The 69,865-nt window shown below is 39.1% G+C and overlaps 9 protein-coding genes, 1 long non-coding RNA gene and 3 pseudogenes across 14 annotated transcripts in view; 9 read left to right on the top strand and 4 right to left on the bottom strand.

The window, feature by feature from the left end:
• Positions 1-1,507, top strand: part of LOC146489399 (uncharacterized) — a 2,637-nt gene extending 1,130 nt beyond the window's left edge. Inside the window, exon 1 of the mRNA XM_085108848.1 lies at positions 1-1,507. This exon is cut by the window's left edge and continues 1,130 nt beyond it. Within this exon, the coding sequence (XP_084964974.1) occupies positions 1-96 (96 nt within the window). The 3' untranslated portion in view covers positions 97-1,507.
• A 4,958-nt stretch (positions 1,508-6,465) lies between these two features.
• LOC146489398 (uncharacterized) lies at positions 6,466-13,268 on the bottom strand. The gene is made up of 2 exons (XM_085110639.1): positions 12,722-13,268; positions 6,466-6,921 (listed from the first exon to the last, which is right to left on the bottom strand). Exons 1-2 carry the CDS (start codon positions 13,266-13,268, stop codon positions 6,863-6,865), a joined length of 606 nt encoding a protein of 201 aa, XP_084966765.1. The 3' UTR covers positions 6,466-6,862.
• Positions 13,269-24,940: 11,672 nt separating this feature from the next.
• Positions 24,941-27,884, top strand: LOC146489397 (uncharacterized). The gene is made up of 2 exons (XM_085108688.1): positions 24,941-26,978; positions 27,369-27,884. Exons 1-2 carry the CDS (start codon positions 26,598-26,600, stop codon positions 27,861-27,863), a joined length of 876 nt encoding a protein of 291 aa, XP_084964814.1. The 5' UTR covers positions 24,941-26,597; the 3' UTR covers positions 27,864-27,884.
• Positions 27,885-27,888: 4 nt separating this feature from the next.
• Positions 27,889-35,030, top strand: LOC146489396 (uncharacterized; annotated as a pseudogene). Its single transcript, XR_014864510.1, has 6 exons — positions 27,889-27,900; positions 28,037-28,251; positions 28,736-29,279; positions 31,663-32,098; positions 32,623-32,794; positions 33,000-35,030. The product of XR_014864510.1 is annotated as an uncharacterized LOC146489396 (transcript).
• LOC146489395 (uncharacterized) lies at positions 34,002-35,080 on the top strand. Its single transcript, XM_085110620.1, has 2 exons — positions 34,002-34,512; positions 34,611-35,080. The coding sequence occupies exons 1-2, from the start codon at positions 34,002-34,004 to the stop codon at positions 35,078-35,080; spliced, it is 981 nt and encodes a 326-aa protein (XP_084966746.1).
• A 2,275-nt stretch (positions 35,081-37,355) lies between these two features.
• Positions 37,356-55,118, bottom strand: LOC146489390 (uncharacterized). The gene is made up of 3 exons (XM_085108663.1): positions 55,098-55,118; positions 41,645-41,813; positions 37,356-41,460 (listed from the first exon to the last, which is right to left on the bottom strand). The coding sequence occupies exons 1-3, from the start codon at positions 55,105-55,107 to the stop codon at positions 41,304-41,306; spliced, it is 336 nt and encodes a 111-aa protein (XP_084964789.1). The 5' UTR covers positions 55,108-55,118; the 3' UTR covers positions 37,356-41,303.
• LOC146489392 (zinc finger protein 862-like) lies at positions 42,080-48,113 on the top strand (annotated as a pseudogene).
• Positions 44,206-45,293, top strand: LOC146489394 (uncharacterized). 2 transcript variants are annotated; one of them, XM_085108642.1, is made up of 2 exons: positions 44,206-44,436; positions 44,552-45,293. In XM_085108642.1, exons 1-2 carry the CDS (start codon positions 44,396-44,398, stop codon positions 45,291-45,293), a joined length of 783 nt encoding a protein of 260 aa, XP_084964768.1. In that variant the 5' UTR covers positions 44,206-44,395. The 2 variants fall into 2 exon arrangements, with proteins under 2 accessions (XP_084964768.1, XP_084964759.1); XM_085108633.1 differs by having other exon boundaries at positions 44,549-45,293.
• On the bottom strand, positions 46,039-47,754 carry LOC146489393 (uncharacterized). The gene is made up of 2 exons (XM_085108618.1): positions 46,935-47,754; positions 46,039-46,463 (listed from the first exon to the last, which is right to left on the bottom strand). Exons 1-2 carry the CDS (start codon positions 47,593-47,595, stop codon positions 46,051-46,053), a joined length of 1,074 nt encoding a protein of 357 aa, XP_084964744.1. The 5' UTR covers positions 47,596-47,754; the 3' UTR covers positions 46,039-46,050.
• LOC146489391 (uncharacterized) lies at positions 50,731-53,395 on the top strand (annotated as a pseudogene).
• Positions 55,119-55,176: 58 nt separating the features above from the next.
• On the top strand, positions 55,177-63,056 carry LOC146489389 (protein STPG4-like). The gene is made up of 7 exons (XM_085108651.1): positions 55,177-55,327; positions 55,526-55,603; positions 58,188-58,448; positions 60,257-60,330; positions 60,649-60,703; positions 61,735-61,854; positions 62,676-63,056. Exons 1-7 carry the CDS (start codon positions 55,223-55,225, stop codon positions 62,793-62,795), a joined length of 813 nt encoding a protein of 270 aa, XP_084964777.1. The 5' UTR covers positions 55,177-55,222; the 3' UTR covers positions 62,796-63,056.
• Positions 63,057-63,782: 726 nt separating this feature from the next.
• Positions 63,783-67,559, bottom strand: LOC146489388 (uncharacterized). The gene is made up of 2 exons (XR_014864507.1): positions 67,444-67,559; positions 63,783-64,764 (listed from the first exon to the last, which is right to left on the bottom strand). It is a non-coding gene; the product is annotated as an uncharacterized LOC146489388 (long non-coding RNA).
• Positions 67,560-69,863: 2,304 nt separating this feature from the next.
• The window catches only part of LOC146489386 (uncharacterized), a 6,243-nt gene continuing 6,241 nt past the window's right edge, over positions 69,864-69,865 (top strand). For all 3 annotated transcript variants that reach the window (XR_014864493.1, XM_085108594.1, XM_085108602.1), the window contains exon 1: positions 69,864-69,865. This exon is cut by the window's right edge and continues 154 nt beyond it. The gene's annotated coding sequence lies outside the window, so the exon portion shown is untranslated.

Here is a 69,865-nt window from a genome sequence, read left to right as displayed (position 1 = left end):
AGACTTTTTGGTAAATTATCGTCAGATGTGGAAATGGACGCCATAAGACAAAATGTAAACAACAACCAGGATTTGAATAATGGGGATCATATGTAAAACAATGTAGCCCCAAATATCGTATTTGTTGATGAGCATGATGTTGCTAATGTGAGACAGGCCATTGTTGATAATGAAGACCACGAATCAGAGGTAGAGAGTGACGAATTGGTTGAAGTTCAGCCAAGGGCTAGCAGGCATCCATGAATAATAATAATAATAACTTTATTTCTGTAGTGCTCTTATCCTATGTTCAAGGCGCTTTACAGTCATGTAAACATCATCATTGATAAATATTTATAAATTTACAACCATCTCCTATTATATTAACAATGATTAAAAATTTAAAACGAACCCAATATATACAAATCTACAGAAACAATGATCTGTTACTGCTGAATTTAGTAAACAAGTACGTCTTAAGCGATCTTTTTAGGCTCGAGATGGTGTTGGACTTCTGAATTTCATAGGGTATTAAGTTCCATTCTCTTGGTGCGTGAACAGCGAATGCTCTATCTCCATTGGTCTTGGTTAATGATCTAGGTTGCATCAAGAGTTCATCACCAACAGACCTCAATGATCTAGTATAAGAACGAAAACGCAGTTTCTGAGCTAAGTAGCTAGGCGATGTCCCATTCAGTGATTTATACACGAAAAGCAGAATCTTGAAAATAATACAATATTGAATTGGTAGCCAGTGAAGCTCGCACAGAACAGGTGTAAGAACTGTCACGCAGAAAACACAACAGCCAGGAAGTCAACCCGCTCAATTGGTTTTGGGCCAAGGAGCTGTTGATAATGAAATTCCACCTTTCCATGTAAGGCCTGGCCCTGTTCGAGTCTGGGGAGGTGAGAGTACAATTTTAACATTGTTTCAGCTGTTTTGGGATGATAACCTTTTGGATTTCATCAAAAATATAACAAGAAAATGCCCTTGTAAAAAGGCGTTCAAATCCTGAAAAACATAAAACCAAGTGAAGCGCAATAGAAAACATCAATGAAATGAAAACCGTCTTTGGAATTTGTGTAGCTATGGGCATCTTAAAACTACCTGAGATCCATTTATATTGGCAGAGAAAGTATAGCCTTTTTTAAATTGCTGATTGAAATCAACATATGAACCGTGACAGGTTCATAGCAATATTGTATTACCTAAAATTTTGTGATGAGGAGGTTGAAAGTCAACCCCAGCAAGTAGCTCCTGGTCAACCTCCAGCGCAGCCTAAAGCTTTATAAGGTTAAGTGTTTCTTAGATCAGCTTTTGCCGAGGTATGCTGCTGAGTGGACTGGCAATCAATGGCTGGCCATTGACGAGCAGATGATTCCTTACCTAGGTCGTGTTGGATTCAGGCAGTTTGTCGCCAACAAGCCCAAGAGGTTTGGAATAAAGGTGTGGGCAATGGCTGATGCAACCAATGGTTATGTTTTGCAGCAACAAATCTACACTGAGAAGAATGTCGAGCAAAGAACGCCAGAAGTTGGGTTAGGCACCAGAGTTGTTCAAGGAAATGAGAAGGATATATAGTTGTCACTGTTAATTTCTATACCAGCCCCACTCTAGCTCAGAAGTTACTGCAAAAAGGAATTAACAGCCCGGGAACTTTCAAAGGAAACACCAGAGGTTTCCCAAAGGAACTTGTTTTTCCCCAAAAACCTAAACCAGCACAAGGTTCTAGTTCCTGGAGAACCTGTGGTAGGATGCTTGCTGTATCCTGGTACAACAACAAACCAGTATATATTTTTAGTACAATTCATAAGCCTTTGCATGCCCCAGACACACCATGAGCCGACAAGGAAGTCAGAAGAAGCAAACATAGTACTGGGATTAATGGATACAGAAGCATTCAATGGATCTTACACTGCTAACCCTTTCAACTTTAACCCAATGCAGTCCTGGGGCCAATATCGCGTGTGACACCCCCAAAGCCGGGGATTTTCGATTCTTGCTTGCGTTACGGGAGCGTTAAATATTAACCATATGCGCAGTAAAAACACACAAGATCGGGTTACAAGACAAAGCTTATTCAAAGCACATAACTCAAAAGGCCGAAATATGCCAAAATATCGAAAGAGAAAGGCCGAAAGGGTGTTCAAAAGCGAATGTGAAAATCAAAAATCGAAAATTTAATTCGCCGCGCGACATTTTCCGAAATGAAATAAACAACGCGGGCAAAAGACAGTGAAAAGAAAGCCGAATTATGCATAATTAGAAGCCAAACAAGACGGCTAATAATAACCAAATCATATTCCTTTGGGTATTTTTCAGGATCACATAGTGGATTTTACGACAGTCGAGGACTCAGGAAACGAAGAAGTTCAACCCAAATTTACTGCATGAAAGATCGCAAAACAATTCACCTTGTACAAAGCCACCCCACATTGAATGCATTCAGTGGAAGTTTCGACAGGCCGCCCAGAAGGAGTCTTAATTCCCACCCTCTTACACCTGACACATTGTCTCTTCCTACCCTTAATTTTGTCAATGAAATGCTTACCTGCATTTTCCTCCCCGAGTGAAAGGGTTTCAATTTTTTTGCGCTTCAGTGACTGCGCGACCGAAACGCTAGATGAAAACCCTCCAATAAGTTGCTTCGCAAGCCTAGTGCGAAAATCAACCTGCTTTAATTTAGCCCTCCCTGCCCCGGTAAGAAAATGGTTCTGTAAAATAAAAGCATAACAAATTGAAACATCGATAGAGAACCAAAACAAATACTTATACCATTTCCTAGAAGAACGACCCACAGAATAATACTTACGGAATTGATCGGCGAGGTCAATACCCCCATATTTTCATTGTAAAGGCCGATCACGGCTGGCTTGCTGACCTGCTGATTGTGTCTTCGAATGACAACATCAGGGGTATCTGGACTTAAATTTGAAGAAATGACACTGACATCCCGTTTGGCGTGCCATTTCGTGAAAACTAGCTTACCTTTTTGCCTAACAACCTTTTGTCTGGGACGCAATATTTGCCGAGCACATGGCGGCAAGTCCTTGCAATTTACCCGAACAGTCGCGCAAGCGCAAGTCTTTTGAACCCATAAATGTTCCATCAACCTAACTGAACTGAAAAAATTATCGAAATATACATGGTGGTTCCTGTTCATAAGAGGGGTGATCATCTTGGTGACCACATCATAACCCAACCCATGGATGCACTGAAACCTGGGGTCCTTACCCAAATAAACATCAAAATTCAACATGTACCCGTTGCTTGAGTCTGCGGCGATCCAAACCTTGATCCCGTATTTCGTTGGCTTTGCCGGCATGTATTGTTGGAAAGAAAGCCTACCCCTAAATGGAATCATACCCTCATCGACTGAAAGATTTTTAGTGGGGCTAAAACTAGTTTTACACTTTTGCCTAACATAATTTAGCACGGGTCTTACCTTGTAGAGACGATCAAAGCCAGGATTTCCACGGGCCACTTCTTGGGTCATATCGTTGAAATGGAGGAAACTACTTAATTCCTTAAACCTTTTCTTAGGCATAACTCTTTTAATCCCTACATTACCAAAAAAATCATCAGTTGACCAGCACAGATCTAAACTGGGCAGCATAACCATACCCATAATAATATTTACAGCAAAGAAAGCTTTTAGTTCAGCAAGCATAACCGGTCGAAATTTAGCGAGACGCGCAGGGGAATCGGCAAGCTTTTGGCGAGCGTAAAAGTTGGTTTCTTGCACTATTTTATTCAACAAATCTTCCCCCACAAAAGCTGAAAAGAAATCTACGGGTGTGGGGTTATCTGGAAGCTGGAACTTGATGCCGGAAGCCTCAACAAAATCGGGCATACGAATTGGAGAAAGTTGATCGGACCACCGAAGTTCATCAGGATCTGCGTCTTCATCACTTACCTCTTCTTCTGCGTCTTCCTCACCTTCGTTTTGATCCTCTTTGCTCTTTGAATCACTGAAATCGAGATCGGAGTCACTGTTAGCATTTTGTTCCTGATTTTCAAACCCATAGAAACTTCCCTCGTCCCCTGAGTCTTTGAAATCTGACGCACTATCGGATACGTGATCAATATTATCAGCCCTCGTAATTCGATCGCTCAAGCCAAAGACAAAGCGGCGAACTCAAGACCTCGTGGCTCCTCTCATCACCTGTCAAAAAATGCGCAAAACACGTCACCTGATTGTTTAATTGACCTTGTTGGTATCTATGACAACAAAACAGGACAAAAAACTCAGGAAGGGTAGGGAGGACTCGTTTATTTTCATGCGCTTTTATGGCCGGTTTTGGCCGGCATGGCCTTTCATGGGGTGTTTTTCGCGCGGCCGGTTTTGGGCGCCTCCAACTGCAATGGGTTAAACACCACAACCTAAGTCAGGTCGGTGTTTACGTGGATGGAGAGCAAATACTTCGGAAACCTCTGTTTCTCAAGTTTGAGGAGGCTGGCGACCAGAATTTCATAGTCAGCTTTCAGAGCCTTTTCTCCGGAATTGGAAAGCTTTCCCAGGATAAGGGAAACCAGATGACTCGAAGCGATTATCACCAGGGATACACCTTGTTTGCATTTGATATGACCCCGGATCATTGTCCAGGAGATCATTTTGAGCTTATAAAACAAGCCAACCTTCGTGTAGAACTTCATTTCGCTCAGCCCCTCGCCAACACAGTAAACCTCATCATCTATGCAGAGTTTCAAAGCGTTATCGAAATCGACACAAACCAAAACGTTCTCTATGACTACAACAACTAAGCATGAACACCATTGAGCTTTCACTCATTTTAAGAAAGGATAAATATACCAGATGTGTGTTTCAAGGTGTCTACCCTTCAGACAGACTGCCGACCAGTGTTTTGTCATACCCAACCCTGTTTATTGCCAATGTGGATAGCAGTGACGAACCCAGATCTACCTGGGTTGCATTCTACTTCACCAAGGAAAAAAAGGGAGAATATTTCGACTCCTATGGGCAACCTCCAAGTAATTATACAGGAACATTTACTCCTTTTTTGAACAACAATTCCAATAGCTGGTGTTTTAATACTGACATATTGCAAACAGTCAACTCGAAGGTCTGCGGGCACTCGCCCTCACAGAAAAAGCACGAGCAACATTGTACATCGTTTTTCTAACAACAAACGACGAAATGATTTTCTTGATAAATTATTTGTCGAAAAATATTTTCCACTCAGTGTAAAAAAATATACCCATCTAAATACACAAGGAGTGAGAGGACAACACAAAGTTAAATAAATACTCCATGTAATAAAGTTTTAAAGTTTTTTATTGAGTGATCACAATAAAGAAAGATTTAGAATCGTAACCAATGACCAGCTTAGGTGCATGAAATTAACACTCTTCGCTTTTGCTTTTTCATGGGAGATGTAGTAGAGGCTGGTGTTGGAAGCCAACGGGACGGACTCTCTGCAGTTTCGTCTCTGACTTTAGTTTTAAACTCGCGAATGACACTCCGTCCTTGGGGATAACGAAGCAAGTTTTCGGAGACGTTCATTCAGCCCAGGCCTGTCGCAAACACCGGCCATCTAACAGGTTCGAAACCCTTATGGTGGCATAGTGTATCATTGATTAAATCCACTAAGTGAGAGCCGGGAATTGATTTGTTTTGGTAGATCAGTTCCCCTTTATCATTCCAATGCAACACATTCCGATTTTCTTTAATGCAATCCAAGAGTTGTCTTGCTCCCGTCTTGTAAACCTTGGGAACACTTTTCAAAACTTCTTCTTCAACAGCTGTCGTAGTTGTTTCTGGTATCTCTTTACTATTTTCTGGCTTTGATAATTCCACAGGCGGTTCACTCTGTCATCAGTTGGGCTGTCATCTTAACGTTTAACGGTTGGCCTTTTTGCTGATCGTAATAAGTCAGATAGCGCTGTAATACTTGGTTGTATAACTTCGCTTTCTCTTCGTCGTCTAGCTGCTTACTCACCAAAATGTCTGACATTTTGGTATCTAAATTCTTCAATTGCTGTGTGACGGGTGGTGTTAATATATTTTGACGATGTTGTAATCGTTCTAAGGTATTCTACTTTGTCTAGTCCTGGGCTGGTGGACTAACAAGCACTGACACTCTGATTCCTCAAGACAACAAGACAATCATACCTTTGCCAAAATCAGACATCAAGAGCAATGAATGTATCTTTGACCAAAAAGAGAACACACCTGTCATTTGCTTTTTAAAAAAATATCCTTTTGCAACCAATTTATGAATCACTTGCCAGAGGTGGTCAATTACAAGAGGTTCTAACTACACTGATTTGAACTAGAAACTTTTGGTATTTCAGAAAAGGGGTCGCTTACGAGAGGTAGTCGCAAAGGGAGGTTTGACTGTATTCTGTAGCGTCATGACTTGATTCCTAGGCTGCTCAGTTTGTGAGTTAAAATACTTCACACCAACAGAAAATGAGCATGCATCAATTAATTGCCTATCCTACATACAGCTGTACCTGTAAGAATTCGCTGAAGCTGGCCTCCTCGTAGTCATTCAGCTTTTTATCAAATTGAACACATCTATCACAGTGTTGCAAAGAAGACACAATTCAAGCTTTGTGAAATGGATGTCCATCTCCAACATTAACTTCTTCTCCAAAGTGTAATTGGATGTAGGCATGTTTGGCTTGGGAACGAACAAGTCCAGGAATTTGAGGAAATTGTTGCTCGCAGATTTTGATAACTTGTGTTTGTTGGATTAAGCAAAGAAGGTTGCTTTAAAAGTCCTTCTCTTTAAGCTTGTTCCTTCACATACTGGTTGTTCACTTTCGCTAAGCTCTTCGTCACTCAAAGACCCTCTGTGGGGTCCAGTATCCGATGTCACTTTCACTAAGTTCTGATGAAAAATCCTCATTTAAGTCTTAATTGTTGTCACCATTTTGAGATTCCGTGTCGCAGTCTTTCACACTGCTCTCAGAGTCTGAAATAAAACAGTATAAGTTTCTCCCTCATTAACGGCCTGCAACAGCAAATGTTATAAGAAATACTGCACAATTCCAATAAGCCCCTTTGAATGTAAGACCCTCTGACTGACTATATATATGCCCCCCAAATGTGAAACCTTTTATAACACTGTCCAAATCGTAGTTACTAAAACAAGGAATGACCTAAAATGACCTAAAATGACTTAAATGATCTAAAATGACCTAAAATGATCTAAAATGATTTTATTTTTTAATTTTATAACAAAGACTAGTGAGAAGTACAGCGGAAGACTTCTTGTAGTTGTATACTTTTTCTTTATTTCCAACGTGTTTCGTCTCTATCAGAGACTTCTTCAGAGAAATTCCCGATAATTACTGTATCACAACCGCAGCTTTGATTGATGCAAAGTGTCTAGTTTTTCCCCAGCAACGTGGTTTTGATTGGTGTGAAGTTCCAAGTTTCGCTCAGCAACGTGCTTTTAATTGGAACGAAGTGCCTAGTTTTTCCCCAGCAACGCAGTTTTGATTGGTACGAAGCGGAATTCTATGATTCGCCCAGCAACACGGTTTTGATTGATGCAGCTATTTTACATGAAACTGACCCAGAGTATCATTATTCATGCGCTAACCTTGACTTGTTAACGACGTGTTTATTTACGGAAATTGACGCACAGATATATATGCCTTTAATTACATTGTTTACAAAAGCATTTTATCAGTGTTTACATAAGAATTTAGCCTTGTAATGCGGCTTTTAACGTGCGACCAGAAAACGAACCCGAAAAAAAGTCAGTGTCGATATTTTTGGGTCTTTCGGACCGACCACAAAAAGAGATTCGCTCTAGTGCCACTGCACGAAAAATTGGATTTTCTTTTTTTTTTGATCCGCATCAAAGATGAGGTCAAATATCATAACATTTTTGACAACACATTTGATGCACATCAAATATGTGACGCCTTTGCATATACCTTTGACTCGAATCAAAAGTGATTCAAATGTATTAAGAGCAAGTCTCCAGGAAAGTGAAGCAAAGTTGGAAATGAAAATTTTTAACTCCCCTTCATTTTTTGTGTGGAGGTAGGTTACCTGGAGGGATGAACAAAAACAGCCATATTTGGATCGGCAGGTGTGTCGTTGCCATGGTAACCGCACTTGATCACGTCGGCCTGAGGTCTATGTTTTGACCAAAAAATTCACTCTCAAGTAGTAAAAATAAACGAGTCTAGTTCTCGAGGGCATGTGAACCAATTCAAATGAAATTCATACAGATGGTAGAGGCACTCTTCCAGTTTATAAAATTTGCCGTTAAAGTATTTTGGGTTTAATAATCAAGAAGACATGTCGTATTACTATTTTGCCTGCAAGCCATTTCGACAAGCAGGAAAAACAAGCACAACCATATTCGTAATTTCTCCGAAAGTACTTTTTCCCAATAAACCAAATTAGCAGCAGAGCTTACATAGATATTGAAGTTTATAAATATCATAAAATTAATTTGGGGAAAATTATATTCTGGCCATGGGTGTTCAAGACATACGAGGCAAGTTGCAAAAAATTGCAAAATTGAAAATGTTGAGGGCTCCAGTATTTGGCTCAAACAGGCTTTAGATAGAGAATATCAGCTTCAGAGGTTTTTTCGTTCATCTTACCTGTTATCTACGTTTGATTGATTAGGTTTTGGCCAACGAATTTGATGAAATATAAATTGAAACAAAGCCTACCTTGCAACTTTTGGGAATTTCTTAAGGATGCTTTTGTTGTATAGTATGGGACTCTCCTCAGTTCGCGCGCTCCATTTTCTTGACCAACTCTTGCACAGACTCTAGTGGAAAGGACAAATCTAACTGGCTAGCCTCGCCGAACTTCTACTTTTAGACCAAAGATGATTATGCATTAACCCAAGTAAAGAACAGTCGAACAGGTCAAACACAGTCGTGTGTCGAGTATCGAAATAATTCATCAATATAATCCATCCAGGAAGTTAAATAGCTGCATCAAGATCACAGCTAAGCCAATGCATGTCTGCCTCAATTCTGAATAAAGTCTTTGGCTAAATCGAGTCGTGCATTCCGTGGTGCATGGTTGAGAAGCGAAGAAATCGTTGTTTACCACCGATTTACGACCAAATGTATGTAGACCGGAAATGCGAGGAGCAAAACTGCTGACCGGATGTACGTGAAAATGCGATATAAGCGCTTTTTGTTTCTTTGTTTTTGTAGCTTCAGATAAGGCGACATTGTCGCAATGGCATTGTCTCTTCTTTAGATATGTTTGGTACAATATACATTGATGAGGGATAAAAGGACGACTTTTGATCTGCTTTTAAGACTGTTTTACAGTAGTGAATAAAGAGGACAAAATAAAAGCGCTTCACTGATCTTTTCACGCACCCACATAAGTCGCCCATGTTTCCTGGGTTTGTTTTTTTTTAAATTCATTGCTTATTGGATGTTAGTTAAGGATGGCCTGCATGTAAGATACGTCACTGATTTGGGGCATTACCGTACACATTAGAAGTTACGAAGTTGGAATTTTTGACCCACCTCTCCTCCAGAAATAAATAAGTCTTCTCCAGGCTGATAAATTTTCAAATTCAGTACCCAAATTTTGGCATTCTTTCTGTTTGTTTATTTATTTGTTTGTTTGTTTTTCTGGTGGAGGGAAGGGGTGACCGGAAATAAATTTGTGCCGTCGATCAAAAACACTGTAAGGGAAATTTGCATATCGTCGTGCGAAGAAAAATATCCTGATCGGGACAATGGGAAATTGTTCTTTTTCAAATCCCAAAAGAGACGTTTGTGAGTGCAGTGGAAACAATATAAAACTAAGTGAATGTCAAAGGAATATTTCCAGGCACGTGCAAGCCTACGGACTTGGTATAAACCGTGGTGAAATCAGCGACGAAACGGATCTTATTCTTTGCCGTGCAGGTAAATAAATGTAACGTTTCACGTGTGAATTTTTCATTCTCTTGTAATGAATAGTTAATCATAACTGAATTTGTAATTGCATTTTCACAGTCTAAAAAGCAATCCTTTTTTTGGGGGGTGCAGCTATTATGATCATGCGTTCAATTTTCACCCAAGCTTCAGTTCAGCTTCATTTCCTTTGTTTATGTTTGCATTCGATTTTTTCGTGTTCGTTTTTTTGTTTTGTTTTGGCTTTCTTCACCATTGCCATTGTAAAACAACCCCATTACGGGAGGATATCATTACACTTACATCCGGGGTTACATCCCATTACATTGTGTTACATCCAGTTAGCAGTCGTGCTTCTCGGACTTCTGGCCTACGCGTTCAGTTTATTCACCTTTCTTGGCTTGTCGACTATCGCAATATCTGACTTGATTTTAGCCAAAGACGTTACTTTGAATTGTTCAAAGGCATGCATTTGCCTTGTACATTGATCTCGACACATTTACTTTACTTCCTGGTTGGATAATATTGATGAATTTAGGTGCTCGACGGCAAAAATCGCAAGTATTACGACCATGTTTTGACCTTGTCAACTATTCTTTGTCAAGTGTATGCGGGCTACTTGTATCATCATCTCTGGTATGAAACACGGCAAACTGGATATTCAATGGGAGTAACTGTTAGATTACAGTCTGTGCTAGATTTCATCAAAACAACGGATCGTGCGAAGGAGAGACACTGGAGAGAACCACGCGACGAAAGCATCTTGAAGAAATTCCCAAAACCTTCAAGGTAGGTTTTGTATCAATTTATTTTTTATCAAATTTGTTGCCCAAAACCGTATTTACCTAATGTAGGTAGCGGACAAGATGATAAAAGATACTTTTGAAGCTGATTTGCACTCTCTAAAGCCTGTTTGAGCCAAATACTAGAGCCCTCAAAATAACCAATTTTGCAATTTGTCCCAGGTGTCTTCAGCACCCATGGCCAGAATATAGTTTTCCCCAAATTGATTTTATGATATTTAGAAACGTCAATATCTGTGTAATCTCTGCTGCTAATTTGGTTTATGTGGAAAGAGTACTTTCGGAGAAATTACGAATATGGTTGTGCTTGTTTTTCCTGCTTGTCTAAATGGCTGACAGGGAACATAGTAAGACGAGGATTTTTTTCTTGTTTATAAAACCCAAATTATTTTAACGGCGAATTTTGTAAACTGGGAGAGTGGCTCTACCTTCTGTATGAATTTCATTTGAATTGGTTCCCACGCATCCGAAAACTGGACTCGTTTACTTTTACTTTTTGAGAATGGAACTTTTGCTCAAAACATGGTCCTAAGGCCAACGCCATCTAGTGCGGTTACCATGGCAACGATACATCTGCTGATCCAAATATGGTTGTTTTTGTTTATCCCCCAAGGTAACCTACCTCCACACAGAAATTGAAGGGGGGTTAAAATTTTTCATTTCCAACTTTGCTTCACTCTCCTGGAGAATTGCTCTTAACAACTTTGACTCTACCTTTGACACGTGTCAAATTGAAATCAAACAACTTTCACTCCGCCTATGACGCGCATCAAAGGTGGATCAAATATATATCTTTGATTCGAGACAAATTTGACTCCACCATGAATCAAATGCGGCCTTTGTCACCAGTGATTCGAATCAAAGGTAATCAAGGGCGGCCTTTGACATTCTTTGACCACACATTTGATGTGCGCAAAGGCGTTTTTTCGTGCAGTGCGGTTTGTTTACGTAACTTTGTCATCGAATTTGCTTACGTGCAACCATCGGCACTTTTCGACTCTTTTTCGGCTTTCCGGCAGTTCACAACAGCTTCCTGGTACTGATCAGCCTTTTTGGTAAACACTCAGTTCTGTAATTTTGTAATTTTATCTTGGTTTCACTTCATTTAGATCATTTTACAATATTTCCGATTTATTTTAGATCATTTTAGATCATTTTAGGCCATTCCTTCTTTTAGTAACTACGCTGTCCAAATATAAGTCCCTAGGGGATTATATTTGGGAATTGCTCTCAATTGCTTAAAGTATTTAAGGAAGAGTTTGGAACTTCAGGTCTTTCCCATTTCTTCTCAAATCCAGAAGGTCAAACAAAACAACTTTATCAATCAAAAAAAAAGAGATGACATACATTTTCACACATAATGGGCTAGTCGAGGTCTGATGATGCTACATTTTATGGAAAATTATTCGTAACTGATGTACATATAATGATGTGAATATGTTGTAGGTTAAAATGAATCCCAGGTTAAAATGATTTCAAACTAGGTTGATTTGTATTTTCCTTTGTTTAAGGTTGGGTAATTTACATCTGAAACAAAGGAAAATACAAATCAACCTAGGTTGAAATCATTTTAACCTGGGATTCATTTTAACCTACAACAAATATACATTAGACTTCTATGAATATAAATATAAACTAGCAGTAATCATAGATTATAGAAAGCGTTTGACACCTTAAATTGAACAAATTTGGCAAAATCGTGAACCCTTTCATGTTCGTATCAATTTGAATATTTGTTATTTTTTATCTGGCGTTTTTCTGTAAATTACCCAAAACTAGCATCTTATAGCAGAATACTTTAAGTTTTCTTGATAAATAACTGTGTGATCGGAAAAAAACGTTTCGTCCAATTTCTGTGGAATTGTTGAACAAATGGCGAAAAATGTAACAAAACAGAGATAACTAGGAGAAGAAAGAACTATTTTGAAGAAAACATATCTTAAAAAAGGAAATTCGTACAAGAATTCGTAAAAGAAGCAAGGCAGCGGATCTAGTGAACAATAACAGCCTATACATATGCCCCTATGCTCATCATGGACTTTCATTCAGAGAGGATTATTTTAATTACATCTACTGGAATTACTCTCCACTTTTGATTCTTTAGCACGTGTGACACTTCCTTCCTTGTTACCTTCATCACTACAGTCAGGGTGTTGCTGACTATCTTCAATTAAACATGGCTCATCCTGCTCATCGAAGCCAGTAATTTTCAGGAATTGGTTTCTGCTTGTTATTTCCGGATCCTCCATGTTGTTTGAGGCAGAGCTGTAGCTTTCTGATTCAGGGCTGTTTTTGTTCACCAGATCTTTCGCTGCCTTGCTTCTCTTACGAATTTGCTTTTTTGGAGATTTTTGACCACTGGAGCGGTCATCTTCTGTGTTGTGATCATGCACTAAACTCCTTTTAGGAAGTCTCTTCTTGACAATAATCCCTTTTTCATCGTTTGAACTCGACCTCTCAAGTTCTGAACTGGCGCTGAGTCGTACTAAACTCCTTTTACGAAGTCTCTTTCTGACAATAATCTGTTCTTCATTGTTTGAGCTCGACCTCTCAAGTTCTGTCCAAGTTAGAGTTAGAACTAGAGTTCTCATTTTCGTCTCAGTCTGACTCAAGGCAGTCATACTGTAGCTAGAAGAAGGAGCTTTTTGCGTGGACTCAAGGTATTTGGACTCAAATTACATCGGTATCGATTTTTAACTAAGGTCTTAACACGTGCAGAGCTAGGTAATCGGTTTGTGCGCCGTTTGTTTCCACCACAATGTATTCACAAGATACCTGTTATGCATGCATTAAAAAAAGAATGCTCGATGAAAGCAGCAGTTTAAGCAGAGAAAAACCTAAAAATCCTTTCCGCGGTAAATATCGAGCACATGCTCATCGAATAACCCATGGTGTTGCGTTTCTTTTGCTTTTTTGAAGAGCAGCCGTCATGTGCAGGAAGTGATCTTGGATCAAAGGTTAATTGTGCTTGTCTGCAAGGTCGTTCAGATCGTTTGGGTCGCCTGTATCTGCTTTTGTGCAAATATACTAAGCTTTTTGCAGTCTAAGCTTTTAGGAATCTTACTGAAGGGATTTAGAAATGGCAACAAGTGAACGGCTGCAAATGCAAGAAGAATCTGGTAGGTAGATTTCAAAATATGCCAATGTCTGGATAGTTGCAAGAGTGTTATTCCATCTCAGACGAATCTCTTCTGCATACATGTCTGGGACATGTGAAGCTCTAACACTTTAAACTTTCTTTGTTAAATTAGTGGTCAAGAAACTACTAAAGACTACAGAGGCTAGTAGTTCTGTTGTCCATAAAATGCAGCACGTTTGTGTTTTGTGGACATGAAGCAAAGGGTTAGCAGTACGGTGACCAAACAATGTCGCGAATTGAATCGGAAGGTGTAAAAAAGAGTCCAGGAAAGTTTGGGAATGGCTAGCTTTCCTTGTACTAACCTTGAATGAGCTAGTGATTTGCCCAAAACAATGTCTACAATTTGGTAAGCCGGCATTGGATAGATAAAGATTCATCAGTCTATCTACGCGAAAACCAAGGGAAAGCAGGTTTTGGCACAATTTAGTAACTTATACAGTCGACTGCATTGGCTGAAAAGGTCTACCAAATTGCTGTAGTAATGTTAAACCAATATCGTTTTTTTTTTTTCGTAGAAAATGACGATCGGTTCGCTTTGGTTTTGTCTGAGGACGAGGGGAGTTATTAGAAGAAGTCCACCAGATCAAACAAACCGTTTACGCGTACAACCAGCATGTTAATGTACTGTGGGGCAAGGGAAGGGACGCCAAGTATTTTGGGGCAAAGTTGCTCTTGTGTGGTGACTCTTTCGTCAAATGTAATGGCAACATAATCCGTTCTTATTTTCAACCGATACGCCATGGATCTTATATCAACTGTCTTAAAACGGCGGTCAGATTTTCTATCATTGATGTGCACAATTATTATGGTCAATCATACCGGTAGTCAAATCCAATTGTTTGGAGATCGATTTATTGTTATGTGACCAGCTTGATCATTGCGGTAACCGTCAATAATTATTAATAAGTTGTCTTTACATAAGGTGAGCATAGTTAAAAAGAGTATGGTAAAAGATGGTCGTTTTTACATTGTACCATTTGATTTTTCTCACTTTTGTGTAATAGTCATTTGATCTTCTCTAAAACAATACCCCCTTTAATCATGTGGTGTTTTTTTTTTTCTTGTCGTTGTTACTAGGTTCAAAGGAAGAGTGTGAAAAGGGATCCACGGACCTGTCATTTTCGTTTGATAATATTGTTGAATCTTCTGGTAAGTCTTACATGTAAAATTAAACCACTATTTTGTGTTTAAACACAAGGTAATTATAACAGAGAAATCGACATGAAGTTTAAAAACAGCTTTATCTGATGATTCCATATAGAGTCTGAGAACCCTTCTTCCATCACAAAGAGGAAGAGGGAAGGTAATGAAGACAAGCAAGGACAAGCAAAGAAGAAGAGTAAAGGTATTTTATTGTAAAGTAACATGTAATTTGTAATTTGGATTTTTGTTAGCAATCATTACTTACTCCTTTTGAAGCCCAAATTTTGTGAGCCAGGTTTGTGAAAGTGTCATGACAGGTATAGGTGTAGTGTTGAAGGGGCAGAGTCAAAAAAATTAACTAGGGATGAATGTATAATAATAACAATAGTATTCAGAATTGCTTATTGATCTTTAGGGGCTGAGAAATCAAGAACTGCTAATGCATCGTGGAAAGGTAATGATGCAGTGTTTTGCAGTAATAAACAAAAACTTAGTGTCAATCAAAAGCTCATTTTTCTTTTTTCCAGTAAAAAAGGAATATTACTGCTAACGATGGGTGAATTGTCCAGCAACATACATTGTGAAAACCTAAGTGATACCAAAAGGTGGCCTTATCAGTGCAGAAAACATGTGAATGGTAGGGGAGGGAGGAAATGGAATGTGCTTCCCCCCTCCCAGCACACATATACACAAAGAGGTTCATGGAAAAAAAGTGTGGCTTCACAGAGTGTTTCCGTTGTTTAAAGAAGACATACTTGTCATTCACTTAGACTATTCTGTCAGGATATTGTTTTAATCAAACCAGTACACAAGTGTTAAGAACACTGTATTTCTCATTTCATTGTAATATATAAAATCCAAAGGTTAATAACTGGCATGGTTGATGTTTTGTCAAGACATTAGTGAGTGCTGTGAACATTGATTAATGTGTAATGAAATGTATGCCTGATAAAAGCTAACTATTCTTTGGTTCTCTTAAGCTACAATTGATGAAGAGCAAAGGAGGCTAAACTCCATTATGGAGAATTCGTCACAAATCAAAGAACATTTGCAGAGGTAATTATTACTCGTGATTTTGAATCTAACTGGTTGTAGTGGTTTTTATGTATCAATGTTGTGTCCAAGTTAGAGTAAGCAAGGCATATCTTCTAACTGTTATAACAGTCAGTGGACTAATGATAATCACTTGTTCTCAAATGTTATTCTTAGTGGAATTTTCATTTTTTGCAGACCCCATGTGCCTTCAAAGCTTGTCCAGGGGTCTCAGGAGAGATAAGTGAATCAACTAAAAGAAAGCATTGAACCTTAGTGGCAGATTACTGGTTTAGGTGTTTATTTTATGCCCATAAGTAAACAGGCTATACTGTAGTACAGTATCTATGTGGTTACCAAGTGCCGCTAGGCTAGTAGTAGCCCATTGTTCTCAGAGGTGATGCTAAACAGGAAGAGGACGTTTTCGTTTTTGCAGATCTCATTCCCCCTCATGATGATGAAGTTAAACCGGCTTTCAACCAAAAGAAAGCTGCCATATGCATTCTATTACTCATGATAATGTGACCTGTAGTAAAATTGGAAAGTAGATGCTGGTAATATATGTGAACTAGGGTGCTGAAGGAAGGAATGTGAATTCATTTTTTGTGACTAGTGGCCTTGCACTACCTTGAAACATGGTAACATAAACTTGAAACAGCTTTTTCTTCAATTGTCCTATAAAAAAATTACATTCTTGTTGATGTACTAAACATGTCCTAGTAGTGCCATACGGACATTTTCTGGAAACAATTAGAGATTCATAATGCTTGCCTTCTGTTGTTTTGCTTTATTAAAGAGAAAACGAGTGCTGATTTTTTATAATCTGCGAGATTGTCATCTATTTCCCATTGATGAGTGTTGTAAGGATTAATATATAAGAAAATGGATTGATATAATTGACGGCTAGGGTTACAGTATTTTCCCTATGTGTCAAAAAAAATGAAAAATTTACAGACGTTTGTATGGCTATAAATTTGTCAAATTTCATCTTACATTTCCTAAGCTGATATAACACCTAATATGCTGAAACTTTGTAAGGTTACTAAATTAAAGAATCTCTTTCCAGTACTAGTGTCAGTTTTTCATTTAGTTCAATTTTAACTCATTCAAATCTGTTGCCGCTATTTTGGAGAAGGGTCTGTTAGCTGGCCAATAGCGTTGCAATGACGTCAACCACGCTGTAAGAAAAGACGTGTGCTATTTTTGCTCTTTGGTCACGATGTCGACGACAACTGTGAGGTCTGTGAGGTAAGTGAACAAATCAGACATGACATACAGGATGATGGATTGCAACAAAAAGAACAAAAACGCAGTTTGAAGTGTCAAAATATTATTTACCCTGATCTTTACGTTTAACTTCAACGTGGAGGTGTCAATCTTACAGAATCTAAGGTGCCATATTATAATGTTGTTTTAGTAAGGGGCCCAATGATTTTCCTCAGAAACAAAAGCATATGTACTGTCTCTATAATTGAAAGTTTTTGCAGTTGTGCTTAAAGATTTATTTTCATCGTCACCAGCGTGAATGCGTTAATTTGCTTACTAACATGGCTGGTTAAAAAAGCAAAAGCTGAGTGTTGGTCAAGGTATCACGATTTCGTCTCAGTGTCATTGATACATCATCTCTTACATTCAGATTTTTCCCTTTTTTCAACCTGTCATGTTTGATATTTCGGGCGTAAGGAAAATCTGAAACATTGCGCTAAGACCACTCCACAGCACTGGGGACGTGAGTCAAAGGTAGACTGTATTCAGTTGAGAGGTCGTGCTCCGTTCTTAAAAGGTGACACAAAACGTGGATTAATTGTAAAGAGTGCCAAAATAAAATTAATTAAAATCAAAGCCTATTACAAAGCCTATTACCAATGATGAACCGCCATGTATGAGCCCAGGTAAATTTGCCTCTTCATTGTTAACAAAGCATCAACACATTTTGTACAGTCAACTCCCGATAACTCGAACCCTCGCTAACTCGAACCTCGCGCTAACTCAAACCAAAATCGATTTCCTGTGGATTTCGTTCATACATTTACTGTAATTTTACCCTCGGTAACTTGAACCCTCGATGACTCGAACCTCTCGCTAACTCGAACCAATTTTCATTTCCCTTCAGGTCATTTTGATATAATTTTACCCTCGATAACTTGAACCACGTTTTTCAAGACGTGACAAGTAAAAAAAGACAGTACTGTAGATCAAAACATTGAATTTATTTGAAACAACCGATCGCGAGTATTCTTCCAGCTAGTCCAGTTCAGGGTCGTTTACATTTCATCCCCATTTCATCGAGCTTTGCCGCTTAACTCTTTCTTCAAAGTGTCAATAAATTTTTGGTATCCCTTGAAGTGCAGTGTGCATGGCACTTGCATACTGTCCCCATCTCTGCGCTTAACTGCCTTGCCAGTCACCATCACAGTGCAGTTGTTCTTCTTATCGGCACGCAAAAAATAAAAAATTGTCTTTGCAAAACGGCCTGATTTGCCTTTCATTAAATGTCCAACAACTTCGCCATCACGTTGCACAGAAACCGCGTACTTATTGACGATATTGCTTGGCTCTGGTACAACGTTTAGCTCCTCGAGAAGCTCTGGGGACCAAATTTCTTGATACACGTGATATCCTTTGATAAAAGAATCCAGGTTAAAAGAGACAGTGTCTTCAGATGTTTGTGGAGAATCCATTATTACGTAAAAAACGAAGTTGCACCTCTGCCTGGCAGCATAAACTTTCCGTAATCAAACCGGATGTTCCATTTACAGACGACATTGCGGAACATTGCTTAAACAGACGACAGACAGACAGACGACATTGCTTTTAAAAATTGCGAAACCACATCTTGCAGTTCGCTTTCAATGAGATTTAATATTACTGCTTGGAAATGTCGGAAAAGAAGTCTCTCAAACGTAAGATAACCACCAAATCTTTGGAGGAGAAATATAAAGCTCTCAAAGATATCGGAAAGGGTGTAGCTAAGAAGGATGTAGCGACAAAGTATGGCATTCCTTTAAACACGTTGTCCACGTGGGTGAAAGGTAAAGAGAAGATTTCAGCTGCCTTCGAGAATGGGAAAAGTCCAAAGACAATGAAGCTCAAAGGGCAGGTTTTGACGCTTTAGACAAAGCGATATACAAGTGGTTTATGAATGCACGAGAGCGAAATGTTCCTGTCAGTGGTACCTTGCTTAAAGAGAAGGCAGTTTACTTTGTAAAAGAGCTTCAGATTGATGATTTTAAGGGTTCTGACGGCTGGCTCGATGGCTGGAAAACAAGACACAGTGTCACGTTTAAGATGGTTGCTGGGGAAGCAACGTCATGCACCTCTGAAATGACCGCCTCGTGGGACGAGACAACTCTGCCAACCATTATCTCCAACTACAAGCTTGAAGATATTTTCAACGCTGACGAATTTGGCTTGTTTTATCAAGCTCTTCCTGATAAGACTTTGCATTTGAAGTCCGAGAAATGTGTGGGTGGTAAGCACAACAAAACAAGGCTAACTGGTATGGCTGCCGCAAATGCGGTTGGCGAGAATCAGCAAGACCAAGGTGTTTTGCTGGCATTAGAAACCTCCCCTGCCGATACCGATCTCAAAAGAAGAGTTGGATAGACAGTGCTTTGTTTGAGGAGTGGGTCAGAGAGCTCGATAGAAAGTTTCTGAGAGAAGGCAGGAAAATTGCACTTATTGTGGATAACTGCCCGGCCCACCCACACATTGAAGGACTTCACGCTATTCATTTAGTGTTCTTGCCTCTTAACACAACATCAAAGACCCAACCAATGGATCAAGGCGTTATCAGATCACTTAAGGCCCACTACAGAATCCTGACAGTTCAGCTCTTCATCCACGCTGTTGACAATAACCAGCCTTTGCCAAAGATAAGCATCCTATCGGCAATGAACATGCTAACTGCAGCCTGGGATAAAGTGGCCGATACAACAGTTCAAAACTGTTTTAAAAGAGCTGGCATATCGAAGGAGTCACAGGAGTGCGCCATAAATGATACCGATGACCCTTTCAAAGAGCTTGATGAAGAACTCGACAACCTTACAGAAAGGCAACAACATCACGCACCACCAGAAGTTAATGCTAAAACCGTGATTGAATGCGATGATGAACTCTTAACAGCAGACACCGAACTGCCCAGTGATGCTGACATTATTGCTGAATTTCAATCAAATAGAAATGAGGATCAAGAGGATGAGGATGAGGTTGTCACTGATGAGCCGCCCCCTAAACGCCCCTCAAAACAGGAACTCAGTAACGCTATGGACGTGCTGCAAACATTCAGTTTGTTTGTAGGGGTTGATGTCGATATGTTTAAGTCCAACATCAAAAATATTTCGAGAATAATCGATAGAGATAGATCAGTCGAGAAACGTCAGGGACTATTAACTGACTATTTCTCAAATAAGTAATTCCATGAACTCTGTCGCAGTACCCAGACGTTGTATGCATTACCTGGTCTTCCCCTGGTGTTTTGCAAGTTTTGTTTTGTTACGTTACGTTCTGTTTGCGGAGCATGTAGTCAAGAAACATTAATATTTCATTACAATTATTATTAAATTTAATTAAAATGTACAGTACTGTACATTGTTTGAATAGAAGTGCACATAGACACCGTTTTTTTAAGAAAATTATTAGAAAAAGCGATAGAAACATTTCATTGCATACATACGGTAATTAAATTAAATAAAATTAAATTAAAATATTCATTGTATGAATAGAAGTGCACAGGATCATCGTTTTTCCTTATTTCCGGTCATTTGTCCTCAACTCCCAGTAACTCGAACTCCCGATAACTCGAACCTTTTTCTATTTCCCCTGAAGGTTCGAGTTATCGGGAGTCGACTGTACTTTATTTTTATTTAACGTCCTTAAAGGAGCCCTAGCACAACCTGAGAAGTACACTCTCGCTTGGCTTAAAGGAAGCAGGATTCACATGTGTTGTGGATGCAACCGAAGTATTCGACCAAAACCAGTGGCAAAGGAACCTGAAATTGTCCCACCAGAGCCATTTGATGTTGTCTTGGCGGGAAAGGAGCGCAGAATGTATCATAAGCCGGGAGGAGAACTGACATACTCTGTCAGGCCTCAAAATTGCTATTATGAAAAAAAAATTGCGTGCAAAAGAAAAATGAGCAGTTTACTTCAGATCTTATTGAAATTAATAATACTGATTGGGAGAAACTGTCAGACAAGCACAAAGCCCTTTTAAAGAAAGAATTCGGGATTGCCCAGTGAATTACACCTGCATGTATTAGGTGTTTTTCTGGAGAGAATATAGAGAGTTTCCAAGGCGGTCATGTTTCAGATACAACGTGGTAAAATAAAACCCGTTGGAATAAACAAAAGAAGTTCCTCAGAGGAAAACCATTGGCACGTCCAACATGGGAACCATTAATGAAGGTGAGTTTTTTTACATCCTGACTAAAGCGCTCATAAAACCAAGAGCAAAACTTGTACGGCAAGCCAAATCATTTTCGATTCTGGTGTATGCCAGACGATTGTATAATCTTTTTTTTTTCAGTTAGGAAGACTGAAATGCTTGCAACTTGACATTCGGACAATGAAGGCTTTCCGCAGGCTTTTCGCCCCGCTGCATCGAGTTCAGTCTATGTTTTGTTTTAGATTTTTGTCAAAAGGTCAATATATTCATGTGCTTAGTTTGAAGCGTGGCAAGAAATTGCCTAATATAAGAACACGAAAAAAAAAAAACAACTACAAAAAACAATATTTAAAGAGTACAGTATTTTAGAGAGTGGAAACTTTGCCCGAAAAGCATGCAGGGGAAGAAAACAACACACAAAAATTTAACATTATTTTTATGATGTTGAATATTAACCGATACGGTATTTTTGCAAAAAAAGAAGTAGATATAATGCTAGTTTTCGTTCAGATTTTGTAAACTAATAAATCACAGTGTATGTACTTTACATAACTCTTGTCTATGTTATTCTTTTCATGATGTTGAAAATTAATCGATACGTTTTTCCTTAAAAGCAGTAGATATAATGCTAATTTCATTTAGGTTTTGAAAAGGAAGGAATCAGAGTATACGCAGTTTAATCCTGCCACACACTTGAGGAAAGAGTGATCAAACTGCCTTGCGAGGCATCGCAAGGCCACGCGAGGCAATCAGCTCTGCTGTTTTCTCAAGTCGGTGCGGTTGAGTTTTCGTGAGAATTTCGTCTCGCGAGGCGGAATCTCAAGTATCAAACACAACAGGCATTTTCCTCACGAGACTAAAAACTTTGGAAAACTCAACCGCACACGTGATGAAACAGCTGCGTTTCTTAGCCCTTTCCTCAAGTGTGTGGCAGGCTTTAGATAACTTTTGATTGTGTTCAAATTACCATACTGAAGTCAATTCGAAGTGCAACTTGTAATCCTTGAATGTGTTGACAAGCGGTATACATTTTCTTAAACTCGGCATAACTAATACCTAATTTCATAGTCTAGAGGTGAACACTCGTTCCCAATTACCCTAGGAGTCTGTTTCTTTACTGAAAAATAATTTGTCGCACAATATCTTTCTCTCGCATTTTACCATAGTAACAAGGGTCGTCTTTTGAATTGACTGCTGTGACGAAAGAGTTGAAATTACGTGACACTTACCATATGAACAAGATGAAAAAGTTAAGCATAAAAGCTAAAGTAAATAAGGAGTAATTATTTTGTAATAACTCGATTATCTCATTAGAACTGTTCAATAAGTTTTAGACTCTTCGCTTACAATACCCGTACACAAAGTGATTCCTGAACATAGTCAATATCATGCAAAGGAAAATTTCCATTTTCGCGGGGTGAAATACTAGACCATGTCACTGCATATACAATGATTTCACTCATATCCTCTCTTAATTTTTTCAGTCAAGAGAGATCCTCTCTTGTTCAGTTCACTGAAAGTTTCAGTTCAACCAGCTGAGATGCAACTGGAGCACGCATATCAAAATGAAATTTTGCGGAATAACGGCCAACGTTACGGTGTTACGAATCCCCTACTCACAAGCCAATCAGCATACGGCAAGTTACACGGCAGAAAAAGAAACATCTTACTTTTATTTACATTATGCCATAGCCAAACAACTTTCCTATATTCACTGAATTATGTGTTTCATAAAAGATTGTTCTAATCGCAATGGATCATAACTGTACAAAAAAAAAACGTTTTGACACCATGTTCATACCATTTAAAAACAGATTTGTCCAGGAAAAGTGGCAAAACACAATGACCGCTGAAAAGAGTTCGAGCCTGATTTGCAGAAACATTCAGTTTAAAATATTGCCCTCTATCTAAGCAAGAAAAAAATAAGTCCTTTCTGATTTACAAATTCCGTGTATTTGATTTTAAAATACATAGATAGGTGTCGTTCTGGTGTATTTTAAAGTTTCACCCTTTAAAGGGACTGCCTTAGAATACTAACGCCATAGGCTTAACTGCAGCAATTGAAATCTTAGGCAAACGTTTGAAAATTTCATTGGCGTCCTGACTAAGAGCTATAAAAACTATTTCCCAAAAGACTTGAACCTTTGTTAAAATTTTCATGTCGATGAATTTTCATTTTCTTATTCCGGATTTCAGATTCCGGGTTTTAGGTAAACCCCTTATAGGACAAGGGCGATTCAAGCCAACCAGCACATGCACCACAGTGAGCCCAGCCAGCAGCAGGAATGGAACTCCAATTTCAGTGGAGGTTAAAGGGATGAGTCTTCAGTCCTTATTAACCTAATACACACACATGTAACACTTTATATTATTCTTTTACATTACCCACCCCTTCCCCTCCTACGAGTGCAGTCACACAGTTTATTTGGAAACTCAACTCCTTTAAAAATATCTAGTGCTTGAATTTCTTGACTGGAAAGCTCATGAACTAACAAAGAAGCAAGTAATAACTCCTCCCCCTTTTGGAATTCCAGATTTAAAAACCACCCCCCCCCCCCCCTTAACCAAGAATCCATCTGTCCATCCATCCATCTATCTATCTGCAGACTAATCTATCAGCATCTTCATGCTATTTTCCACTGCATTCTATTTTTTATTACCATATCACATTTGATCATATGTATAACTGAAGTTACAGATTTGTTTTGAAGACATTAATAACAGCAATGAAAAACCTGAGAAATTTGGTCTAACAACAGCCAAGTATACTGCAATTTATTGTTTCCCTGCAGAGTAATAAGTGGCACTGGAGGGCAATTGTTAATTGCAATGATGATGATGATGAATCAGTAGACTCAGTTTGGGTAGGCTTACCGTTGTTTTCCTTTCTTAGCTTAAAATAAACCTCACTGTCTTACAAAAACATAGTACAAAATTATAAGAGTGACTAGCTTGACATGTTAGGGGGCAGTTTGTCTACGGTAAGAACTGACAGCCAGGGTGAAGGGTTTAACTTAGGTGTTGTGGCCTGATGTTCAATTGTTTATCTTGTCTAAGCAGTGACTGAACACTGTAGTATGGGCTAAACCATTGTACCAAAATCCAATCATAGTATTGTTAAGTAGCAGTGATAATGTTTACAAATGATGATAACATACAATGACCTTTGATAATTGAAGGGGAAAGGGATGAGATGTAAGAGACAGTTCAGCCATAAACTTACATTCAGCAGACAGGCTACTTTTCATGTTTTTTTAAAAAACGTTTACATTCCATGTTTGTTTATTTAACTGGGAGCTCCAATGGCCCATTATGTGTGCATTTGGTAAAAAGAAATAAAAGAAATGGGGATGATAATTTGATTTCTTTACTTCTTATTCTTCAAAATGTCAATGTCAATGTAACTCATAAACAATTTTTCATACATAATACACCCTAGTTTTGACATTGTTCTTTTCTTAAAGGTTTTCTTTTCTTTTTTTTCTCAAGGCATGATTCCTCCATTAAATAATAAATTTGGGAGGACGGCTTTGGATCCTGAAAAAAATTGCTACCATGAGAAGTATCAAAAAGGTTTATATTACATTGTATATTTGGCATTTTCTCTTTAATGTAATGCAGTTACAGTTGTCATTGTCATATCTTAGCTTGCTCTATGCATTTCGAGCTGCAAAGCATTGGCCAGTATGGTAAACCTATGATATGCCTCATGTGCTGTACTTTTAACAGAATTTTTTCTGTTTTAACATCTTTGGAAAGCTGGGCCCAAAAAACTCTGTTAAAAGCCATTGTGATGAATCAGGTGCAGTGACCTCATGATGCTGGCTTTAAAAAAAAATTCATTCATACTGCTTAATGTCAGATTCATCAAATTGTGTTTTTTGGCTAACATTGCAGATAACATTGCTTGGGGAACAAGTTTGCCTCTTGGAATACTATGTGCCATATGCATGCTTGTTGCTCTTCCTGGCCAGTGACACAAATTTTATTTGGCAGTTGTTCCATGGACAAAAAATTAACTTTTTTTCCTTTCTCTAGAATGTACTGCCAAGGTGTATTCTGAAAAAGTCTTAACCAAACATTGGGGTGACATCAGGCGGGCAGTCAGGCAAAAATGTAATGACTTGAGGAAAAAGAAGACACCATCCTAAAATTTTATTCTAGGATTCAGTAGCATGAAAATTTTAAGAAATTTCATTTTTGCGGATTTCTCATGATCAGCAAAAATAAATTCCCACAGAATAAAGAGTAAATGTCAGTAAAAATCAAAGAAATCGTGGCCACGGTCAAACAATCGATTTTGCTCATACTGTTTTTCTGTTATTTTCTTTTCTTGTAGTAACCTTTTCACTGGAAATTGTCAAACCAAATTTTACAATAAAAATTATTACACTTTCTTGTACATTGACATTAGGATTGTGATTGCCTAGGTTTCATGTTGTAGTCAAAATTTTGTCCATCATGGTTGTGGTAAAATATCCATCTGCTGAATATTATTCTTTCACGATACAAATTAAAGGTTGTGTTTCTATTTCTGATTTTAGTGACACAAGTGACTTTGTATTGAATTAGCATTGTAGACCTACATTTATATACAAACAAATACCTGAAGCTATACTAAAATAAGTTAGGGATTGTTTAATAAAATTATCCTTTTTTGACAAGCTGATGTTCTTTCTCATCTACATACTACAAGTACATTCTTAACTACAAACTTATTCTGGGACATACAAATTCATAAAAGCCGGAAATTTTAGTCACAAATGTTTTTGTGATTTTGGGAAGTTCAAAATAGTACAAGGTCTTGCAAATGTTGTTACAAGATCCTTGAAGATCTTTTGCAAGATTATTGAAGATCCTCAAAGATCTTGGCAAGATCTGCAAAGCATCTTGGAGGATCCTTAAAGATCTTTGGCAACGTAATTGAAGATCCTCAAACATCTTGGCAAGTTCTGCAAAAGATCTTTATAAAAATTCTCAAAGATCCTGGCAAGATCTGCAAAGATCTTGGCAAGAAAGTTGAGGATCCTTAAAGTGTATATGACACAAAATTTTTTATTTCGTTTTCTGGTCCTTTGATAAGTAAAAGAAACAATTCTGAACTTAAAAGGGGTCTAAAATGTTGGAAAGTTCGTTTTTTCGAGCTGAAAAACTCGATATTTTCTGTTCAAAAGTGTCGCCGGAAGCGCGCGGCCAAAAGGTCATGTGACTTGCTTGTGTGACGTCAGTCTACTTGACTCGCAGCAAAACATGGCGGAAAGCAAGAGAAAACCTGTGAAGAAAGGCGGACGATACTGTGTGGCAGGAACGCCCAACAGCGAAAGCTGTACGAATACGCAATATACGCCAGGAATCTCTACGCATTTGTTCCCTTTGGAGCCCAATGTTAGGGCTCAATGGGTTAAATTCGTTCGTCGTCATCGTGTTGATTTTGGTGAGCCAGTCGGCAAATTTGCATCTTTGTGTTCAGCTCATTTTGAGCAGAGTTGCTTTACCAACAGCTTGGCTTCTTCGCTGCCAGGAATGGAAGGAATTAAAATGAAAAGGAACTTAATTCCAGGCTCTATTGCGACAAGGCACACTGTAATGCCAGAGGGCCCGCAAGTTCTGAGCGAACGCCAGAAGCGACAAGTAAGCCATTTTTTTCACACCAAGTCTCACAATCGTTGTTATCAAAAGCTTCAAGGCTTTCATGTGACATGTCTGTGTAGGTATGTGAAGAAAAGCTAGGTTTACTTTGCGAGGTTAAATAAATCAGCATTGTAATCCTATAATCTTGTGGTTACTGAAAGTGGAAGTATGTGAAATCGACGTTCATTACTGTATTTGTTTCTACATGTATGTAGGCATGCATGCCTTATGCGTGTTTGCACATCTTCTGATGTATTTTAGAGAATTATTCTGTAATGTGTGTATTTCAGTCAATTTAATCAAATAACCGAATGAAAGAAACAAACATTGTCAAAGTGATTTGCTATAAAAATCTTCAGTCAGTGAATTTGATGTTACCTTTTTCTTCAGCTGAGGCAAGATGCATTTTCTGACTCCCAACCCGGACCCAGCCAGCCCAAAACAAGAAGGGAGACCCCGCAAGATACAACCGAGGTTGCTGTAGGTGATGCTGTGATCAGCAATAATGCAGTTGAAACCATCCCTGGGGCCTCCACTCCTGTCTGCGATGATTCCTGTGAAAATGTTGTCTCTTCCACTCCTGTCTGCCCTGATTCCTTTGAAAATGTTGTCGCCTCCACTCCTGTCTGCAATGATTCCTGTGAAAATGTTGTCGCCTCCACTCCTTTCTGCAATGATTCCTGTGAAAATGTTGTATCGGCAGTTCCCAGCTCAGCTACCTGGCATGTGGTCACTATTCCAAATACTGAAACATCTTCATCACAAGATAATGCAGATACTAGCACCATCAATCATATCCCTTATCCAGTGGAAGCATCCTCACTCCAAAACAGCTCTTGTGGGGAGGTTGTGGATAAAAATAAATATGAGTCTGCTGAGAGCTAATCAGCGTCACAGGCGCACCATCAGGGAGCTTCAAAATGTAAGTGTGAAATAAAAACTCTGTTATGTTCCAAGTGATTGACAATGCAATAGATTTTTGTCTGTTGCCTTAGGATTTTTGATATTTTCTAGCATTCAGTTTCAATCATTTTTGTTTTTGTCATTTATTGTGATAGAAAGTGGATGAAACAGCTTCAGAAGATGAACTGGGCCACAATCAAGAGGGGGACGAATCCCAAGACTATTTTGTATGGTCTGGCACTGGTACAGATACAGAAACTGATGAGGAGTGTGATTGGCAGCCGCCACAAGATGACCCTGAAGGGGGAATTACTGAAGATGATGAAATGGAGGAGGATCTGTCAGATGAAACAGTGGAAAGAGATATAAGGTGTGGCTTATTTTATAATAATTGTTAATTTTGTTATCTCTGCTTCCAGGAAATGCATAGTTGTGAGTTATTTTACTTTAATATTGAGCTCCTTCAGTCCATGTGTCTCACTGTGACTGGGGAACTACCTACATAATGCTTAATTAGATGCAGAACAGTAGGTACATGCACAGGGGCAACAGCTTATGGCCTAATGGTCTTATCTATTTCCCCTCCCCCCCCCCCCCTCCCTTGAAGTATAATAACAATAATAACAACAGTAACAATACATGTACATACACTGGAATATACAATGTCAAGAAAATGGAGAGGTTTACTGCCACAAATTTAACACCTCAGCCACTTCTCAAATCCTATTTATTATCATTAATCTTTGTTATCAATACCAATATTATCACAATTTATTATTGTCATTAATAATTATTACCTGTATGCCAACAATTTTTGCAAGTTATTTATGAACATTCAGCACTTACTTTTCCAGAGTTGATCCAGACACCCCAGCTTTTGAGGAACCCAAGTTCATTGTATTTTACAGCATGCTGCTACAACTGTTCACCCTGTTTTGTTTCAAATGTAAAGAGAGTGGGCCATCAGCAACAATGCAGCAGAATGGCACTATGGTCACTGTGACACAAAATTGTTCAAGATGTAACAAGAAGTATATATGGAAATCCCAGCCACCTCCTCCACGTGGGAAGTCTCCTATTGGCAATTTGTTATTAAGTTTTTCAATCTTGATGGCTGGAGCTTCAATTAACAAGGTCCTGCTTGTATTTCGTCATATGGGACTTCATGTGTATACGGCCCGTACTTATTTCAGGCACCAGAAATCATTGTTATTTCCTGTTGTTCTCCACCACTGGGAAAGTTAAAGGGCAAATCTTATTAGCAAGGTTAAGGAACTGAAAGATGTGGCATGGACTGGGGATGGCAGATTCGATTCTGTGGGACATTCTTCAAAATATGTCGTGTACACAATGCTCTGCACAACTATTATGAAAATTGTTCATTTTGAATTAGTTCAGGTGAGTGACTTTCCAACAACTAACATAATCTCCTTATGTGTTGAGTTGTATAAATGACCTCTCTGTGAGGTTGTTATGTCTCTGTTGCTGATTACTTAGACAAGATGTTCTTGAGAATTAAAATAATTTGGCTTGTCCCCAGCAATGTGCAGAATGTGCTTCGTTTACCTCAGGCTGCACATTCTTATGGATTGACGCATGGCTGATAATACACTGTAGTACAAAAGAATCAACGGCAATGTGCATATCACTCGGGTTCTAATCAAAGATGGCGTCACCTTAGGAATAAAGTGCAGGTGGTGATCTGTAAGCATAAGAAGGAGTTCTACTCCCGTAAGGTGCAGAGCCTGAAAACCACAGACCCTAGAAGTTGGTGGTCTCTAGTCAACAAGCTTGCTGGGAAGCCTACATCTTGCTCCGAGTTGAGCTATCCAGACGAACACGGTAACATCATCTCCGGTATAACCCTCGCATCTCGTCTAAACAGGTATTTTATATCTGTCACATCTGATATCCAACCACTCGACCTTAGTGCTCTCCCAGCCTATTTACCATCACCAGATCAACCACCTGTTATTACCACCTCCGCTGTACGTAGTAAGCTACTCGGCCTTAGTGCTTATAAAGCCCCAGGGCCGGACGGTGTTCGTGCGCGCATTCTCAAGGAATTTGCACCTGAGCTTGCTGAACCAGTAGCTATGATCTTTAATCGCTCAGTGTCATCGGGCGTGTTTCCAACCCAGTGGAAGGATTCTTGCCTTACTCCTATCCCTAAGGTTAAGCCTGTCACAGGGACGGCGATTTAAGACCTATCGCCCTGACTGCAGTACTGTCCAAGGTGCTAGAAGATTTTTCTGTTGAGTGGCTAATTGAGGACGTTAAACACGTGATCGATCCCAAACAGTTCAGCAGCCTCAAGGGCACCTCCACCACTTACTGTCTCTTGGATATGCTGCACAACTGGCTATCGTCCCTGGATAGTCCTGGTAAATTCCTTCGAGTGTGCTTCCTTGATTTCAGTAAGGCATTTGATCACATCGACCATACCATCCTGGTAACCAAGCTAATCCAGCTGGGTGTAAGAGGGTGGTTAATCTCATGGATATGCAGTTTCCTTAGCGGTCGTCGCCAGGCTGTAAAGCTCTTGGACTCTATTTCAGAATGGTTGCCCGCCCATGCTGGTGTCCCCCAGGGCACTAAATTGGGTCCAATTCTATTCTTGATAATGATCAATGACCTGGCTACTCGCTCCCCGCTCCACTCTAACCATTGGAAGTATGTTGACGACGTCACAATATCAGAAACCATCAGCTTGGGGGAGACGTCATCTTTGCAAAGTGACATCGACTGCATTTCACAATGGGCCCTACAGAACAACATGAACCTTAACCCTAAAAAATGCAAGATCATGACAATATGTCCTCTCAGTACCACGCCCGCTCCTCCGGTGATCTCCATTAACAACTTGCCCTTGGAGTCAGTGAAATCTTACAAAGTGCTTGGCCTGACATTGTCCGACACCTTGAAATGGAATTATAAAACATTAACATAATTGTTTCTAAAGCTTCCAAACGCTTACATATCCTCTGGGTCTTGAAGCGTGCTGGGGTACCCCCTGTGGACCTAGTCACCGTCTACATAGCGCTAGTCCGCTCCATTCTGGAGTATTCATCAGTTGTATGGGCTACTTCCCTCCCGCGCTTCCTAATCGATAAATGAGAAGCTATTCAGAAGAGGGCCTTGCGAATAGCGTTCCCCGCCCTTGAGTACCCTCTTGCTATCGCCCAAGCCAACATAACCAGCTTAGAGGATCGTCGTGTGCACCTGTGTCAGAGAGTTTGGCAGAAAATTAAGGATAACCCAGACTGCCAGCTGCACTGCCTGCTCCCTAGCATGCGTTCTGAGTGCCACTCCTACAATCTTAGGAACAATGCCAGTTATAGCCATTTCAAGTATAGCACAAATCGTTTCGGAATGAGTTTTTTTCCTGCCATGGCGAAAACATCGTAGAATCACATATGATTATTAATTCATTATTTCCTTAGCATCTTATAGTAAATGGAATTGTAAATAGCTTTTTATATTGACTTCTTGTAATCCCAGTCCCTACGAACAATTGTAATATATTATCTTATTAATTGTAAACACATTGTATTTCATTTTATATGCTATTATGTGTAATTTAAATAAACCATCAAATAAACCATCATCATCAAGTATATGGCAGTTAACATAATGAGTCTTCAACAGATAAAATTTTACTTCATTATTAGTTTATTGCACAATACAATTGAGAGTTGAATTCTGAAATGGAAAAGAATTTAGGTAATTTTTGTAGATGTGTAGCTGATAACAGACTAATATTATTGTTTTCCTTTTCTAGGCTAATGAAACAGAAGGTAGCCAACAGACAGAGTTGGAGTGGGCAAAGAGGTGCTTTGGATATTTGAAAACACTTGGCTTGTCAGTTGGTGTATTTGTATCCGATCGCCATCGAGGAATTGCGAAGTGGATTCGCGAGAACTGTGCTAACACAAAGCATTACTTTGACATTTGGCACATAGCCAGATGCGTTACCAAGAAACTTCTAGTGTTGAGCAAGGAGAAAGGATGTGGGATTATTAAGGACTGGATGAAGGGCATTCGGAGACATATTTACTGGTGTGCAACGTCAACCACAGCTGGTTTTGAAGCACTGATTACTGCAAAGTGGAATTCTTTCTTGCGTCATGTTTGTAACAAGCATGAGAATCATCCTGATCCACTGTACCCAAAGTGTCACCATGGTGATCTTGAACCAAGAAAGTAAATAAAAGTTGGTAAGGAAATATTTCCTAGTGTAAGAATAAATTCCAATATTTTTTGCTAGCAACTGAGTATATAGACACTCCTTCCCAACAAATGGTTATGTGGCATGAATCTCAATGTAACATGTCTGTTGGGAATCATGATAGCTGTATTCAGAATATCAAAATGACCAGTACTAAGGCTAGAAACTGTTCTTCACTAATGAAGAAGCTCATTTCAGAACCTATAAAAATTGACCGTTTTCACCTTGGACAAAATAAAGCTCACTGATAAAATTCATTGTAGGCTTATGTTGTGTACAGCTTCCATGAAGCGTGTTGAGCATGTTTGGTGTAAGTTCTGTGTTTGTTTTGTATATTAGTAGGATTTGATGACTATGAAAATATCTTGAGACCCACATGAAATAATGGCTTTAGTTTTTCTTCTCTTGTCAGGCAGGTATGTCTTTATTTACATGACATCTTTTAGGTTTGGGTAATGGGGACCTACATGCAAGTGTTGTACTCATGTCATATTCATCGACTTTCTCTGGCAGGAACTACAGCCTATTACAAATTGAAGTCCTTGTTAACTAGGAAGATGTTATTGAATGACATGAAGAAGTTGTCACCTGATGCACAGACAAGCTGCCTGGAAGGCTTTCATGCCACTCTGAACTACTGGCACCCAAAGTTGATTTGTTATTCTTGGCTGGGAACTCTTTGCAGGTCCATTATCTTTGTGTAAAAGTACCATTTCTTGACGGATTTGAGGGGGCTTGATTACAGAAAGGTCACCTTTTTGTAACTTTTTCTTAGGAAATAAATTGCCATGGATGTTATTGTACATTTAGTTATGGTTGTAATTCATTCAATTCTTTGGAGCATATGGGTTGTTTGGTGTTAATAAATAACCATTGCTTTTTCTTTATAGGCACATACTGGCAATCTTACATTTCAATGAAAACATCAAAAGGGAGACAGTTATCTAAGGACGGAAAGGAGTATATACGTGTAACATACCCAAAATTTAAATTGGGAGAAGAGGTTGTCAGAGAAGTTGCATGCCCTCCAACTTATAGTGAGTTAACATGAAAAGCACAAGTGAATGAGTACATAATAAATTATTATTAGTTTTTCTTGTTAGTTATTATTATTATTATTATTATTATTATTATTATTATCATTATTATTATTATTATTATTGTTATTGTTATTACTATTGTTATTGTTATTGTTATTATTATTAATATTATTTGTATGCTTGGATGAAGATTATATGCAGTGACAATCTCAATTTGAAAACTGAACTTTTATAAAAGGTTTGCTTATCTATTTTACTTTAGTGGGCACTTGCACATTCAAGGGAAGTGGAAATGGTACTTACTTTGGATGATTTTTCTATAAAGCACGACAACCAACAGACAAAACAAGTCATCTGAGATGGCACTCTTTCCATTTAGGTTTCCCTTTCTGTGTCCAAGACATTGTACTATAATAGTACCCTAAATAAGACTGCTAATTCAAGAGTTGCAGACCTACCAGAGATTAATCTTGATGAAACATAAATAGTAGCAGTCAACATTTTTTTCATCGCTGATGTATTAGAGTGGATTTCAATTGAGTGTCATAAGTAGTTCACCTTATCCCTGTTTAACAAAACTTGTGACATTTTGAAAAACATGCTAAGAAAAAAAGCTCCTCTGAAAGTCGCCATCACCAGTTTCTTTTGAAACCTCTGCGAGTGGCTCATCTTGATAGGGAACTATTTCTGATTCAATAACTCCCCAATTTCCTCCAGAATCTTCACTTTCCATCTCACTTTCTGAAGAATCGAAACACTCGCTTACTTCCGAATCGTCAGACATTTTTCGCTTGAAAACACAGCAGACGCGGTCGTGTAAAATGTGTGAGAATTGACTGAGGAAAGCGCGAAATGGACGCAAGCAAGCAAGTAACCACAGTCAGCTTACACACATTTACAGAAGCCTCCAAGAAAGCCTCTTCTGCGGCAGTGTATAGTCAGCAGGAGTACGAAGATGGGGTGGTCACTGTTCGCCTCATAGCATCCAAGACTCGCTTGGCGCCGGTAAAAGCTATCAGCATCCCAAGGCTTGAGCTCGTGGGGGCTCTTATCGGACTGAGACTGACCAAGCAAGTTGGCTCTGCGCTCGATATCACAACTGATGGAGTCACTTACTGGGTGGACAGCGTAAATGTGGGATTCTGGATTGGAGGACAGAGCCGGGAGTACAAGCACCTTGTCGGTCACCAAGTCAGAGAGATTCACGAACAATCCAACCCTGAGCAATGGCACTATGTCCCAGGCCATGAAAATTCAGCAGACCTTGGCACCAGGGGAATAAACGCACACGAATTAGCATTGAGTGAAAGATGGTGGAACGGGCCAGAGTTTCTACGTCGCCCGGAAGCAGAATGGCCAATCTGTAAATTTGACAAACCGTCCCGCGAAGGAATGGAGCTAAAATCCGCGCCGAGACCGAACAATGAGGCTTCAACGAGTTTCAGCGCCACTCATCTGTAGCCGCTGACAACGAAGCTGACGCGGGCAAGACAAAAGACAACGAGTGGCGTCTAGATCCCCCAAGATACTCCAAGTGGTATAGAACTAAGTTGAAAGGGGAGCCAGAGTTCGGACTGTCACTGGTGCGCGTTAGGAGCTGGGTGCAACGATTCATCAACAATTCCCAGAGACCGCAGAATCAAAGAGAACTAGGGGAGCTTACTGCTGCGGAACTGCAAACCACAGAAGAGAAAATCATCAAGGAAGCACAAAGAAATGCATTCGAAGCTGAAATCTGTGCCTTGGAAAACAACCAGCTCCTGCCACGAAGAAGTTGTCTTTTACCGTTGACGCCTGTTATGATTGAGGGAACTCTGCGTTCAAATACTAGGCTGCGATATTCGACCGATCTTCCAGCCGAGGTGAAGTTTCCGGTTATTCTGCCGAAAAAAAAACCATGTCACAAAACTGATCGTCAAGTTTTACCATGAAACTGAGGGACATTGAATGGGCGTTAACTACACCATAAACCACCTTCGAGAAAAGTTCTTGGTTATTCACGTTCGTCAGGAAGTAAAACAGTGAGTGCAGTGAGTGTGCCAGACACTTCAAGGTTCAGCCAGCCCAGCAGCAAATGGCTCTGTTGCCACAGATACGTCTACAGATGACAACAAAACCCTTCACGAATTGTGTAGTGGACTTCGCCGGACCATACTTTACTGTGCAAGGGCGTGGAAGGACTCGGTGTAAATGTTACCTCTGCTTGTTTCTATGCCTGTAGACACACTGTTGTCATTTGGAGTTGGCTGCCTCACTAGAGACCGCAGCTTTCCTGAATGCTTTTGTGCGAATGGCAGCATGAAGAGTATGGCCGACAAAGATGTTGAGTGACAATGGGACCAATTTCATTGGAGCAGAGAAGGAGATCAAACAGTTAGTCAGTCAGCTAGACCACAATCACATTTTGGTGGAGCTTTCGAAAGCATGATTAAGTCAGCCAAACAGGCCATCTCCTGCTTCCTTAAAGGCGCGGATATCAATGATAAAGAGTTGCAAACAACATTTTTTGGGGTTGAAAGTGATGAATTCGAGGCCGCTCACCGCTGTGAGCGAGGACCCCAATGACGAGCCAGTGCTTACACCGAATCATTTCCTTATTGGCCAGATGGGCGGTGATTTCATCCCAGAGACCATTGGTACAACAGCATTCAATCCGCGGAGATGCTGGAGATGAGTGTAAGAGTTGACCCGGCATGTATGGCGGCGATGGATGAAGGAGTACCTCCCACATATTGGGTCCCGGCACAAGTGGTTTTTTCCTGCGGTAAATCTTAAAGTTGGAGATGTCGCCATGGTCATCGATACGAACGCAGCCAGATGAGAATGGAAAGTTGGGAGAATCGAATGCACGTACCCAGGGCGCGATGATCTCGTGAAGGTTGTTGATGTACGAGTTGGAGACAAGGTCCTCCCGAGGCCAATTTCAAGAATTTCCCGCCTGGATCGCAAGCTGTGATGAATGAACATTGATTTCGTGAACACTGAGAACAGTTTTGCATTTTGTTTGTTTTGTAAGCGAATTTCAAGTTAAACCCTTTCAATTCAGGAGGGGAAGATGTTTAACAGGTTTTTCGTAAGCGTGACAGATAATGTGTGACTCTCGTTTACTTATTAACTTGTTACGTGAGACCAAAAGAACTTTGTAACCGTGTTTATCAAAGATCGTCGAGACGAAAGCAGATCGTGTAAGCTTTGAACGTCTTGAAATAAAAGAAAGAGTTGGACGTGAATTATTCGTGTGTTGGATCGGAAAACCGTACCGTGCCGTTATCAACACAACCTTTCCATTAAGGCTGGTTTCCATATGATCGCGGATCGCAGATAGCAATAAGGTCTGCGATCATATGGAAACATACTTCTGCGATCGTCTGCGATCCTGCGATTGTGATTGTAGACGATCACAGAAGATAGAACCATGTTCTATCTCCTGCGATCGTCTGCAATCCCCTGCGATCAATTGCGATTGTGCGATCATATGGAAACCAAAGTTTTGCGATCCGCGATCAAAACGCATCCCATAATATTTCGGGTTCTCTCCCACAATTCAACGCTCGTGTGTTCGATTGTAGGAACAGTCTATGTAGCAGCAATCATTTCGGTGTCATTTCAAGGAATTTATGGAGGAAGCTGCTCGTTATGAATGTGCTTACAATCGCAGCAGCAAAGATTTAAAAGACAAGAACAAAAAAGGCCAACTGTTGGGACAAAATCGGGCAGAAGTTTAATTTATCGGCCGGGGAAGCGGAGGCCAAATTTCGCAACATAAGAACTGGGTACAGTCGTATCAAATCCAAAACCGATGTTTTCGACGGTTTTGGAGCTGACGACAACTCGCTTCATGACAAACAGAAGAAGTAAATTTGCTTGCGGCAAAATTTCCGCTCTTCCACGTTCGCGATGTTGTTTGCTTTTCAGCCTACACACGCGTGTATATTTGACATTTCCGCTGACCAAACCGCATGGCTACGGTCGGCTCTGCGATCGTTGCGATTATATGGAAACAGCCTTTTTTGCAATCGTCTACGATTGTTTGCTATAGGCGATCTACGATCGTCTGCGATCATATGAAAACTAGCCTTTAGATAGAACATGGTTCTATCTTCTGCGATCGTCTGCGATCATGCGATCGCAGAAGTATGTTTCCATATGATCGCAGACAATCGCAGACCTTATTGCGATCTGCGATCATATGGAAACCAGCCTTAAAAGAAATAAGAATGAGCTGGCTAAAGTCATGAATTAAGAAGTGTTGCATATACTATTATTTCTCCCAACCAAGGAATTCTGCCCGATCTGTCACATGGAACTTTGGGTAGGTTAGGTTTTTGGCCACCAAAATCTATGGTCAATTGATTTTTCAATTTTTTAAATTAATTAATTATTAATTAATTTTCAGGCTTATTTCCTTAGACAATGAACTTTCCAACTAGAACCTGGTTGCAGTATTCAATGATAGCCCTTTTTTATAAATGTTGGCCAATGTTTACAGGCAAATTAGCCTTTCTACTCTTGTTGACACATGCAAAATTCAATAAATTTTTACTATAAAATGAGATTAAGGGCTAATTGACATGTAATGAAAAAAACAATGATTTTGTCTGCCACTTACTTAAGGGGAGGGGCCCACAGTTCTACACATGTCCATGAATCAAAATACTTTTTCACCTTTGCTCGCTATGACCCAACCAAATAACTGTAAATACATCAACCCTGGAATACATCCTACGGGTCAACACTAAATTCTGTGAATTTTGGTCACCAGTCGTTTTGGTTGGACTCGTTATAGAATGAGATTACTGAAGTACATGTGAGTGGAATTTTTAAGGTCACAAAGTTGATAAGAACAAGAAAAAAGCATTAAGATTCATGCACATGCGCCGAAATGTAAACCCTACCTTAAAAAGGCAAATTTCATTCTACGTAAATACAACCTGGTATCAATAATTATTATAAATTACGTCATCATTTCGCAATGTGCAAACAATATATAAATGTTACTCCTTGTTTGCTGTATCTTGTACTTGTGCTAGCATAGTTACAAACAAATATTTAACACAGAGTGGTGGAACCAAGTTACACAGGGCACAGCAGACACGAACAATATCATCAGCCAGGGGGAGCAGGGAAATTGGAAGTTCATTTGTAAAGAGAAGAAAAACTTTCAGCCGTCCAATTGCTTGCTCCACATAGATCCTTACATTTGCTATGTTTGATGTTTCTCTGACATCACGTGGTAGCAGTTGCATAGATGATGCACAACTAGGTGGAATGCTCAATGTTGCCATGTGCATCATCAAGTCATCTCTGATTTTAAACCCCCTGTCTGCCATTACTTCATCATAGGGTTCAATCATTACTTCCATTTCTCTTGTCTGCTGTTTAAAGTGCAAGGGAACGAAACGGAGTAGTCCATATTGGTTTCTATTTCTGTATTAGTATCATTGCTTCCCTCACTATCTTTATCAGACTCTTTGGAGCTGAGAAACAAGCATCTTGAAGGGCCTGCTTCTTGCAATTTGTTTGCTTTCCTTTTCCGAGGCGACCATTTTTGCAAATAGTTGGAAACAGTCATAAAAATAGAAGGATAATCCGTTTTAGGATCTTCAGGAGTTCTTCTTCCCAATGGAAAATGATAGGAACAGACGAAAGTCCGAGTAGCACCAAGCCAGGGATGGAATACATCACCTCGTGTCTTCGCTACTTGTGTTCGTCATATTTCGGCGAGTTTTGGGTCAACTGGCCACCTGTGATATTTGAAATCTTTCACATGGGATCTAACAAAATCAAGATCAGGATATCTTTTGTCATTATCGCATATCCTACTGCACAACAAGCGTGTTTTGGCATGATGACAAATTATTAAACCATGTCGCCATTTGCATTTTATGCTCTGGCCACGCGCTCACCCCAGTGTTTTGCACCCCCAGCAAAATGGCAGCGTTAACCTTGAAAGGGTCTATTCCCATTTCTTCGCCTACTAATCCTCCAAAAATTCATTTTACAATGGTTACAGTGTAAACAATGGGGCAAATTCAAGTGTGTCACTAAGATTCCACCCATATCACTTGTAACTGAAGATAAGGTACCTGTACTTAACTAAAATAGGTAACTTTCACTCCATCATTTATCATAGTGTATGTACAGTGTTTGGCATTATGGCCAGGACTGTCACAAGGTCCATCTCCAATTAAATCCACTGACCCTTCCCTTTTAATGGCTTCTAAAACAGGGGATCTCTCCTCAGTCCAGGCTTTATCAACCAGCAGAGAGTGGCACTTGTTTTGTATGTTGTAAAAAGCGTTGTGACTAAAAAAAATGTAATTTTAGAAAGGATGCAGATTGGGATATATGTGAAAAGGTGTCTCCACTAAACAAAATAACAGCTGATGGAAGCAGATTACGAGCTGCCATGTTTTTAATCATCGGCTGCAAGGTCCAGCAGAAGGCATCATGGTTATTTATGCACCCAAGTGGCATCTTGTGCAATGGAGAAAGAAGGCTTTGAGTGCTGCCTCACAGGGCTTCAAGCTGAGGATGTCACAATAAGAAGAATTGCAACAGATCCCCACACGTCAATTCCAGTGCCATGAGTAAAGAACACAAAGACATCAAACACCAGTTTGATGAATGGTACTTATCTAAGTGCGTGGTAAAACACCTTACCAAAAAAGCAAAAGTCAAAGGCTGTGAAAACCTCTTTCCCTGGATACGGTCCATATGAAATCACCTCTGGTGGTGTCAGCAACATGTGATGGCAACGCAGATGTGCTTCGGGAAAAGTGGAAGTCAGTTCTCCACCATGTCACCAATAAGCAGAAATGGACTGGCTACAATCACTTTCGCGAGTGCTGTCACCCAAGACTGACACCTACTGCAGCTCGAAAGAAGAAATGGTTGAAGCCTGACACCCCTTCGTATATTGCTCTTGAAGAAGTGGTGTTAAACGAAAAGCTACTGAAGGATATTGAGAAGCTTACAGAGTTCTGCTACACAGGAGAGGTTGAGGTGTACCATTCAAGAAAATTTTGACATGGGAAAAGTATGGCAAAACATAATATGGAATATTAATATACAATATGGACATTTGCTCGCCTATGGGCGACTTCTTTGATGCCACTAAATGCAACATATCACCTCAAAAAAACCTGCCATGAGAAATCATTGAAAGGTGACAAAGCAAACAAATGACGAAATTTAAACAAGTGGAGATGAAAGTTCTCAATGTATTATTGCAAAAATGGAACCATATAAACTTTTATATCAAGGGTAAGTTCATGCCAAGGTATGTTTCTCTTGAAGGGTCAATCTGGCATTGCTTGTAAGGGAAAAAATCCAAAAAGGTCCTGACAATATATAGTTCAGATTCCAACGTCAATCTCAACAAAACTTTGTCAGTTCCCGAAGAATATTAACTCATTCCTCAGCCCATCGGCTGAAACAGACACTCCAGTGGACAACTTGTTCCAAGCTAGCCTTGGATATCTACATATGCAACAACAAGCACTAAGTCAAATGGTTGCTACAAGAAATAACCACACAAGAAATTGGGTGCCACATCTCAGATCACGAAACGTCCTCTTCCAGTGACAACACTGCCTCCGTTCTACACACCAACTGACACAAGTTCCACCACCAACCACCCAATGTTGACATCTCAAGAACTTCATCACTGCTGCACTAGTCAACACTGGCCATATCACGCAGTGTGACAGCACCTCAAACAGTAATCAAACATGAAAACTGAACTGCGGTCTACACCCCAACAATACAAACCAACTGACACAGGTTCCATCACCAACCACCCAATTTTGATGACTGAACAACTTGATCACCTCTGAATTAGTCAACCCTGGCCATATCAGTATGCATTAGCAGTATGACAGTACCTCAAACAGTGATCAAACATGAAAACTGAACTGTGGTCATTCATTAAGCTTTGCTAACCTGTGTCACGTGAAAGATAACTGACATTTGATTCAAAGTATTTATTCATTGACAATTCTTTTTAACCTGGAAAACCTTTATTCTCTGAGCAACCCAACCATGTCTTGTAGGTACTCCAGGGATAACTAGACAAAGAAATAAATTTCAAACCCTGATTCGGTATGGTTGGATGATTAGAATTTTTGTAATGTTCCATTTCAAGATATACATTCAACTCATGATGAAAATATGATTGAAAAATAATTGGTTGGTATTTTTTATTCCTATGTTTTTAGCTGTGGAGGCGATTTCGAGATCATCTTTGACCTCCTCTTTGAGCGTGCCTAATCCATCGGAAGGGTACTTCCAAGAGCACAATGTAGGAGAACTGCAAAAAATGAGACGGCGGTTAAGGGACCAACTGAAAGATTTGGGCACACCACGACAGACTAGGCTGTGAAAATGGGACTACCACCACAATGGAGGAAAGCATGAAGGAGTGGAGTGACTACGACAGACAGCTTGGCTCCTTGATGGACATGCAGTATGAAGAGTAAGACCTCTTGGCGTACCTGTGGGTTGGGGGCGATTGTTTTTCAAAGAAGAACTTATGGTGTCTGCTGGGCCACTTTCGCTTTGGCATCCGTTGCTGTGGTATCACCGCCCTTAAAGACGGGAGCTTGTGTGCTTGACGCCCAGCAGGCCACGCTATTGACTCTGAGTTTGCAGAGAGAAGCAATGCTAGGTAAATGATGACAAAAAAATAAAAATCAACATTATGTGTCAGATTATGGTTAGATTATTTTTTCGTGTTTGCTTTCTAAATGTAATTTAGGTAAGGTTAAAGTCAACACAACGGTGGTAAGCACTTGGCTCTTGTTGCGGCTCGGGGGCAATCTTTGTGCTCCCTGCTGGGGGTGCCTCATGGTTTGCTTTGCATTTGCTTGATTGCTAGCCTGTGAGAAAGGTCATTTTGCTTGCTATATTTACAAGCCTTTTGAATTTCCATGTTGTCTTCGTGTCAGACGAACAACAGCCGTTCAGTTGCTCTTGTAAGTGACTCTTTGAGAGTTCCCTTGTCTGCAGGTGCGGATGCCTCGTCTAGTTCGACTGTGGTGTCTTTGGCGGCTCCAACCAGTTTGCCTGCAGCCCCAACTTTGCCTGCAGAAAATTTTCCCAATCCAGCCTTTCTAGCCATCATTGTCAATGAAGTGAAAGGTGCTTTGGCTGCCAAAAAAACCTTGGTGTGTTTTTTTCTGGTCTTGTTCGGTGTGCCAATACAATGTGTTTTGCTAGAAATCTTATATTCTCAAGCCATGGGCTATCTTACAAGTAATGTTGACTTGTAACTGTGAATTTATAGCTGCTTTGATTTGTCTTTTGTTGAATGTTTTTTAAGATTTAATAGTGACAAAATTTCTTTTGTTTGTTGTTGTTTTTTATTCTTGTGTGGGTTGTCTAAGAATAATTATTGTAAATCAATCCGTGTTGACATTAGATTGTATCTTGATTTTGTATTCTGAAACTTAATGGATCTATAGTGTAATTTGATTGACATAAGTGTCAAAATAGTCTATCATTGTATTGGAAAAGATAAATTTGTAAAATCGAAGCTCATGTATCAGTAACTGTTGATGCGAAAGTTCGGAGTTGTTAGAGATTGTGAAATGTAAACAGTATATGATGGAGAACGAAATGTAAAGAATTGTTGAAAGGAGAAAGATACAGTCCTCTTATTGAGTCGAACCAGTGCCGGGATTTTCCGAACATGGGTCTATAGTTGTTATTCGTAGATCATGTGTAATAGTTTCTTTTCATTTAGTTATCTTCACCAGTTATAATTTTTTTTGTTACATTTAGTTTTTGTAATTGTCTATTGTAAGTTACTTTTTTTCGGTGAGTAAATAAAGGTTTACAATTATTAAAAAAAATAGAACAAAATATTCTGCATTTCAAAATGCTGGCCTGAGCACATGAAAAAATAAAGCAGTCGCGTTTAGGGCAGATGATGCATCTGTCAATCTTGGCAAGAAAGGAGAAGTATCAGTCCTGTTCAAGAAAGAGGTGCCCTATATTCTTGACTTTCATTGTCTTCCACACAGGCTGGAGCTTGCACTTCAAGAATTACAAAAAGCTGTGAATCAGTTGAATGTATCTACAATGTTCTGCATTTAATCTGGAAGACGTATCATTACAGCCCTAAAAGTGTGCGTTCTCTCAGATCCATCAAAGAGGAACTCTGTTAACATTCTAAAGCTTTCCCAGGTCAGTGGAACCTGCTGGCTTCCCCATGTAAGCCGCGCATTAAATGCTTAAGGTTGTGGTGATGAAGCCGGGCAGTATGCCGCTGTCTTAATTCACATGGAACATTTAAGTACTACTTCAAAGAGTGCGCAAATTGAAGGGGGAGCCAAATTTATTGCTGTCAAAATGAGAGATGCTCAGTTTGTGGCATTTTGCCATTTCCTGGCAGATTTGTTCTCTGCAAGCTAAGCCTTCAAATGCAGCACAACGGCCTAATCCTGCCAACCTGTGTTTCATTGCTGAAGGAAACAATTACACAAGTGGAAAGTCTGAAGGGTCGTCCCGTTCCTGATGGACACCTGGCGAAGTTTCTGAAAAATGTGGAGAGTTCAAGCACTTTTCAGGGTATAGCTCTGAATGGTTCTTTAGAAGGCAAAGTGAAGCACGGGGGTGGCACATCTAAGGGCCTGCGGTCAGAGATCGACAAAGCAGTGGACCTTTGCAAACAAGGATTGACTGTGAGGTTTGATGTTTTGATAAATGCCAGTGAGTTGAATGGGAGCAAGAAGCAGGCTGTTTATGATACCAAAAATGCTGTCCATGACATGCTTATACTAAACGTTGATGCCTGGTCTAGTGATCCAAAGGACCTGGTGGAGTTTGGAAGAGAGGAAATTCAACACCTGGTGGAGTGGTTCCGACCGCTGTTACAGAAAACAGGCTGTAACATCGAAGCAGTCCAAGACCAGTGGGTAATAGGGAACTTAAGCACCGACGACGAAATGAGAGGACGACGACGGCCGGAAGTCGAATTCTCACATTTGGGCGTACTGCGCATGTCTTTGTTTGAGATTTCGTCGTCCACGTTGCGTCCACAACGGAATTTTTCCAGGAAAGCCGTTCTCTTGAAAACGTAAGTAGAAGTAGCGTCGTTAGGACTATGTTCAAAGGATTTTGATCTATTTTCACGAAGCTTGGTACCTGCTAAGGTTTTAGATTGCGAGTGGATCGCATTGGATGAATTTTTTTGCTTCTTTTGCAGGCATATTTCACAAGTATTTATTGAAACTCTTCTCAATATGGCCGCCTCCCTTTTGCCAGAGGAAGAAACCGAGAAAACGTAAGCTACAAACAGCTATGTATTTTGGTAGATTTTTATTTTCGATACAGTGACAGCTTAATACATTTTTCGACCAACTTGGAACTTATTTGTTGTTTTTTATTGCATCTAGAAGCAAGTACTTCCAGTGGACGACAGATCATGATGTTATTATGTGTAGGGAAGTGCTCGTGAGCGAACCCTACAAATTCAAGCTAAGAACCCCTGAAAGAGGACAAGCCTGGGAATCCTTAGCTCAGCAGCTCAACAGTATTCATCAGCCGAAGTTCAGAGTAACCGCCAGATCCGTGCGTGATCGGTTTTCACTGCTGTCGACAAAGTATGCACAAAAATTAAGAATGGAGGAGAGAGCTTCAGGTATCGAAGTGGAACAGACAGAGCTAGAGAAACTGATAGATGAAATCTTAGAGCGAGAGAAGGACGCAAAGAGGGAACTAGACTCAAAAGACCGTGAAAAGAAGAGTAAGGCCGACAAGGAAAAGGCTACAGCTGAACAAGTCAGGAAGCAAGCAATGGAGAGAATGGTTAAGCGAACAGGTGATGACCAGGAGAACAAACAAAGGAAGCCAAAGATCAGGCGAAGCACTGTTGATGCTATAGATTACTTGAGAGAGAGATCAGAAAATGAGAGGGAGTATAAAAAAGAAGAATTAGAGATCAAGAAGAGAGAACTTGCTGTGCAAGCTGAAAAGCAAGATCAAGCTCAAAAGCAACAACAGGCTATGTTTTCAGCATTAATGGCTCAAATTCAGCAGCAACAACAGCAACAGCAGAATGTGCAAGCAATGCTAGCAGCACAACAGCAGCAGCAAACCAAGCTTCTGATGGCATTCATGGAGAATAACAAGAAACAGTGAACTTGTTAAGCTTAGTTCAAGACTGTGAGTAATACTCTCTCATAAGATCAGTTTAAAAGCAATTTGCAGTTGAATTTGTTATGAACCCTCCCAGTTACTAGAGGTGTCTCTTAAGTTTTACATTTTACATTTGAATTGTTATAGAACTGAACCAGAAAAATGGTTGTTGCACGGTGTAGTGTAACCAGTGTAGAATTTAATGTTTTCATGGCTTCTAAACTTCACACAAATGTCAGCCGTACTTCCTATTGCTTATTTTGCAATTCTCTAGTGCATGCAGATTGTTGTGTTTTGAGTTTTTCATGAATAAACTGTGTTTATTATATTTGGAATGGTTGTGTTTGTGCTTTTTATTCAGTTATTAACCTTAACCCTTTGAGCCCTAATTTCAAAGAACAAATTCTCCTATCTTGTCCTCATACTTTTCTTATAAAAGTACTAGGGAAAAGTTATTAAAATACGAAAATTAACCTTGGGTGATCAGATCCTTAACTCTCATGACCTCAGGGGTTGAATAAGCATTGATATTACAAGGAGAAATTTGATACGGATTACTGTTAGGGCTTAAAGGGTTAATTAAGTAAAAAAGGAGAAAGAAGATTCTTTAATGGATTTTTCAGTTCTGTTTTATTTTTACTCTCTAGTAATCAGTCAACCATCACTTCATAAGCATTTTTCTGAACTGCATGTACGTTTGGCTGCACAGCTTTCATATATAAGATATTACAAGCCACAAGTCGTTGGAACCTGTTCACTCCTAAGCAAAATAGTCTTCAAGTCTTGGTGGTCTGAGATCAAAATAAGTTGAAGTCAGGTTTCCATAGAAACATGTCAATGCATTTCGAAGTATGACAGAAACCACATACATTTTCCCAACATTGTTTAAAAAGATTTTCAAATTTTTTTTGAAGTCGTTAAATTTAAAAGAGTTAATAATGTCACCAAATAGCCATTCGACCGAGCTCCTAACAGCACTCATTTTGCCATTGTATTCCTCCATTTGAGGAGTTAGAACACCATACTTGAAAGGGCCTTGAAGGTGTATCCTTAGTGGATAAGCCGGGTCACCGTACACACAGAGTGGCTGGCCTGCTGGATTAAACGCAAACTGCTCCAAGTCATGAAGCAGCCCTGAGTCAGCTAGCATGCCTGCGTCATGCTTCCTTCCTTCTAAAACACACACACCAAAAAACATTATTATCAGCTAATTGATAAAATAATTTATAAATAGGAGCTGCATTCATGTATATTTTAGTTAGGAAGGAACTGGACAAGGATTAGGGTTTGAGAGTGACTTCATGCACCACATTTTATCACCCATAGGGAGCGAAAATGTCAACCACTTTCCTGAGGGTAGGGTGCGGGTGGGGGGCGTGGGGCTTACGTAGGGGAGTATTGGGGACTTGTGGAATGTTTGTGCCCTAGAGGTGGGAGGCTTCATAAGATTTTTAATGGAAATAACTTTAAAAAGCAACAGGAGCATGCCTTAAAGCATTGCCTCACATCTGGGTGAAGAGTGAAAGGTAAGTGAGGACCCCACATGACAGTTGTTTAATAAACAAAGTAACAAGTACCCTTTGTAAGACACTACCCAGAACAGTCTGTCAATATTTTGTACTTCTTAATTATTTTATAACTTACCAATTGGACCATATAAGTTTGCTATCAAACCATTTGGTAGAGCCACGCTTTGAAACTTAAGGGCGTGAACCCGCTTGTGGCCATTGTAAAGAATTCGTTGGTGCTCTCCAGGCCGTGAAATGGGTCTAACGGTGCCATCTATGAACCCAAAACAGTTGTCCAAGGGAGCTCCCTTAGCTGTTATAGCATCAACGTAGGTCTGGAGGTTTGCAGGACTAAGAATTTCATGATTCCAGTGCAGTACCTTGTGTCCATGGGTATTGTAAATGTAGTCAAGCATTTGGTTGGTAATCATACTTAGAACTGGTACAGGTTTAGCAAATCTGTGAATCATATCGCCATACCTACAAGGGTACGACATTCGCTTGAGCAGCATGCATAGGCCTTCAATGCCGTCACAAACGGAGCGTTGCTCACAGATTATGGTGTCTGGAATCCGTAGAACCTCTGCCAATGCTCGCACGTCTCGTTTGCGAAAACGAAACTCTGCTACACTTTCAGATTCATCGATCTCGTCAAGGTCAAAAGGTGCATAAACATCGTACGGAAAATCAGGGTCTCTCGAAGAATAAAGATCATGAAGTATAATAAATTCTTCATCATCAATTAAGCCATCATCGTGGCTGATTACAAGCAAATTGCGAAAGTCTTTGAACGCCATAGACAAGCCAAAACTATCGTGAGTGGAAGTGCCGTTGACTCTCCGAAAGGTCGTCTGCTTAACTTTCAGTTTTCCCGCCGAAAACGAAACCCTTGGTCCAGTCCTTCTCGGGTATGAAGCGTCGTCGTCGTCCAATTCGTCGTCGGTGCTTAAGTTCCCTATTAATGAAAATGCTGGTGAAGAGCCAATTCCAGAAGCTGGATTATGTCAACTTGTGGCAAACTTTTCTTACCAAAGTCCCCTATAAAGATAACTTTAAAGACATCTTGAAGCTAGTGGAAATCCTCCTTGTGCTGCCGATTTCGACAGCCCAATGTGAACACACTGTATCTGCACCGAATCGGATCAAGAACAGCGTGCGGTCCTCACTGTCAGCATCAATGCTGGAGGACTTAATACGCATATCGTCACAGGGTCCACCTGCTGTCAAATTTGACCTTACAGCCTCAACAGATCGTTGGCTTTCCTGTGACAAGAGTAAAGGGGAGAAGCCAAGGAGACCAACCTTTAAGAACTGACTACTGCAATTATTTTTTTGACAGAAAAGTCAACTGTTATTATCACTAAAACATCCTTGCTGACAAGAACACAAGTGTTGATAATAAATGTGAAACGGATTGCCTTTTTAAACACTAAAATGTACATAATAAATTGTTGTCCAATAAAGTACAGACTCACTGGGCTGAACAAAACATCATTGAAAACTGTCAACATTACGAGATATTTTTATCGCAGACGCCAATTTTTTCCTGTGTGCATTAGCGCATGACGACTATGTTTGTGATCGGTTGGCATCTATTCGAGGTATGTAAAATATCTAATTTGTTTTTAGTTCTAATGAATATTCAATGCTTATATGGTATGGTGTATGTGCCTTGCCTGTAATATAAGGCAAGTTTTTGCAAAACTTGAACCACAAGACCTGCTGTCGAGGCTTTCTCAATAACATATTTCAGTCTAGGACAGAAACCCGTTTTATCGAATCCCATGAAACCAGCTTGGAGATGACGGCAAATTAAACTATTGTGAATAATAAACAGCATCTCAATAGCACTGCTTTAATTTTTACTTTCAAGTTTGTGAAACAATTTCCTACATCTTCTATCATGAAGATCACAGTTTTGTTAACCTTAGAGTTTTAAGTCTTTCACCTCAACATATCTTCTTATTTTTCGTTTCTGTGCAGCAATTGGATATTGGTGGCCTGTGTTTGTTAAAGGGAAAGTAGTCCATTACATCCTGTGCTGGAAGCACAATGCTCACCCAACACAGAATAAAAAGAGAAGTTCGCCTCAGAGCCCTCTGTAAGATTCAAGACATCAGCAATGTCAGGACACCTCAAGAGTAAAACACACAGCTAGGTTGTAGAACTGGAACAAACTCAGAGGGGGAGCATTTTTCAAAAAGAGATCACAAAAAGAGAAGCTGCTGAAAGTAAAACTATTGAATGTGTCACGGCAATCTCTATTTTCTAATGAAAGAGAAAATTTCTAAAAGGAAGGCGGCTCAACTGAATGAGCTTGTGGCATTGCAAGGATGTGACAAGATTAAGTACTTTCAACATAAGAGTCAGAAAGTACAGAACGAAATGATGTTAGCATTAGGAGATGCAGTATGCAAGACCTTTCTTTCAGAAGTTCAGGCAGTCAGATGTTTTGGCCTATTAGTGGATGATCTTACAGACATACCTGTACAAGAGCAGATATGTTTCATCCAATATCTCGATCAAAAAGCTACCAAATACACCAAATTCCTGTTCACAACCAACTTGTTAAGTGGCAAAAGCTGCAGTGCAAATGCTCCAACCATAAAAGCTGCCTTACTTCAAGGGCTCGAAGGTAAAAACCTGGATACCAGCAAGCTTGCCTCCATCTGTACAGATGGAGCCTCAGTCATGACAGGTGAGGAGAATGGACTAGCTGGAGTCCTCCGCAGAGATTTTCCCACCATTCTCACATTCCATTGTGTCTGTCATCAACTGGCTTTGGCAACAGTTGATGCCAGCAAGAAAGCTGACATGAAATACACTGGGAATGTCCACAACTTCCTTAGGCAAGTCTGGCAGCTTCTTGAAAATTCACCAGAGAAAATGGCCACTTTCATTAAGATCCAGGCAAACAGGCAAACAGGCAAACTACAGTGCTACTCCGCAGCAACTGGCTTTTTCCACCCTCCATGAACTCCTGGCATTCGTTTTTTCCTTGTGAACCAGCTGTTGATTGTGTTGTCAATTCCCTGTCAAAAACTAAAACAAACAAACAAAACAAGTAGAAAATCCTAGAATCCCAGCCCTGGAGTAATAAATTTTTCCTGCGAAAAACAGCATAAATATGACCAGGGGATTTACATTGAGAAGAGGAGGTCTGCCATGTTTGATTAATGTTTGATGTGTTCGCATCGTACAATTTTTTGCATGCCATGAGACAGATGCATTTGTCCCTGGCTTAAGTAACCCTGAAATGTTCTTATTACTTTGTCCACTTAGTGCTTAAGGTAAGATTGTTGTGCAGAAGTCTTCCGGAGTTTTTTCTTTCGTGTTTTCATGTTTTAAGTCCCTCCATATCGAGTATTTTGGTCTGTTCCATAACCGCAGCCACAATCTACCAGAAGCAGAACAACAATACTAATTAAATGAGGCTCTAATTTGAGTTTCTGTTCTTGTACTTTCTGGCGACTGCATTTTTGCATTTGGCGACTGTTTTTTCTTTGATAGTCACCAAAAGGCGCCTTGGAATTTTTTTTAATGTTGAGCCCTGCAATTATATATATATATATATATATAAATATTATTATTATCATTATTATTATTATTATTATTATTATTATTATTATTATTATCACTACTATGTGAATTGACCTGAAAAGCCCATTGAGAGTGCCAATAAAGTATGTATGTATTGTATGTATGTATGAGATATTTGTGGAAATTTCTGGCGACCACAAGGAAGCGAGCTTGCGAAGCTGATCTGATCAGTAAATCAGCTTTGAAAGTGCAGCGACGTTTTGACGGTGTCTTTCTGCAAAGATGAAGGAGTACAACCATCTGCAGTTCAGCAAAGTACACCTTCAAGAAATCCATTTCAGCAGGGGCCGTGTCCAAGTTCCACAATGAACATGAACAGCATCTCTACAATAATGGCTTACCACAGCACAGTTGCAGCATCCACGACATACAGAAATATGTTCAATTCATGCAAAATCGACAGTGTAAACATCATTGTTCATCAGTAACTGCTATCTGCTGATAATCAAAGGCTCCTGTGAGCCAACTTGTGATTGCAGAAGTGAATAGTGGTAACCATATTAAAAGCGATACTCACATCAAACTACGCTACAAGGATTCTTGGTCGCCATTGGTGTTTAGCAGCAGACCATTTCAGGCTGCCTGCATAAATACCCTGCGTTTCCTGTGCCAGAAGCTTTTGAGAAATCTAAAAGAACTTCAAAGTAAATTTACCAGTTTCCAGTACAAGCCCAGCGCAGGGCTTTATAGACCCACATCACTACATAAATCCCTTCAAATTCTCGCACACGGTAACTATAACCATCAGTATCTCCCACTAATTTAGTCGCAATAAACGCAACATTTACAAGCTCTGCAGTTAGGCCAGCCTTCTCCCCAATTCATGGTGAGGCTTTTAAGGGTGGAGGGAATGAAGAATCGGAGAATGGGAACAGGGAATCTTTAAAAGCAGGAATCTTTAAAAAAGGGAATCTTTAAAAGCGGAAATCTTTATGAGTCCACCCATTATTATAAGCGGGAATGTTTATGAGTCCACCCATTTTTTTATTTTATTTTATTATTATTTCTTTTTCATGTCTATGTGTGCTTGTACATGCGGAGCTTTTAGTTTGCACTATTTCCCACGCACAGCGAAGAGGGGTGAGGGGGAATTGTTATCCCCCATCTCAGGATTTGCATATGTAATGACTTTTTAGGTCACAGGTCACAGGTCAACTACAGCTAAACTACACATGAATTTTGATGGCTACAATTACAAAGGTACCCACTGAGCATAGCACATACATCGACTGAATCGCTGCTCTGGCAAGCACTTTCCCAGACGTGAAAAAACAAGGACAAGGGTATTCTACATTTTGGAAGTAAATAGTCGAAGAAATATTCTTGTCTTTCTTTGTTTGTATTCCATGCTTGAATTTCCCATTTGCAGCAAATTTATCCACCTAATTTCTTGACATCTTCCTGACATCTGGCTGGCCGTTAGGAAGCGACATGTCAACCACAACGTTTCAAATTGCAAACAAGGTCAACGGAAGATGTTTAGCTTTAATTTGATAGAGGGGTTTAGGTATCTACAGTTTAAACTGGACGCGCTTCATCACTTAGATGAGAGACACCTCTGAAGGTATACAGTAACAGGGAATGTGTAAAATGAAGAAAGGAAAAAGCTGGAGTGAATAATCTTTAAAATGGAGATTCCTGCTCCAGCGACGATCTTCTGCAGTGACCGAAAACCATTATTCTGCGGAGGTTTATCCAGTATACCACGAAGCAACCGTTGAGACAAACAGGGGCCAATAAAAGATATAATTCAAATAATGTGAAAGCTGGGTTGCAGTTCACAAATTAAATATAAACTGGCCTGAAACTAGGCCAATCATGGCAAAGTTTGGCAAATGGTGAGTTAAATCGGGCTGCTATATAGAAGAAATTCATGGGTTCACTGAACATTTCTCTCAGTAAAATAAAAAGACATGAAAAAGAATTGTCATTCATGGCATCAGGCAAATTGTCTACCAAAGAATAGGTGAGTATGCTGATCGACAAAGACCAGAACCAGTGCATAATGAGATAAATGCATGGCAGCATATTCTAAATGTCCTTTACAGGGAAGCCTTGAGAAGAGGGTTGATTGAGAAATTTTTGGAAATTTTAAGCCTTCCCTTACAAGCCACTGATAGTAATCAGGTGAGACCAGCTGCCCCTTCAACCTCGCCATTTTACCTTGAGAGTGCAGGGAGTAGAGCTACATGTAGGCAGTCAGAGCTACTTCAAAAACAGCACAAGGTATTTCAGGAAGCTATAGCTAGAGCCACAGCAAGCTATAGTGTAGAAAGTAATTCAGGAAAGACAGGATGTCAATTAGCATTCTTAGCTAAGAGGATAAGGGAACACTATAATGACAAGGAAAAAAGGGCAACCACATATCCACAAGGCTTATTGGTGAGCAGGCCATTTCTCTTACCAGATTTTCCTTTACATTCATTGATGCCCTTAAAATGGAAGGTGAGACTCAACCACAAAAAATCAAAAAACTCTTGTTTTAAGAAAGGTGGCCAAGTATCTCAGGGATGCTGCAACTCTTTTTGACAAGGTGGACACAAGTTCAGCTGAGGTTAGCCAATGCCGGGCAACCTGTACCATTTACTTTAACCTCCTTGCCCTTTTTTATTTTCATGAAGATGTGAATTTGACATGGAGCATTGGCTCTGCCATACCTTATCACGCAGAGTTACTATACAATAAATACAAGGTAGTTTTTGGTATTATTTCCCTTCAGGCAAAAGAATCCAAACATTCAGGTGTGAAGCAGGATCTGAATTTAACCAACAGATCTCGCTCAACCACAGTGGGCAAGGGGTGGCAGTTGACATGTACTAACGAGCATTTTATTTGCCAAAGCATCAACCAGCTCCCTCTGCTAATTTATCTCATTACGAGTCACGTCTTCCTCCAAACTGTAAGGATGTTGTCAAGTGTTATGAGCGTGGAAGATCATTTAGTGACTGCAGTGGGCTGAGGCTGGAGGTTCTAACTTATTTTTTGGGAGGAATTTGAGCCTGAAATTAAGTTGCCTGTTATATTATTTCACTAGATCTATGCAGATGAATTTATAAAATAAATTGTTGTTGTTGTTGTCGTTGTTGTTGTTAAAAAAAAAGATGTGGCCAAGCCACCTATCGAAGAGCAATATGTGCCATAATGTGGTGTCAAGTTGCTTGTGACATGCTCTGTTGTACAGCTTATAATTTATGTACTGAACAGAGTCTAGAAATGTTTACATGTTGGTATGCAAAGGGTACATTGGATAACATGTTACTTTTCTCTTCAAACATTCATTTACTTATGGAATATAAAAGCCCTAAACATAACATATTCTTTCATCTAGATTCCCAATTACATGAACAACAGTACAACATAAGCGTCAAAATAATTCTTTTTTCCAAGTGTATGCGTGACAGTATTGAATAAATCACATGTTTCAAGTCTATCATTGTTTGTCTTATTTTTTATGAAAACTGAAAAATGTTTTTCAGCTAGCCCTCCATTCAGCTATTCATTAACGCCTGTAGGCTGACATCAACAAGAAAGTCATCCTTTGTATATCTCTGGACATAAAATGTCACTGTTACCCTTTCAGTCTTCATTGAGTAGTTCATAAGAAATGGGGTTTTGTTAGTCGTACCACAAAAACTGACCTCCTATAAAACATGTAGGCCATTTTTTTACCAAACTTAGAGGGCACCTTTTCAAAAAATGTCTGAACGCAATAAAATTCTCTCCTGAAAATCTACATAGAGAAAACAATTTCAGAAGAGCGTCTTTCTTCTCAAACACTATGGAATGTTCTACACCATGATGGCTTGATTCAATATTCGCGGAGTATCCCCTTGCAAGAGTGAGAACATGTCGATAGACTGGCCAACCCAGTTGCCTTTGACCGGTTGAGCTCTGACAGAATGCTTTTGCTGCTCTTCTTTATAAAAGAATCCATCAGAGGACCACAAAACTCCAACTTGTTGCTGACCACTTCTTCCAGGAGGCCATCCATGTTGGTCATTCCATAATTTGGTCTATGTTTTGCTTTCCGAATGGACTTAATCCAACTGCATTTGACTGAAAACTTCACTTCTACTAAAGAACTATTCCAAAATGCGGATCCTCTCTCTGCTTCGGTCGACACTCCTCTTAAATCAAGTGTGAAATGTCCTTCTTCCTTGCTTGCTTTGGACACCATATTTGTTGTTACTGTATATTACGATGGTAAACACTGTTGACTTTTGCGAGCTTGCAAAAGTGGAAGAAATTGTCCTAGCAACGGATCATCGTGCTAAATTTGCAAAATTTCCTGGGGGGGGGGGGGGGGGGCGCATACCCCCAGATCTCCCTATAGGCTGGCGCCTTAGGAGCTCGTGTGAGCGCCTTCGGCCGGGCTAAAAAATACTAACTATTTTCCTTCAAAAGGGATTGAAATCTCTGGGACATATTACTCAATGTATAGGGCTATGCAGAAATCTTGCCCAAAGACTCGTTAGAAGTATTCAGTGCTCTCTAATAAGAAGTTATATCAAAGCCATGCTTCTTGTTTCGCAAAGGTTCTTAAAACCTCGAACCCGCACGAGCTTTGAGCTTGATGAAACAGTCGCTGTTTATAAATTACTACTTGAATTTCTACAACGAACGGAAGAAATCACTTAAAAGCTCTAAAACAACAACTGTACGTTCTTAAGCGTCTCAAGAGCAAGAAATAAATTCTTACCTGATTCCATGCTTCGGAGGCCAAAACATGGCGGGGCGGTCGGCGGAGCGCAAGCGATCACAAAGCGCGAAGCCTGGGCATGAGGTTGTCTTAGCAACCTACGATTGAGCTTCCATTTTCACAACATGGCGGTCAATATAGCGAACATTGCGGGACAAATACATTTACAAGAACCACCTTCTGCTCCTACTGGATACCCTTCTCAATTAAGGACGCCTTTAACAACACTAGTAAGTTAAAGTCATCTTCCATTTTTATTCGCAAGACTCCACTTTCGAGCTTTATTGTTTGGAAAGTTTTGAATTCCGTCAGTGTGTACAGGAGGAATTTAAATTATAATTAAGCTTAAAGCTTACCAATCAAGTCGAATTTTCTCCACTTAAAACAAGTTAACTTAAGCTCACTTTATTGCCAATCAATATTTACAGTCTGGGAGAAGAAGTAAAAGTCCTTATTATGAAGAACCCGTGTCGGATAGAGAGGAATGGTGGAGAAGCACGCTCAAGGTATTTAAAACTATAATTACATGTATAATTATTTGATCTATGTGAAAGAGCCGAAGTAGGATTGTTTAAATGCTGTTATAAGCTTATGTATTTCAAACTCATTATCACGATGTAGAGAAATGCAACAGACTGGCGTGTGTTTTTAAGAACGGTTAGGCAGGTTAAAGTGTTGTGTGTCACTAGTGTGGATGCATGCATCCAATCCAGGCGCTTGACACTTTAAGACCAGGGTTCGTACGGGTCCTGGAAATCCTGGAAAGTACCTGAATTTCAGTCTAGCATTTTCCAGGACTGGAAAGTCCTTGAAAATAGTAGGAGGTTCTGGAAAATCCTGAAAATCTGTAAACTCAAGCAATAACATTTTCACATTTTTCTTGAAAGACATTGAGGAGCAGCCAGAAAGGAAGGTCCAACAACTTACACACTGTAAAAATGCTTAAATATTAATGTGCATTATGGGTCCTGGAAAAAGCTTTCTGAGGCCTGGAAAGTCCTGGAAAAGTTCTGGAAATTTGTCTCTGGAAAACGGTACAAACCTTTGAAGAGAAAAAAATTGTCTTTAAAAATCACAGGCGGCCCAAGCTCAAGCTGTGAGCGATGATCATCATGCCATACAATAACATATTTGTGCTCAGGGTGGAAATATGAGAGTTTGTATGGGAATATTTATGATTGGGTTTAGGAGGTAGATATTCTGGAAAGTTGAGAGATGTATTATTCATTAAGTGACACAGGCATACTCGGAAAAAAATTTGAGTGCTCCTGCCCTGGTGAAAATCTTTTGAGGATCTTTAAAGATCCTTAAATATTCTTGCCAAGATCTTTAAGGATCCTCAAAAATCCTTGCCAAGATTCTTAAGGATCCTCAACTTTCTTGCCAAGATCTTTGAGGATATCCTTTAGGATCCTTGCCGATCTTGCCAAGATCTTGTCAAGATCTTTAAGGATCCTTTGCAGATCATGCCAGGATCTTTGAGGATCTGCAAAGATCCTTTGCAGAACTTGCCAAGATCTTTGAGGGTCTTCAATTATGTTGCCAAAGATCTTTAAGGATTTACAAGGACCCTTTGCAGACCTTTTCAAGATCTTTGAGGATCTTCAATAACCTTGCCAAAGATCTTCAAGGATCCTAAAGGATCCTTTGCAGATCTCACCAAGATCTTTGAGGATCTTCAATAATCTTGCAAAAGATCTTCAAGGATCTTGAATGAACCTTTGAGACCTTGTAGTACTTTGAACTTCCCAAAATCACAAAAACATTTGTGACTGAAATTTCCTGTGAGTCCCAGAATAAGCTTGCTGTTAAGAATGTACATGTAGTATGTAGATGAAAAAGAACATCAGCTTGTCAAAAAAAGGATAATTTTATTAAACAATCCCTAACTTATTTTAGTTAAGCTTCAGGAACTTGTTTGTATATAAATGTAGGTCTTCAATGCTAATTCAATACAAAGTAACTTGTGTAAAAGAATCAGAAATAGAAACATAACTTTTAAATTATATAGCCTGCGTAGCAGTTGTTTCCGTTTCCTTTAAGCCAAGTGGGGCAAGCACGAAAGACACGCGGGGGCATTGGGCAAAAAAGAGCAAAAAAAAAGTATTTTGCCCAATGCCCTCGCGCACTTGCCCCGCTTGGCTTAAAGGAAACGGAAACGACTGCTACGCAGGCTACTTTTAATATGTATCGTGAAAGAATAATATTCAGCAGATGGATATTTTACCTCAACCATGATGGACAAAATTTTGACTACAACATGAAACCTGGGTAATCACAATCCTAATGTTAATGTACAAGAAACTGTAATAATTTTTATTCTAAAATTTGGTTTGACAATTTCCAGTGAAAAGGTTAGTACAAGAAAATAAAATAACAGAAAAACAATAACTTATGGCATGCTCTGATATTGATACACTGTATGTACAAAAGTTCCAATGACAAGGCTCCTGAACTGAGGCCAGGAGTCGAACCCAAGACCTTCCGACTACTAGTTTGGATGCTCTACCATTGAGCTACAAGAGACTCGTGGGAGCTATTAGGCCATTAAATTACCGTTAGGTTCATGGGACAAACATCCTGCATACTGCTAGGATTGGAAAGTCATGTGTGGCATATGTGCAAATTATGGAATAAATGTGATGGAATATTTTAAGCCTGGTGAATAAATGAGAAAGATGTATTTATTCAGTAAGTGACACAGCCATACTCGGAAAAAAACATCCGCGTGCTCCTATCAGGAGTTGAACCTTAGACCCTCCAATTACTAGTTTGGATGCTCTACCACTGAGCTACAGGATACTCATGAGAAAGTGGAAAGTTCTCAATAAAAATGACATCCTTTGGTTCTAGGGGTTCGTTAAAAATCACCAAAAGGAGTGGCACAGAAACATCAATTGATTTGAATAAATTATTATACAAACATGCACTACTATGCACTGATTTATTATGACCTACAAATTTTGTTAATATATTTTAAACTTTCTAATCACAAATGTTGTTTCTGGTAAATATTTCAATAAAACTTGTATTTATTGGACGTTGCGCTTTGTAATTCAGGATATATTTCCTTTACTTTTGCGGCAACAGGACACACCAGTTCCAGGGACATATGACCTCAAAGACTTTGTTGAGGAGTTACAAACAAACCCAGTAAGACCCACATATGGCTTTAAGAATGCAGGAAGGAAGAGAGACGCAGATCCATCTAGGAAAGGTTCTCACCTAATGCCGGGGTTATACAAGCACGCTACATGTGTTGATCAGCTGGACAAACAAAAAGTGACATACAGCTTCAAGGCCTGTGACAGATACCACACCCCCACAGCTCTTGTAGGATACATTGACAAGGTAACATGTTCATCACAATAATCCTCATTCAACTGGCAACAAATCTTGTGAGCATAAATGAAGATTGAATGATGACAATTGGGATAATGTGGAACAAAAATGCACTTTTCGACTTTCCTTAGCCAATTCAGTCTTGCGCCACCCCTTTTAGTGCCTGTATGTATGAAGGGCCATGTTAATTTTCTTGGGACATTATCAGTTTTACTAACAAGGTGGTAGGTGCAGTGGAATAAGAGTATTAAGATCTTGCAAATCATTAACAAATCGACGGCAGTTTTCTATGGTCTATACTCTTATAGACCATAAAATGACGTCAAAAAATGTTCAAAACTCAAGTGGAACCACGAGCCGCAGGCGAGTGGTTTCACTGCCAAGTTTTGGACATTATTTGGCGTCATTTTATGGTCTATAAGAGTATAGACCATAGAAAACTGCCGTCGATTTGTTTTTTACAATAACATGGAAAAAGTGTGAGCGGAATTGGCTTTTTTTTTCGTTGAGAAAGCGCGCGCGTTACATCTGACGTCATTTTTATTGTCTGTACTCTTATAGACAATAGCTACGAGCCAATCAGCGCGCGGGAATTTGGACAGTTATTGTAAAATTCCTAATGGACAACAATCAGATGAATTGGGCCAGACTTACATGCAAAAAACAAAGATTTTTCCCTAGAAAATGAATGAAAAAGGGCCTTCCCTTGGACCACTACTTCTTGTCAAAAATTTACAAGAAATGTCTGCTCATTGACTAAGATGCAAGAAAAAAATATTAGAACCAAAGAGACAGGACTGGGCACAAAAAAAAACCAAAAGCTGTTCTGATTACTGTTTTTTTGTTTTTGTTTTTTCATTTTTATCTTAAAAAATTTGGCATTGCTGTGCACATAACAAAAACCCAATTTCTTTGAAACTGTCCTTAATCAAGATTAAGAAAGGTTTAATGTCTAGACTACAAATCATGTTTTAGTCAATTTGGCCACAATTTCCTTTTTATTTTTTATATCACGCAAAAAATACCATTCGATGCTTGACAATTTTTATGTTTCAAATATTTAAATGGCTGCAAGTGAATGGGTGAAAGATTTTTTTTTAAATTCACTATCAATTTGCTTATCAAAAAGACCTTTAATGTCCTAATAACTTGTGGGGAACTGGCTTCATTATGAGGAAACTCAGTATGTTAATTATTTGATGAGCAACATATTTTTATTGTTTACGATGTACATATTGTGATTACAATTTGTTTGTTTTTTTACTTGAAAGTTTTCAGACCAGTCTTTATTTAAAATAATTGGGAACAAAGAAAAATATAAAAATCCACCTGGCTTGAACAATTTTCAAACAAGAGCAAATTCAACCTGAATGGTTTAATCTGTAGTTGAGAAATTTTATTTTTTCAAATAAATACACTGGTACCAATAAAATAGACAAACTTCATACCGGTTATTATATATATTCAAAGAAAGTGCTTTTTGATTGTAAATGTTGAATTACATCACTAAAATCTCCTGTCCTCTTATTACCACACCCATTATCCAGTATAATTTTTTCAACATTATGCTTTAATTTTTTGGTCCTTTGTGTTGAAATTTCTTGGTGATTTTTGATAATTTACTAGTCAACAACAGGGTATCAAAATGGTTGGCTGCATGCTCACCACAATTTAGCTGAAAAATTGCATTTCAGTCTGCTCAGGCCAGCTTATCATGCCCTTGTTTCTCAGCTCTTCTTGTAACTGAATTACTTGTCCAGAGTATATCTTTTTCTAACAATATTATTACATACTGTAACATGTTTTTTTTGTTGTAGGAGTTTACAAACAGTCAGATAAGCCCTAGTACATATTATTCTGGATACAAGTATGTTCCAAAACTACCATCAAAGTAAGTATCTTTACACGGTCACAACAATATTTATTATAGGCATTTCTAATCCTTCTTCCTCCAGTCTTTATTTTTCTCCCTTCCCACCATGCCACATGAATCATTGATAATCCTCATCCAAATGTGGTACAACTGGATTAGAACTTATGATAAGCTTTTTTATTGCCACTATTCTTGATTAAGACTTCCATTAGTTTCCCACTTGAACTCAGCTAGTGGTTAATTAATAATTATATGTGTGTTAAGTAGCTTGAAAGTTCTCTTTTTCTTGTTGCTAATGTCTTTTTTTTAATTCATTTGTTTGTTTGTTTTTTCTAGGCATCCTGCATTCAAATCTCAGGAACACAGATTTCCAACCATTTACTTCAAACCTGTAAGAGTTGGCTCTAATATAACAATATAATTTGCTCTGACTTTCATACATGTATACTCCAGAAAACTGAGAAACTGAAAACACAATAAAATTTAAACCGAAGATGGAAGAGCATTTTACTTTTGTAACAGATTAGGAAATCAACATATGTATGTGCAAACAAAATGTTAGATAAAAGTCAAAATTCTGCTCACACTCAATTTGGCAAAAATTTTGAAGGATTAATAAGTGCAAAGTAACTTTTATTTGGTGGCTTTCGAAGCAATGATGCATGTGTGTCTTCATAAAGGCCATTTTTCATTTTGGTCTTTCAGAAAATTGATTGCAATCTATGCACCCACAGCAGACAATTCCTATATTTATATTTGACCATGATATAGATATTAGTTTAAGAGTTCATAGAGTACGTTATTTTTAGTAATTGCTTATTCACTGGGACCTCAGCTCCTGTCTAACAGGATGTCCATAAAGGCCTGTTTAGACAGTTCCACATTTGGGCAACATTGGTTCAACAAAAGTTGACAGATGTTGGGCAAATGTTGGATGAACGGAGTGTTCAAACGGTTTCAATGCCATTTAACATTAATTTTTCAAGAACAAAGGAAATGTTGGATTGATGTTTAATGAATGGTTAAACCAAATTATTTCAATTTGGTTCAACACACTTTCAATAAGATTTCAACATCTTTTTACACGAGCGACCTGTTCAAATGTCCACAACATATTAATTTGGTTCAACAAGTGTTGAACACATGTTGAAGCAAATGTTGAAACCATTTAAACGAGCCTTAATAATGAGTTGTCCACACATGAAAATGACAGCCCAATTATGATGCACATCTCCTATATCACAGACATATAATACCCAGCCCAAATAGTGTATAGTTCACAATACTATGTTAAGCATTTATTCTATTACATGTACATGTAGTGTAAAGGAACCAGTAAACTTGCTCCCTATCCCAAGATGTTACCTTGACTATTAATGAATGATTTATTTGATGTGATTGTTTTCTTTCCATTTACCCCAGAGAGAAGGCCCTCCTCCAGGCCAGTACAGACTTTCAAAGGATGCTATTCTACCAAAAGGACCAAATGTGACTTCTCCATTTAAATCAAAAACTCCACGATTTGCTCAACCTCATGTCCTGGTAAGCACTCGTGATCATTCTGTGAAAAACATTTAGGTCATTTAAATTACTCTCTTTAAGTACAGTTGGGAAGACATTTCTGCAAACTTTCACTGACACAGGATAATTTTAAGGCAATTTTGTACTCCAGTAACTCCAAAACCCACTTATGAGGGTTTTCTTGTCATCATAATGATTGTATTTATTCTTATATTTCTGGAATAGGGTCAATGGGACGCACCCTTATTGATTATCTACCTACTGTATAGATTTATTTACATGTATGTATTGTATTTAGTTTATTTATTTATTTATTTAATTATGCACATTAATGTGACTAACAAATTTGATCTAGTCCTGTGAAACACGTGGTTAGAGAATTCATCCAGTGCATGGGTCCTTGGGTCCAATTCCCTTGGGGGGGGGGGGGTGCTACCCATATAAGAAATGAAAATCTGAAATGGGCATGGATTTATTCAGAAATGGGCACTGGTATGGATTCTAGAAACCAGGTCAGAAAATGGGTATGAATTTTAAAGGTTCAGTAGGCCTAAAGAAGGGTGTTGGGAAAAAAAATGACATTTTTTTTCCTTTTTATTTTACATACTTTGGTCTGAAATAGCGTCAGGATTTGGCACCAAGATTTCCTATCAGTAGCCCTTGGGTCCTGAATTCCCACCATTTGTTGATCAAGAATGTTTTTGGTACACTGCTTAGATTTCTCTTTGTCCCAAGCAATTGGCTTGTGCCAATCTGCATCAATACAGTGTACTTGTGGAACTTGTGGAATATATGTATTTTTACTTATCAGATTCCTGACATTATTTTGCCTTCTTCAATAGAAAACCCCAGGCCCAGGAACATACTGCAAAACATACCAGACTCCTATGCCTGATACAATCAAGAAAATGGCACGAAATTATGGTCTGTTCTTCACTTCTGGAAGTTATGGAGAATACTAGACAGTTCTCTATTAGATTCATTTTTTTGTTAAAAATTATTATCAGTTGAATATCGTGTACAGAAAAAATAAGGGGTTAATGAATTAAAAGCAGCAATGTTAAGTGTAAAATTTGTGAAGGTATAAAGCATGTTTTTAATTTTAATTAGTTTCTTCTTCCTTGGATGATATAACAAATATCCAATTTATGTGTAAACCTTGGGTGGAATGTGCATAACTGTAAGTAGTCTTTGTTGTAAATAAAATGTTTTCATAATTTTTAGACTCTGTAGTAAAACTTATTTGCGGAAAGCTGCTTGATTTTGAGATACTGCTTTTGGGCATCCTATACTGTATGATCAGAAACTACCTTGATAAACTGTTTGAAAGAGAAGGAATTCAAGGTAGCAACAACATGAGAAACTAAACTTAAGATAGCAAGATTTACTAGTAGACATATGACCTGACTCACTCTGGTGGGATGCACGTGGAGGTAGAATGCAGGTGAGTGTAAACACGAACATGGCAGGAGGCGCAAAAGTATCAAAACATTCATCGGGAAATGCACAAACATCCCATAATATTTGCAGTTATGTATACAACAGTAAAAGCCCAGTTTGGAAACACATATTCATCCCATTTCACTTTTTCTTTGCTCTTATTAAGGGTTATGGTGTGTAGTGCCACTGTTCATTTTTTTCTTTGTTTGTATTTGAGCAGGCAACTCACAATAATATACAACATTACAACATACCAAAACATCTAATAAGATAAGATGCAGAGAGCAATGCTTCAAGTTAGCGTGGTGGTACTTTCTTTCAATGCTGTATTGGCTCTGTGGGCAAGCTGTTCAAGTGTATGAAAATGATGTATGCTGGGGGCATCCCAGTTGCTTTCTGCCAATATGGTACCATAATTCACATCTTACAGAATTTAAACTGTTACAGGACTATGTTTCTGACGGAGAACTTAGAGTGGTTTTATGTCACCTGTAAAATTAATTCCCTGGTTATCTGTTGTTTACATAGCATTTATTTGACACACACTCCCAGATTTTTCTGTTGACATCAACTGTCGTTTTCCACTTACTATGATTGTCTACCCCTTTAGACATTTATTAGCAAAAAGACTTGAAATTATTTGTAAAAATCAAGGAAAACTTGGCTGGTTGAGTAAGTTTCCACTTGAATAAAATTTTCATGACATTCTAAACTAAACAAATAGCTGGGAAAAGGACAAAAATCTAGTAAAACATAACATTTTATCACTAATGACATTTATTGACACTTTGATGTCTTTGGACTCAAATGGTAATGCACTATTTATAGAGCTGTTTTTAAGATTCCCAGCCAAAAGTGATATCATGTAATACCTCTTAGTCCGAAAAGTTTTGCATAAGGATGTTTCACTTATTGGCCATTTGGTGTAGGCGATGGTTGGTTTCCTGTATTTTGCCAAGAGCCCAGACAATGTCATCCTTCTGTTCCTTATCCATGTTTCCAATGTTGTCAGCTATGTGATTCAATAAATCTCTAAACACACTGCATCCTTGCTGTGATGATCCCCGGTATTTTTGCAGTTCATTTCTTTGAATGGCGTCTTTCCAAACAATCTTTGCAGTTGTGTGAAGCACAGTGACACTGTTTGCTATGTCAAGTGAGTTTTTTGATGTTTCAAATAAATCAAGAAGTTCACTGATAGTTTTGGAACTTGTAATTTTCTTCTTGACATCAGTCTGGGAGCTAGCGGAAAATGAAGCACGGGTAGATACATTAATATTGACCAAACTTGAAAGGTGATATGGTGCACTTTCTACCACATATGCGTACTTGTTTGTCATTTTGTAAGTATGCAGATTTCCAAGAGAGGGTGACAGATATTTTAGTACTGGCAAAGGAAGTGCACTTCTTTGAAACCCATTTCTTGTCACTGATAGCAAACTTGGCAAACTGTTTGTCACCTTGTACATCTTGCTACAGCCTGGTCATGAACTGTGGATAGAAAATAGCTTGATGCTCAGTCAAGTTCAACTCAATGTTCCTGCTATCAACAAACACTCAACATGTTATAAAAGTTTGTTTTCAAAGCATGTCAATTTCATGCAATCAGGTCCAATTTGATCACACAAAATGAAAAATATAGATCCTGACCCAGGTTATATAGCAAGAAAATCTTAAACACAATCTTTATTTTGTGATTGATGATGGTGCCTATACGGTGCAAATGTGCAGAGATGACAGGCAAGGTGGAGTACAAATTATGTTGGGCTGGTGATGTGCTAGTCCATAATTTTGAAAATAATACCTGACTATCCTTTGATAAGAATATGCAGTGTATATTTTCTTTATAATGTCAAATCAAATAGTCTAAGAGGTACTGGACTTTAGTGGCAAAAAAATGTGAAATTCCCCATTGTAAGAAAAAATAACAAATGCCCCACCCACGGGCTGACCTCTGATGACAAATACCCTTCACCATTTTAAACAAAAATTGAGCCAACAGCATTGCCACAGTTCTTAGTAAGGGTAAACACACAGCATCCTTGAAAAGCAGCTGTTTCTTCACTTAATTGAGGCGTAACTAATAGCAAAATGAAACACACTCAGTTGCCCATTTTGAATCCTAACCCGGTGTTTACATATGTTAAAAAGTGTTTTAAAAACACTGTTTCCATGTGTTGAAATGCTTCTTTTTAACATTAACACTGTTTTCGTGAGTCATCTCTATACTGATTTTGCAAACTGGGTCACATTTGCTGGATGTTCTGAACAGCTTTGACCTTGTCATTTTTTACATAACACAGAGAAGTACTACAAGTTTCTGTTGCAGCTTGTGCTTCTCCTTAGATCAACAGAAAGTACAACTAAAAAGTGCAAAGAGTTAAGCTTTCAAGAGAAACATATTGGAGGACCCAGTGGAAAAGGACAAATAGAGTAGAGGACCATAACATCAACTTTCTTGTAGACATTACAATTCAGACTAATCCATCAATTCTGTGATCAAAAGTTTATATTTATGTAATAAATTATAATTGTTTACAAGTAAATTATACTTGAAACTTGACACATTAAAAGCTGTGTTTATATTTGAGAACCTACAGTGGACCTGTTTTGGTGTGCAGGAGGGAGATTTGGCATGCACACAAAAACTCTACACAAACAATACTCATACCACATGTTGAAATATGAGTCCATGGACTGTCAGGGCTAGCCAAAAGTTCTCTGAGTGAATATAAATAAGCCCATGGCAGGCCTAGTCTGAATGAATTATATTAAGGACTGTGCCTGACCTTCTCACTGTACTGCGTATCGGTTCTGCACATCTTGCGATGGTTTGAGAAACTTCGGCTTTTTACAGTGTTATTATAGGATATAAAAATATGAAATTTGACTGCTAGTGGAGTACAATACTGTGCAAGATCGGAGACTGCAGGATGGTATAGCCGTGACGTCAGTACATATGCATGATTGTTACTTGAAATTTCTGGTTTGTCTATTCCTCAGTACTTTGATTGTGAATACTCAACATTCCCAGTCATAATTTTGCCCTCCCAGTTTTCTTCCTGTGCACATGAAAAACTGAGAAACAGAAGCCATGAAACTAGTAATCCTGTATTAATATCATAGCCCCACTATCCCCAGCCTGCCGTCTTGCACAATATTGTTTCTCAACTGCTGGAAGTGACGTTTTTGTATGTGCCAACCCCGGGATAGAAAAATTAGTAGGGAACATTTTTTTATTATTATTATCATACGAGAACAACACGAAGGTTTCATCAAGCAAATAAAAAAATTTCTGTCATTATAATAATACAGTTGACACTGTATTAAGTGGTCACCGTCTATTACGTGGTTAGTTGTTGAAATCCTGAAAATTACTTCCCTTGATCACTGTAATTCTGACCTGCATTAAATGGTCACCTCTATTAAGTGGTCACAGTCACCCTTTACTAAGTTTAAATGGTCACATTGTAAAAGGAAACCACTCAAATATGGTAACAAATATCATGCCAGGCAATGGAATTTCCCAGGAATTTCTAATGACCTGTGACACTACCGTACCATCTTGGCATTATTGTTTTATTAGTCCGTTTTCTGTACCAATATGTTCTCCTTTGTCTTTGTGAGTGCTTTGGTGCATGAACTATACAGAAAGTTATCAAATGTTATAGAAAATGTTGCTTTTGTTGTGTTTGATGTTTATTCTATGAAACCTGTATTGAGCAGTCAAACTGTATAAATTATTTAGGCGGTCATTTAGCCATTCCCCAAGGATGCCTTCTTAATACAGGTTCGGTTGTACACTTAAAGGACAATGCCCACTTAAATTATTTTGTATATACAAATTATTTTGGTTCATGACTATGAGGGAAAAGCAGATCTAAGCAAGGGTTATTGGAAAGCAAAATTACACTGTCGTGTGTTTTACAGCTTTTTATAATATTTTTGCTCTTATCTATCCCTGAAAGTTGCGTGATTACGCCTAATTTTGTTTTTAGATTCCAATAGCTCTTACTTAAAATCGGTTGTAACCAAAATCTGCTTTTCCCGCAGAGCCATAAAGTGCTAAACAACGGGGTAGTTGTATAAAGTCGCTCGCTTCTGGGTATAAACAGCCAGAACGCTGTCTTACATCCTATGACACGAACAAAATTTGATTTGATCACTTACCGAAAGATTCTCACTCCGTCCTCACTCCGTCCGACACTATCTCGTCCCCAGAGCCCGCGCACTTTCTTGGCCTGCGTCAGTCACACTAAGGCAGAAGGTACTTCGTGTATACCAAGTACTAGTCTGATCAGGGTAACTGAATATTTCGGTTAGACAAAACTAACCTTCAGGGGCAGCAAAAAGTAAGTAATAATTGGAAATAAATGGTTACCTTATTTACAATGATACTAATGAAAAGTTGAGATATGATTGGTTGATAAACGAAGAAAGCAGAAACGTGTACAGAAGTCATGATGAAAAGACCAAACTACAAAAGCCGAGGAGGGACTTCCGACTTCCGATTTCCGACTTCTGACTTCCGAATTCTGACTTCCGACTTCCGACTTCCGATTTCCGACTTCCGACTTCCGACTTCCGACTTCCGACTTCTGACTTCCGACTTCCGACTTCAGACTTCGGACTTCGGACTTCTGATTTCCGACTTCCGACTTCTGACTTCCGACTTCCGACTTCCGACTTTTTATTTTTTTTATTTTTTTTTATTTTTTTTATTTATTTATTTATTTTTTTTTTAATAAACTCTAGTGGGCAGCACACAGCAACAGATCTTGTCAACTTCTTTATTATCTCATACCGATTTCGTCTGATAGCACAGACTTCGTCAGGGAGTTAGAACAAGACAGTGAGGGAACATATTTTATACCTAATCATTGTAGTACAAATCACGTTCCAACAAGGGTGTGAACAGTGAAAAAACACCCAAAAAGCTTTACGTGCAGGATATGACGGAAATCCTGCGTGATGCTGAAAATGCGCAATGTTTTCATGAAAAAAAAACTTCCTCCAAAGACACGAGACCGCAATGGGTACAAAGATGGCAGTATCCTTTGCTAATATTTTCATGGCAGAGATCGAAACAGAAATAATTGGCCGTAGTGCTACAAAACCGCTTACATGGAAGAGATACATCGATAATGTCTTCTCTCTATGGAACGTAAGCAAAAATGAAATCCAAACTTTTATAGAGCTAGCCAACAACTATCATGCGACCATAAAATTCACGGCTGAAATTTCAGATATTGGGATCACTTTCCTTGACACATGTGTATGCAAGAGCGAAAGATTAAAAAAAAAATCAAAACTTGACGTGCGCACGCACTTCAAACCGACAGAACCGTTCCAGTACACGCATTTTTCTTCCTGCCACCCTCCAGGCGTCAGGAAAGGCTTTATCAAAGGCAAAGTCTTAAGACTTCTCAGAGCAAACTCTTCAAAAACAAAATTTGAAGAAAACATTACTCTATTCAAACAGAGACTACGCAACAGAGGTTACCCCGATAACCTTACAGATAAAACTCTCTCAGAAGGCAATTTCACCGAAAGAATGTCGGTACTACAAAACAAACAAAAAACGCGCAAATAATAAAAAAAAATAATAAAAAATTAAAAAAAAAGAAACAAAGTTGGAAGTCGGAAGTCGGAAGTCAGAAGTCCAAAGTCGGAAGTCGGAAGTCAGAAGGGAATGCCTGCCCCCTCGGGGTTGACACTCGTTTACACGCACTAGAAAACCTGTTTGCAAACGAACATTTGCTATACTGGTACCTTTGGCTTAAAATGGCTATCAAGTGGACGTACTTTGTCCTCACTTAGGCCCTATTTTCATGGTCTCGGGTACCCGCGCCATTTCTTCCTCCCGAGACAGCTTTATCGAGCGTTTACACGAGAAACATTTTTCCATGCTAGCCAAGTCAGTTACCCACAACCTTCATTAAATATTCAACTGCTTGGTTATTCGTCTTTTTTGTTTCATTCCTGTCGTACGATCACCACGGGCGCTGCCTTCATTATAAATATCAGCTTAAAAACGTTAAATGTGGACATTATTGGAACCTGGAAACGCCGTGAGTTGTCTTGGGTAGGCGAGCCAAAGTGTTTATACGAGAAGAAGTTGTCCCGTCTGCCAAGGTTACCCTACCCGCCGAGGTGAGACAACTCGCCGCCGCCTCGGTCCCCTTCCCCGAGTTGTCTCGTTTCTCCGGGACGAGTTCACAACCACATGTAAACGGTCGGTTGAATTTTTCAAAGAAATAAGTGAAAAGTTTCCTCGCCCAGGGTAACTCAGGGGAGAGAGTTGTCTCGGGTACCCGAGACCACGTAAATAGGGCCTTAAACACAAGCATAAGCATAAGCATAAGGTCCATAAGCATAAGCACTAATTACTCACGACGCAAGCATAAGTATAAGCTTACTTTAGAAGAAGGTTATGCGCTTGTTAGGACGGCCCTGACGAAAGCGCAAGCATAAGCATAAGAAGAACGTTAGATTTTGATGTTCTTATGCTTATGTTTATGTCATGGTCGTCCTCATTAGCGCATAACCACCCTCTTACGCTTGCGTCACGAGTGATCATTATGCTTATATG

Source organism: Pavona decussata, unplaced genomic scaffold (genome assembly GCF_977016875.1).
Source record: "Pavona decussata unplaced genomic scaffold, jaPavDecu1.1 SCAFFOLD_6, whole genome shotgun sequence".
NCBI classification, from domain to species: Eukaryota; Metazoa; Cnidaria; class Anthozoa; order Scleractinia; family Agariciidae; genus Pavona; species Pavona decussata.
The sequence above is the reverse complement of the archived record's forward strand: the minus strand, read 5'-3'. Positions and strand labels throughout refer to the sequence as shown.

Coding starts and splice junctions, on each gene's coding strand:
- LOC146489398 (XM_085110639.1), bottom strand. CDS start 13,268: ATGACTGCCTTGAGTCAGACTGAGACGAAAATGAGAACTCTAGTTCTA. Junction 6,922..12,721: donor AAAAGTGGAGAGTAATTCCA/GTAGATGTAATT, acceptor GTTTTATTTCAG/ACTCTGAGAGCAGTGTGAAA.
- LOC146489397 (XM_085108688.1), top strand. CDS start 26,598: ATGGCGGAAAGCAAGAGAAAACCTGTGAAGAAAGGCGGACGATACTGT. Junction 26,979..27,368: donor GCGAACGCCAGAAGCGACAA/GTAAGCCATTTT, acceptor CTTTTTCTTCAG/CTGAGGCAAGATGCATTTTC.
- LOC146489395 (XM_085110620.1), top strand. CDS start 34,002: ATGGACGCAAGCAAGCAAGTAACCACAGTCAGCTTACACACATTTACA. Junction 34,513..34,610: donor GGAAGCAGAATGGCCAATCT/GTAAATTTGACA, acceptor ACTCATCTGTAG/CCGCTGACAACGAAGCTGAC.
- LOC146489394 (XM_085108633.1), top strand. CDS start 44,396: ATGGCCGCCTCCCTTTTGCCAGAGGAAGAAACCGAGAAAAC. Junction 44,437..44,548: donor GAGGAAGAAACCGAGAAAAC/GTAAGCTACAAA, acceptor TATTGCATCTAG/AAGCAAGTACTTCCAGTGGA.
- LOC146489393 (XM_085108618.1), bottom strand. CDS start 47,595: ATGGCGTTCAAAGACTTTCGCAATTTGCTTGTAATCAGCCACGATGAT. Junction 46,464..46,934: donor AAACTTATATGGTCCAATTG/GTAAGTTATAAA, acceptor TGTGTGTTTTAG/AAGGAAGGAAGCATGACGCA.
- LOC146489390 (XM_085108663.1), bottom strand. Junction 41,461..41,644: donor CAATCGCCCCCAACCCACAG/GTACGCCAAGAG, acceptor CATTTTTTGCAG/TTCTCCTACATTGTGCTCTT.
- LOC146489389 (XM_085108651.1), top strand. CDS start 55,223: ATGGCGGTCAATATAGCGAACATTGCGGGACAAATACATTTACAAGAA. Junction 55,604..58,187: donor GGTGGAGAAGCACGCTCAAG/GTATTTAAAACT, acceptor TTGCGGCAACAG/GACACACCAGTTCCAGGGAC. Junction 60,331..60,648: donor GTTCCAAAACTACCATCAAA/GTAAGTATCTTT, acceptor TGTTTTTTCTAG/GCATCCTGCATTCAAATCTC.